General features: G+C 43.3%; 4 protein-coding genes across 22 annotated transcripts in view; 1 reads left to right on the plus strand and 3 right to left on the minus strand.

Moving 5' to 3' along the window:
* Positions 1–983, minus strand: part of LOC110514522 (general vesicular transport factor p115-like) — a 19,315-nt gene extending 18,332 nt beyond the window's left edge. For all 9 annotated transcript variants that reach the window (XM_036954195.1, XM_036954194.1, XM_036954190.1 and 6 more), the window contains exon 1: positions 739–983. In XM_036954195.1, coding sequence (XP_036810090.1) covers positions 739–810 — 72 coding nt within the window. In that variant the 5' untranslated portion in view covers positions 811–983. The remainder of the gene's footprint in view (positions 1–738) is intronic.
* A 3,583-nt stretch (positions 984–4,566) lies between these two features.
* On the minus strand, positions 4,567–14,431 carry LOC110534549 (ras GTPase-activating protein-binding protein 2). 8 transcript variants are annotated; one of them, XM_036954196.1, is made up of 13 exons: positions 14,255–14,429; positions 12,428–12,546; positions 12,235–12,316; positions 11,809–11,994; positions 11,382–11,472; positions 11,167–11,272; positions 9,850–10,030; positions 9,498–9,599; positions 9,299–9,404; positions 9,068–9,127; positions 8,844–8,972; positions 8,493–8,620; positions 4,567–7,836 (listed from the first exon to the last, which is right to left on the minus strand). In XM_036954196.1, the coding sequence occupies exons 2-13, from the start codon at positions 12,520–12,522 to the stop codon at positions 7,552–7,554; spliced, it is 1,551 nt and encodes a 516-aa protein (XP_036810091.1). In that variant the 5' UTR covers positions 12,523–12,546; positions 14,255–14,429; the 3' UTR covers positions 4,567–7,551. The 8 variants fall into 8 exon arrangements, with proteins under 8 accessions (XP_036810091.1, XP_036810093.1, XP_036810092.1 ...); XM_036954198.1 differs by having other exon boundaries at positions 11,821–11,994; positions 14,255–14,426; XM_036954197.1 differs by having other exon boundaries at positions 8,502–8,620; positions 14,255–14,420.
* An 8,333-nt stretch (positions 14,432–22,764) lies between these two features.
* LOC110534552 (polycystin-2) lies at positions 22,765–41,030 on the plus strand. 3 transcript variants are annotated; one of them, XM_036954205.1, is made up of 16 exons: positions 22,765–23,773; positions 24,046–24,159; positions 33,750–33,883; positions 35,269–35,519; positions 35,801–36,025; positions 36,322–36,550; positions 36,786–36,956; positions 37,230–37,411; positions 37,615–37,735; positions 37,862–37,960; positions 38,387–38,508; positions 38,665–38,782; positions 38,877–39,040; positions 39,216–39,363; positions 39,658–39,891; positions 40,126–41,030. In XM_036954205.1, exons 1-15 carry the CDS (start codon positions 23,326–23,328, stop codon positions 39,877–39,879), a joined length of 2,748 nt encoding a protein of 915 aa, XP_036810100.1. In that variant the 5' UTR covers positions 22,765–23,325; the 3' UTR covers positions 39,880–39,891; positions 40,126–41,030. The 3 variants fall into 3 exon arrangements, with proteins under 3 accessions (XP_036810100.1, XP_036810101.1, XP_036810102.1); XM_036954206.1 differs by having other exon boundaries at positions 38,880–39,040; positions 39,658–41,030; XM_036954207.1 differs by having other exon boundaries at positions 23,712–23,844; positions 39,658–41,030.
* A 408-nt stretch (positions 41,031–41,438) lies between these two features.
* LOC110534550 (broad substrate specificity ATP-binding cassette transporter ABCG2) lies at positions 41,439–57,445 on the minus strand. 2 transcript variants are annotated; one of them, XM_036954209.1, is made up of 16 exons: positions 57,237–57,445; positions 54,270–54,502; positions 51,333–51,392; positions 51,105–51,219; positions 50,754–50,906; positions 49,782–49,939; positions 49,401–49,552; positions 49,137–49,235; positions 48,272–48,522; positions 46,682–46,764; positions 45,141–45,230; positions 44,491–44,615; positions 44,022–44,176; positions 43,088–43,177; positions 42,756–42,883; positions 41,439–42,204 (listed from the first exon to the last, which is right to left on the minus strand). In XM_036954209.1, exons 2-16 carry the CDS (start codon positions 54,497–54,499, stop codon positions 42,057–42,059), a joined length of 2,037 nt encoding a protein of 678 aa, XP_036810104.1. In that variant the 5' UTR covers positions 54,500–54,502; positions 57,237–57,445; the 3' UTR covers positions 41,439–42,056. The 2 variants fall into 2 exon arrangements, with proteins under 2 accessions (XP_036810104.1, XP_036810103.1); XM_036954208.1 differs by having other exon boundaries at positions 54,270–54,517.
* Between the last annotated feature and the right edge of the window lie 4,763 nt (positions 57,446–62,208).

Consider the following 62,208-nt stretch of genomic DNA (forward strand, 5'->3'; position numbering starts at 1 on the left):
AGATCCTTACTGATGTGGACTCCGACGAACTTGAAGCTCTCGACCCACTCCACCTCAGCCCTGTTGATGTGAACTGGGCGTGTGTTCTTTTGATAGCAGCCTGAGATATGTCACACACATTCTCTTGTTTGGTGAAGGGACTTAAATATATCAAGGTCAAGCAGCCCCTCCCATTCTGTCATCACAAAAGGAATGCCAGCAGAGATCCATTCACAAACAATGGATTCACGTGGAATTTGGCTGTGTTTTTGGTTTGTGAACTGCAATCCAAGTAGCCATATAGTCTCACCCAGATGACAGTAAACAGTTGGATGTATGCAAAGTATGTAAACTATCACATACGAAGACATCTGCTCATTTAGTGGCAGCAGGTCATGTCAATCTTTTTCTTCCCAAAAAACGCTGATAGCTCAAGAATATGAGCAGGCTACACACGTTCAATTGTTGTCCTGTGCCAATTGGGCTAACCAGCTTAGCTAGCAAACTCTGCAGAAATGTTTGCGTCAATCACTGTATTGATTGACACATTATGTCTGTGCTCGTGAGGCTGGTTGTATAGTGCACTGTTACAAGGCCTACACCGGTCTTTCAGCCTGGAAAACGTGAAAGTGAACTAATTTGCCTGTCTAGCAACTATTAACTACACACACTTATCCTAAGATTCGGTCCACCAGGTTGTGTGTGTGTGACATTAGCTAACTTGTTAGCCTAACATGCTAGACGAGTTTCGTTTCTCACCGTCTCTGCTCCAGTCGGCTGTGGCCCCGCGGGTTGTCCACCCATCACTCCCCTGAAAAAATTCATTGTCATCGACGTCCTCTTGGAAATTTGTTCGCAATTCCAACGGTCTAAAATAAACTTTGAAAGGGTATGGGCCTTGTGTAATAATGTAAACGAGTCTAAATGTTGATTTTTACACTGTACACAACCTCCTGGACCGACCCCGGAACTTGAGTGACATTTAGCCAATGCGCAAGCGCCGAGACGTGGCGCTACGTGGCTGATCAGAGGACAACTGCCTAATTTTTTAAAGGGAAATGAGATTCTACCACACCGCCACTTGTTTGTAAAATGTGTGTATTCTATACACGATTATTTTCAAAACATTCACATTAATTAAAAGAGAGATACGTAAAGAAACAAATAAGGTATCAAACATGCCCTTCTTTCCATGCAAAATAATTCACAAATCAAGAAAATAGAAGATTCATGCATCTGTATTTTTTTCTTCTCCATGTTCATTTTTGAACACAATGGTCTGCTTATATAACGAGTGTAGCCTGCTTATATTATCTGCTTATATAATTTCCATTTAACCTAGATGCTGTCCACAATAGGCACCCGCTGAACACTGGGACCTGTTTGGTATGCAACCCATGTTGCATCTGATGGCCTTTCTCTCAGACACTCTCTCTTTCTCTCTCACACACATCAGAGAGAGAGAGGGAGATAGAGTTGACCTTTAAATTTTGATACATTTCCCCAAACCAGATCCTACTTATCATTTGAGCTTACTTATCACAATCTCTTTTGCACAATATAATGATGGAACTGTCCAAAATCACATACACACACACACATGTCAGAGAGAGAGAGTGAGATAGAGCTTACCTTTTTATTTAGACAAATTGCCCCAGACCAGACACGACTTATCAGTTGAGCTTACTTATCACAATCTCTTTTGCACAATATAATGATGGAACTGTCTGGTAGCTATGAGTTTGAGTCAGGTGTTATTGTACTCTGAGGGTAATTATAACATGTTAATACACATCTGTTCCAGCCAGACACCTGGATAAAAAATCTAAATGTGCAGAAATATCAAAGTAATTATAGAGGGCGCTGAGACAGACAGATCCACTCCTTGTCTTAAAAGGCCTCTGTACAGATCTCAGCGTGTTCCTTTCACAATGGAAGTCAAACTAACAGAAGCAGGGATTTTCTCTCTCCTTCTTACTCTCCAGGTATTTTCTGCAGGTAATTTTTATTTTATTTTTTCCAAATCATCTAATTGCTGGGGATTTAAATATCTAACATGAAATATCAGAGATCTTCTCTTCAAAAGGCTATGATGACGTAGTGTCATATATTTTTGGAGGAAATGGAGTGAAAATATATATGTTTTAAAATATGAAGAGTTTTTGCCATTTGAAATGATAGTGATGATCAGGACATTCAGGGGCGATTTCAGATTAAGCCTAGTACTGGACTAAAAAGCACTTTCTATGGAGATGTTCTATTTAGAATTATTTTTAGTCCAGAACTAAAATGTATCTGTGTTAGCATCACTTTCACAATATATTGAATGTCATCCAGAGAGGAACAATGAGACTCCCACTTCCTGGCCTGATCAAGGGGCAATTTCCACGGGAGACTACCTGGAGAAGGGGAAAGGAGAGGTGCACAGATATGACAGACAAGGTGAGTCAAAGAAAACAATACATTCAGACTAGCCTGGAATCCAAACTGAATATTGATCAGTATTACTATTGTTTCAGTGACATGGTGTGATATTCAGCTTGGATCCCAGGCTAAAGACTACTGAGTAAACACGATTGATCTCTTATATCGATCTTCGGTGGCATTTATATAATTGACAACAAAAAACACTTTCTCTCATGTTTTTTTTCACAGAGCAGCATTCTGGGAAATCTGAACATGATGTTATTCACACACTGCTGAGCACAAACGATGCAACTGAGATAGACATCATCAACCGTGACGAGTTTCCATGTAACGTCATATCAGTCATGGACGACCTCCCAACCCCTCAGGTTCAGACTCAACCGACCCCCACCGCAGTTACCACCAGCAGCCCACACCTGGACAATAACAAAAACAAGAGAAAGGCAAAGGGAGCTCCTCAACATCAGGGTCTAGTTGTCCCATACCTACCCATCAGGCCTGGTGCCCCCAACATAAATGGCTTCCCTCCTGCACCACCAATGTTCTTTGTCCCTCAGAGAGCTGCAGCACGCCATCCCCACCCCATGAGCTGGTTTCCCAGAGGTTATGGAAGTATGCCCAACTACCTCATGCCCCGCTCTGTATTCTCAGCCTATGTCCGGGCTTTGCATGGAGGTTCATCTGAAGAGAATTCTCTGAGTGACTGAAGTATCGGGTTCCTAAGACCATTTATAAATAGAATGGGGGGTGTCCGTTCTATAGATTATATTTCTATGGCTAAGAGTTTCTGGTGCTAAGTCTCCATTACTGTCCCAGACAAGAGATCGGCAGAGGCTGATATGATCAGTGTCATTGTGCGCTGAATCTGCTATGTGGAACTGTTGATAAGCATCATGTTTTTATTTTTTAATCACTCACAGCATCATGCGTATATGCTTACGTGACAAAAATAAACCATTTCCTTTTCATAAACAGTCTTTGAGTTGTTTTGGACTGCAGTGCTCAACCATTTAATTACACTAAATGAATACGTTTAACATGTTACCTTCAGAATCACGATGCTTGCACAATACAAATTACACCCTGCATTGCAAAGAAAGCCAGGTTCGTCAAGTGCAACTTTTAATCAAGCCAGAATGAACAATGATTCATGGATTCATTATCGGAGAGTATCATGCCTGTGTCACAAATACGCAGACCTGTGGTCAACCTCGGCTGCCTTTGCAATCAACACAAGGCAGTTACCACAGGAGCTGGAACTAGGTGGTGTTCATTATGCACCAAACTGAAGGTAAAAAAGAAAAGGGGACTGCCAATAAGAAACGTTCCTTTCATTAGAAATTAGAAGTGTGGTTAAGGTTAGGTTTGAAATAACATTTTAAGAAGAGAAATTGTAGAAACAGGAAGGGTTTAGCAAGAATTATGACTGTGGCTGTGGTAACTACATTGAACAAAAAGTATAAATGCAACAATTTCAAAGTTACAGTTCATGTAAGATTTCACGACTGGGCAGGGGCACAGCCATGGGTGGGGAGGTGACGAAGCTGGATGTGGAGTTTCTGGGCTGGCGTGGATACACATGGTCTGTGGTTGTGAGACCGGTTGGACATACTGCCAAATTCTCTAAAACGTTGGAGGCAGTTTATGGTAAAGAAATTTTACATTAAATTATCTAGCAACATCTCTGGTGGACATTCCTGCAGTCAGAATGCCAGTTGGACACTCCCTCGAAACTTGAGACACCTGTGGTATTATGTTCAGTAAAAAAACTGCAAATGTTAGAGTGGCCTTTTATTGTCCCCAGCAAAAGGTGCACCTGTGTAATGACCATGCTGTTTAATCAGCTTCTTGATATGCCACACCTGTCAGGTGGATGGAGAAATGCGCACTGACAGGAATGTAAAGAAATTTGTGCACAACATTTGAGAGAAATAAGCTTTTTGTGCACATGGAACATTTCTGGGATCTTTTATTTCAGCTCATGAAACCAACACTTTACATGTTGAGTTTATATTTTTGTTCTTTATAGTCGAGACCCACGTTACTTCTGGCTTTGTTAATATTCTCAAGTAGGATCCAACATCTTGGGGCATTTCCAACTTCTTTGTCTTTTACGACATTTGGTTGACTGCTGTGCCCCTTAAAACATGACAACCGTGATGACTGGTGCAGATATCAGTAGTTTATTGTATGTTAAGTCCAAACACATTCAAAATGGAAAACTAAAACAAATTTGCTCCATCTGCAACACATTTTTTTGTTTCTACTAGCAAACAAGTAGAAGGTAAACACAGTAAATTAAGATGGCAACCAACTGACTGCTTAGCGTACCACACTTGCTAAAGCCAGGAAGGAAATCCTATTCCACTGAAAAGAGGACTGGAATGATATACATTTAAATCCACTCTACAGCATTTTTCAACAGTGGAAAAAGTTTACAGCCTTTGCTTTAGGGGGTCCTTTGAAACTTGGGGGTAGAGATGGGGGTTTCACTGAAATTTCAGAGCAAAAAAAATAAAAGTACAAATCTGCTCCCAATAAACGTTTTAACACCACTGAGTTTTAAAGCACTGACTTCAGAAAACTAGCCAGAAAGCATGATGGCATTCCACTCGGCTGACTCTCCTCGCCCTTGTTGCCCATTGCAAAAGTAAAATCGCAGTAAGTGCCCTTTTCTTAGCCATAATATGAAACTCACATTATGAGTATATAGGCAACTGTGAAACTTGTCCATATGTGGAAACATGGGGAGGGATGTAGTTCTGCAGTGACCAACAATGGGTTCCTGGAGAAAGGGGCTCAATTTCAAAATGGCCTCTTCCCATAACACACACACCAGTGTTCGGCACGTCGCTCCAATCCAACCAAAAGGTACATGCATTTCCACCAGTGTGACTGGCTTTTTAAGCTGGCCCACGCCACGAGAAAATTAATTATGAGAGCAATGTCAGAAAAGGGGGTAGGATGGGAAAAGTGTTTTTACTGTGACAGATTGTCCCAGAATACCACCTGACAAGGAAGACCTCAGTACGACATTTTGGAAAAGGCGCTACATCAGATTTAACTTTCCGTTTCAGTGCAAGAAGACCAGTATAAGAAAAAAGAAGTGCAAAATATTTGTCATTTCTCCTCCCCGATTCTATTCCAGGTTGAAACCGAGGTCTTCCCTTTCACAGTCACAAAAATAAAACTTCCCATTTCACTGGCAGAGTACTGGTATAGAAATCTTATTTTTCTTATTTTGCCTTAGTGGGGAAAAAAATAATAGAAAAATCGGTACACAGCACATTGAATATTATCAGCATTTAAAAAAATATGAACGCATAAATGGATTTAAAAAAGTGAGTGTCATCCCAGATAAAGTTTGCACTAAGGCTAAACCACACCTAAGATTAACATTTTACAAAAATTGCTGCCAACGAAAAATGTTTGTTGTTGATGAAACAGTCGGATGCCCTTGGATCCAGGGCTTATGCCACCGTTCGAGACAAAGACCATGCTGCTCCAATTGACCGTACCGATTGAGAACTGTCTAGTAGCCCATGTCTGAGCCGTGCAATACAACGTTTACCTTTAAGAGGGCATTTCATTTTCACTGTCCGTTACAGTTACTAAGCAAACAGCTCGTCAATACTGCAGATCCAAACTCTTCAACTGATCCCATTTGCTTGACTAACCAAGAATCACATGACTAGTATGTTCCAATGAGTCATTTCTTTAACATAACGCATCTCTGGGACATTTAACATTAAAACTTCAGGCACCCGTTGTCTCTCTAGTCTCTTCAAACCCCAGAGCAGATACTATAAACAAATGCACAACTTGCAGCACATCATCTTAGGTAGTTCAACAGTACTTATGGGAGAGTGAAATGTGCACCAGAATAACGTTATAATCCTGTGAAGAACACTGCAAATTCTCCTGGCCTCAGTAGGTAGAGTAGTTCAACTGGAGCTGGGAGCAACACCGGACACCCCGAACTCAACTCACTAGTAAGACTGGAAAGATGAAATAGAAGGCACCATCATGCTTTTATAGTCAAGTTGAAAAAAAAAAAAGAATTAAATCATACAGTGAACTATGATTTTTGCTGTACATTTATTATGTTCCTCCGTACACTTGACGGGGAATGGAGGGAGAAGAGGAACCCCAGTTTCACGGTTCTGGCAAGGGTAGGGGAGAAAAAAAATGCATGAAAATAAAATAAAAAACAATAGGGAGCGAGTCTCCAAACATTATCACCACCACTCTCCTATTGGTCAGCTTGGGTTGTGTCTGTGGACCATCCTTTTATTTCCCCAGTCGGTGAAGTCCAGGAACTTTGAGCTTTTTATTAAATTCATTTAGGAAAATAATCATTCTGTAGATTGGTATGTTGTATTCCAGCAGTAATTGAAGCATAGTTATAGGTTCGCAGATGAAAGATGTGAGAAATATATTGGTCACAGTAAACAGGCCTGAAGTGGAGGCCTGCCTTGTCACGTCGTTTAGCTTTGAGACAACAGTAGATGTCTCAACCAGCTGCGATCCCAGGATGTCAATGTAACATGACAAAAGTACCCATTAGTGCATATTGATGAGTGCATTATGCAATTTGTTTTAAGCAGTGTCCTTTGAAAAGGAAAAAACTAAATGCAAGCCCCCCCACAGCAGGAAATTCACCTCATGCTTTTCCAACAGTAACGGGCAGAGAACTCCCACATATAAAATGTGCATTAAGAGGGGTTTCGTGACGTAGCGCCCTGGTAAGTCGAGGCGTAATAATCTCTATTCCAAATGATGGGCTGTATTATCGTAGGTAAAAGTCTATCAGTCCCTCCTCCTATAACGATGCAGATTACTCCTGGTTGCTTTTCCTCAAATTTACAAATTAATGTTTGTGAATTCTTGACAACACTGGAAAAGTACGCTCAGCTCACAGCTAAGTAAAGCGAAAATGCAAATTTGACGTTTGCTCATTTTTGTCTGTCACATCAAAGAAGAAATAGTTGACAGTCTGTCACATTCCAAAGCCAAAAATACGTTTTTACCGAAACGAAAATAAACAAACAAAAGTATATACGTTTATACATGTAGATTTTTTCGTTAACGAGAACGGTAGAAGATGAAGAACGTGGTACTACTTCCGAACTGCAGGTGGCACTATCAGCGGCGCTGGGTGGTGAAGCGGCCCTCGGCGGATCCTCCTGCTCCTCTTCCAGAGCCCAGACCGGGCTTGGGAGCACCCATGCCGCCCCTGGGTGGTGGGCCCCTGCCGTCACGCATCATCCCGCTGCCGGCTACCATGCCTCCTCGCGGGCCGCCGGGCCCCCTGTCGCCACGTCTCCCCATGTCTCTGCGGTCGTCTCCGCCACGGACCTCCCGCTCACGCACCGCCCTGGTCTTCTTCTCCTCTACGTTCAGACGCACCTCGCCACGGAACATGATGGGCTACAGGACAGAGGGGACCGTTAATACAGGACTGGCAGGTGATTAGGGGACCTTAAGAAAATACAATTTTCACGATCCTTCTCATTCACTGGTTTGCACGTCATAAAACCCTATTGGTTGAATCTTTGGTTGTATCGATTGTGTTTGTAGTTTTCCTGCATAGAAAAGTCTTAGGAGAAGACCTGCCTAAGTGTTTTCGGGCCACCAATGTCCAGAAAGCTAAAACAAGAGCCCCCAATATTATTTTTTTAATTACGATCCTTGAGAACCAACAAATCACCAAAAACAAGAGTCAGGGAGAATCAAATTCCAAAAATGATACATTCAGGAGTATTTTTGTCAGAGAATGGGAACCCCATTGATTTTGTTAGAATGTTTGAGACTCAGATAGCATAAGCCAAGCTGAATGTTGTCTCTGCGGACAACGGGAGGGCTTCAAATTTCCAGTCAGCACCCCCCCAGCACCATTTTGCTCCAGTAAAACCTTGAATACTCAGTCTCCTATAGCTGAGATTCAAACAAAGGGAAAATGGGCTAGAGATTTGGGGATTAGGATACTGTGCATAAAACCCATAGGTAGTGATTTACAACACCAAGTCGTGTGCCACCAAAACACCCGTGTGAATGAGGGGGATAATGATGAAGTCAGTACTTGCCCCCCCTACCTTCGCCCCCAGGATTCTCTGGACAGGGTCAGAGTCGTCAAAGACCACAAAGCCAAAGTTGGGCAGCTTTCCTCCGACTCCCTTGGTGTTGATCCTCAGCTCCACTACATTGCCGAAAGCTGAAGGAAGACATTTTAGTTTTCAATTCCAAATACCGAAAATCATACACACTTCTCCTGCTACGTCATCTGGAGTTTACCTCGTTAGTCACACCTTAACAAAAGGTTGGAAGATGTAAACTGTTCCAAACGCACACAATTCTATTGATTTAAATGCCATTGATACTTTGAACAACCAGAAAATGGCATGGCTAAATAACCATTCATGTGTATGAGTGCTTACTCATGAAGAAGTCCTTGAGCTCTGCCTCGTCAATGTCATGAGGAAGGTTGCCCACAAAGAGCTGGTGGCTGTCTGGGTACCGGATGATCCTCCTGCTGTCCATCTCACCGGGGTCCGCCTCGCCCCGACCTGCAGTCAGGAGAAGTCATTAGCTACCATCTGCACCGTCACTCTGTACCAACACTGAAGAGAGCACATTTAGTACAAAGTCAGAGCTTTATTACCTTTGTTGACAAAACTGAAGTGGGGTTTCCCAGTTTGTGATTCTGAAGGTGCAACACCATCTAAGTGACAGAGACGTGCACACATTAACCCATGTGTAAATAATAAAGACTATAGAAGTGTGAGCACCCGTGACGTGTTGAGAACTAAGCAGACCTAAAACCAAGAGCATATTGCGCGTATAGACAGTGCGTCTATAGAAAAACATTGCCATTAGGTCCCACCGGGCTTACCAGGTCTGGAGGCTCGCTGTACGAAGGCTGGTCTGTCGCGGGGGCGCTGGTCCCGGGGTCCCCGGAGAGGGGCCATCTGGCTCTCAAGTTTGGTCTCCGCTCTGGGCTGTAAAGGAGCGCGACACACAGGAGATGAGACCTACTTGACCACAGACAACACTCAGCCCAGACACACACAAGACACAGGGGGAGGGGTTACCTGTGAGCTTGGTGCTTTAACAACATGGGGGGGGATTCCAGAGGAGGGTCCTGTACCGCTAGGAGGCAGGTTTTTACTGGTCACCGAGGCCCAGGAGAAGGTCTGCCAGGAATTCAGTCAGAATTCAACCGTGCCAATCAGTAGAACACAGTACAATATGATTTTGAAAGGCAGATATCTTGACAGTAATCCGTGCAATAGTGCTACTTCTGAAATGGCACCCTATTCCTTCTATAGTGAACTTTTGACCAGCGATCTATATAGAACAGCAGTGTGATTTCAGATGCAACCTGCATGTTATTGTGATTTTATAAATGGTCATAGCACTGTTGTACCAGGAGAGTGGACCAACCTTGGGGGCCTCCTGCGTGCTGGGTGGGGACTCTACTGGGACCGGGGAGGGGGCCTTCTCCTCCAGCTCCTCCATCACCTTCTCCTCCACGTCAGGCTTCAGCTCCTCTACCTCGGGCTCCGGTTCAGGCTCGGGCTCAGGCTCTGGAGCCGGCTCCTCCATAGGCTCCTCAACACCATTGCTAAATGAAGCAGAAATCAGTCAAGTTTTCTACAGCCGTTTGCCTAGATGTACCTTTTTATAAACTCAGATACAAGCTCAATATGATTGGATTCGGTCACATTTCTTCTTGACACAAATATGATGCAACTGTACACTCACTGGCCAGTTTAATTGGCACCCCACACCGTTCATGAAAATGGACCGCTCCTACAGACAGACAGTGAGTCATGTGGCCAGCTAGATAAAGCAGGCAGACAGGCATCCAGTTACTATTCAATTGAATGGACAAAACGAGTGACTTAAGGCTGCGCGTGGTATGATCATTGATGCCAGGCGCGCCAAATCCAGTATCTCAGAAACTGGCCGCCGGATTTTCCCACACGACAATGTCTGGAGTAAACCAAGAATGGTGCGACAAACAGAAAAGAAAAAAAACATCCAGTCAGCGGCAATCGTGTGGGCGAAAACAGCTAGTTGATGAGAGGTAGAATGAGAATGGAAAGAATCGTGCAAGCTAACAGGCGGGCCACAATTAGATCAATAACAGGGCAGTACAACAGTGGTGTGCAGAACAGCATCTCGTTGATCCTTGTCATAGATGGGCTATTGCAGCAGACAACCACACCGGGTTCCACACCATTCAGGTAAAAACTAAATGCGGCTCGTGGACACATGGTCACCAAGATTGGACAATCAAGGAGTGGAAAAACAGCACCTGGAGCATGACATCGAGTTTAATTTACTTGAGTGGCCTGCGCAGTCCCCAGGCCTCAACCCAACAGACCATCTGGAATGGGCTAGACGGCAGTACATTCATGCTGCGAACAAGCCACAGCAACTGCGTGATGCTGTCGCCGTCAGCATGTACCAACATCCCTGTGGAACGTTTCCGATACCGTGTAGAACGCCCCAAACAATTCTGTCTGTTCTGAAGGCAAAGAGCAGGTTCGACCCAGTACTAGATGGGTGTACCAAAAACTGTCCGGTGAGTGTACATACCAACTGTATGCTATGTTTACTTGTTGTTTTTTAATGCAGTGCACATCCTGTACATAAATGCAATTTCTCTAAAACAGAACATTAAGTACATCTAGTCACCATTGATCTAACCATCATTGTCAAACTGGCATGGTGGTCTCCATGGCATAGACTTACATGACAGGGTGAGGCTCGTAGTAGGTAGTGCTGTTAGGACTGTCCTGGAGTGGCTCTGGGGACGGCTGTCTCTCCTCCTGCTCCTCCTCAACCTCCTCTTCAGATTCTGAGGTATCATTGATTAAAAAAACAAAGTATACAGACCATATAAACAAATTGACATCCAAAGTCAACATTGAAGATAATTTAACTGGACAAAGTGCAGAATTTCTTACCCTCATCAAGTTCAGCCTCAGAGTCGCCGAAAACCTCATCCTCATAGCGGAAAATGTCGTTGTGTACGTAGAACTTGTTTGCCACGGAGCCCTGTGGAAATAGCCAGACAAGCTATTATTATTTGTGCTGCACTAGCTGACGAAAATGTGCTTTTACCCTCATAGATTATGAAGCGCCTCAACTAAGAAAAAGTGCAGAGTTGTTTTCAGTAGGCATGAAATGTTTTGAAACAGAGTGAATCAGGGAGGTACTTCCTGAACATTGAGCCCTACTGAACACAACGCAGGTAGTCACTCCACTTCAATTCATTCTACCATTTCATGACTGCTGAACACAATCCAAAATTCCCAGTGAGTGACAATTAAAATATGACAACTAGCCTATGCTTAGTAAAGTGTGTGCAGTGAGCCCCGCCCTTTAGCCTACCGTACTACGCACCTCTGGAGCGAGCACAAAGGTCTGCATGAACTTCCTCATCGGCTGGCCGTTGTTGGAGAGCTCACCCAGCACCTGGACCACAACGCCGTCAGTCAGCGTGGCATGGGCGTCCACGTGTCTGATCTTCGTGTGGCATTCTTGGAACTGCAGGGACAGGACCTTCTTGTGGATTTCCTGGGTAGGGTGAAGGAAGTACAGTTAGAAGTAAATCACAAGGCCAGGAGTGGTTTATAATAGAATCACATTTCCTGCATTATTACATCACAGCACTTGGAAGGTTCTAAAAAAATATTTGAACATCTAAATTGTTTGAGATTTGCATGAAAAGCATCCCGAGTGAAGACTCTTGACTGTTAGATTTTTCAAAAAAGGTAGTTGTCATCTGGATCTTTGATTTAGGTTATTGACACTTACTGCTTGGCCATACACTGCTTCTGCAAGCTTCCCATTGGAGTCAAGTCCGCCATGAACATAGGAGGAGTTCCTTCCATAGAACCTGTCATGACAAAGCAGAGACATTTAAAGTCCTGCTGGCACAGGTCTACATAAAGCAATGGAAGGTTATCACATACTGTGGGCTATTCAATCTAGACAAATCGGTCAGTACCTGTGCAGGAAATCGGGTGCTTTGTTTAAGAGTGTGTAATACTGCCTCACAAACTCCCGCCCTACAAGCAGGGGACTTGGCTTCTCCATCACCATTTCTTTGGTAATCAATATCAAGTGCTGAAACAGAACATTAACAAAACATTTAAATCTTGATATGAAGTAATACTTTGAAGTGACCTAAGAACATGCAGGTCAGCATTGCAGAAGGAAAATAAAGCCATGACAACTCATTCTTATTGGACATAATTGAGGCAACATGTACAATATCAACCGTTAATACCCGAATGAGACCAATGGAAAACTGAGCAACTTATGAATCGTTCATGAATGATATTTGCATGCAAATTTGAGCTAATAAAAAATTATGTACAGAAACGGGTTATTAAGACGTTGCTTTCTAGTTTTGAAATTAGTTGAGAATATGAAGACAAAGTCGATGCGTTCAACTGATTTTTAAAACGACAATGCACCATGTTGTTCGTGTTCACATTTTAAAATGATACATATTTATCGTTGCTAGCTAACTACCTACTTTGATAGCACACACTAGCGTGCAACTGCGCCATCACGTTTATCCACCCGGACACAAAAGAGGGGTACAAAGCATAGGTCGACTTCAACGAGACGTTCTCAGAAGAGTTGAGAGATTGTCTGAACATATGTTACTAATCAAATGAACAAATGAGGTTAATGTTAAATTAATTTGTTTGAAAGTAGCCAGGCCTATTGTGACGGAAACTGCGGAAGGCCTCCCACGACCTGGTACAGCACTCCGTCGTAGCTGGATGTCTATTTGTGTGGCATCGTCGAATCATTTCCCTGGCCTTGATACCAGACATAACACATGTTGCTAGAAATAGTAGACCAACTCCAAATGCTTTGAAAGAGGCCTCGTCTTATTTGGAAGTGTATTTAGCAAACTAGTTAGGGCAGCATACTTGTAAGGTAAACGAGGATTAGCTAGCTAACGCTGGCTTCCTACTAGATTGGTGCTAGGCTAATTTGGGAAAACTCGTTAGCTAGCTCCTAGTTAGCCAACACGTTAACACTGCGTGCATTGATAAATAGCATTACCCCCAATATTCTAATGTAATTTAAGTATACATTTTAATCAACAAAATGCACAGAAAAGTCCGTACCGGTTGCTAATTAAATGATAGTGAAACTAGTACATTTGCTAACGTTAGGCAGCTAATGGCGCTAAGCTAGATTTGTGGCGTCGTTGCTTTTTCTCAAGCTACCTTGTCTTGACAACTTTGTTTACCCCTATCAGTTTTCCTTCGTGTATTAACATGCATCAACACTTTAATGATGCAAAGTCATTTGGCTCAATTTCATGAATTAGAAACGTTGAACAGCTAGCAACAATCACTTTGTAACTAGCCAATACACATTGGTCTATTCTGACCGGTTAACACGTTCGTGCAAGTGCCTAAATCCTGGCACCGGCAGGCAAGTTTTTCTTGAACAGAGCTGGTTAGCAAGCAATAGTGTCGACACCAGTGCTCGTGTTAGCATTGCACATAATACAAAGGCCGACTGGCTAGGTATTTTTAGCTATAGCTAGTTAGTCAATGAGAAAAATAAAATTGAACACGGTCAAATTCGGGGTTTAGCATCACATGATACCATGCCTGTTTATTCCATTTTAACTCAAATTGTCGACATGAAATTAATTGAAGACACATACTGTACAGTGAGCCAACAAAGATCTTCACTAACTCAAATGTTAACTTTTTCCCGAGAACAACTACAGTAGCGAGCCATTAATAAAATGTTATCCTTAGTCAGATTATCTATAAAAAAAAAAAAAAAGGTAACTTACCTTTTGAAATACCTATCTAATTGAACACAGTGATTAAATGACTATACTCTGAAATATGAAGAATATTTCAGGTGCAATTTATAATATTTCTCTCCCTCTACTGACAGACTTTATGATCTCTGCTGTATCAGAGATTGGAATTTAAAGCGATAGACTTCAAATTTATTGTCTAACCCCTGCAATCTAGGCAGGGAACCCCCGTGACAGTGGAGTAGCCAATGATATTTTTACACTGGACAACATCAATTGTGACGTGGTTTGGTGTATTTTCCCGCCTGCCTTCCTGCCTAAAAATCCAGACGTTATGACGTCACAAGGGTTTATTTTGTCATAACTCATAATATAATATTCATTATCAGCCAACAGTTAAAAAGAGATTCATTGTGACTTAAAACATATTTACCAAGAAAATAATGTTCATATAGTATGTTCTATACACTACAAAATTGAGCAATCTGTAATGCATGAGGCTGTTATATGTTTTATTCCTGACAGACAGCAGATAACTTGAAGGCTACAATTAATACTTTTGAATACAAAAACTGGAGGAAACCTAGAGCCACAGAAACAAGTCTATCATATGCCTGCCAGTATCAGGAGACACACCTACAGTGCATTCAGAGAGTATTCAGACCTCTTGACTTTCTCCACATTTTGTTACGTTACAGCCTTATTCAAAAATGTATTACATAGTTTTTTTCTTCTTCTCATCAATCTACACACAATAACCCATAATGACAAAGCAAAAACAGGTTTTTACTGAAATGTCGATTTACATAAGTATTCAGACCCTTTACCCAGTACTTTGTTGAAGCTCCTTTGGCAGTGATTACAGTCTTAAGTCTTCTTGGGTATGATGCTTCAAGCTTGGCACACCTGTATTTGGGGAGCTTCTCCCATTCTCCTCTGCAGATCCTCTCAAGTTCTGTCAGTTTGGATGGGGAGCTATTTTCAGGTCTCTCCAGAGACTTTTGATCGGGTTCAAGTCCGGGGTCTGGTTGGGCCACTCAAGGACATTCAGAAACTTGTCCCGAAGCCACTCCTGCATCGCCTTGGCTGTGTGTTTGAGATTGTTGTCCTGTTGGAAGGTGAACCTTCGCCACAGTCTGAGGTCCTGAGCGCTCTGGAGTAGGTTTTCATCAAGGATCTCTCTGTTCATCAATCCCTGGTCTCCGAGTGCCACCACCATGCTTCACCGTAGAGATGGTGCCAGGTTTCCTCCAGATGTGATACTTGGCATTCAGGCCAAAGAGTTCAATCTTTGTTTCATCAGATCAGATAATCTTGTTTCTCATGGTCTGAGAATCATTTAGGTGCCTTTTAGGGGACAGGCAGAGGTTGGAGGAGGCCAGTCGGAGCATGCCGAGGAGTCTTGTTCTGTGCACACACCGTGCAAGCGGCGACAAATGCGGACACGTCAGGGACCATAATAGGCCACCAAAAGAGCTGTCACACAAAGGCCAGGGCCTGACGGGTGCCCGGGGGGCAGGCAAGCCTGGAGAGTGGACCCACTCCAGGACTGCGGAGCAGACGGCATCAGGAACGCTGCACCTCACAGACCTGCTTCCCTATTGACCCGCTGCCGAGTGCCCTCGCCAGGCACGAAGTGGGAAGGATGGTCTCGGGTTCCGGGGTAGTAGTCGTGGGGTTATAGTGGTGGGACAGTGCATCTGGCTTGACATTCTTGGATCCTGGCTGGTTTGAGAGGGAGAAGTTGAACCATGTGAACAGCAGGGCCCATCTGGCTTGCTTGGAGTTGAGGCGCTTGGCGGTGCGGAGATACTCCAAGTTCTTGTGGTCAGTCCACACAATTGTTCCGCCCCCTCCAACGCCATCTTCACCACGAGAAGCTCACGATTCCCCACATCGTAGTTCCTTTCCATGGCGTTGAGGCTATGGGAGAAGAAGGTGCAGGGATGTAGCTTGAGGTCAAGGGCATGACGGGATGGGGGATGGGTGGTGGGATGAACCAGGATGGGGGCTGTGGTGAAGCGATGTTTGAGGTCCCAGAACACCTGGTCAGCAGCTGGAGACTACGTGAACAGAACCTTGGGCGAGGTGAGTGCTGACAGGGGGGAAGCCAGGGTGCTGTAACCCCGGATAAAGCGACAGTACAAGTTGGAGAACCCCAGAAAACGTTGCAACTGCACCCTGGACGTAGGCTGAGGCCAATCCATCACTGCTCTCACCTTCCCAGGATTCATCTTGACACTCCCAGCAGACATGATGTCATCCACAAAAGGGATGGTGGAGCGATGGAACTCGCACTTCTCCGCCTTCACAAACAGCTGATTCTCCAGAAGAAGTTGAAGGACCTGCCGGACGTGGAGCATGTGTTCTTGAGGGGAGCGGGAGAAGACGAGGATGTCATCAATGTAGACGAAGACGAACCGTTTAAACATGTCACGGAGAACATCATTCACCAGAGCCTGGAACACAGCAGGGGCGTTGGTGAGGCCAAAGGACATGACCAGATACTCGTAGTGGCCACTGGCCGTGTTGAGGGCGGTCTTCCACTCGTCCCCCTCTCGTATCCGCACCAGATGGTAGGCGTTCTGTCGATCCAGCTTGGAAAATACAATGGCCCCCTGGAGCGGCTCGAGGGCCGAGGAGATGAGTGATAGCGGTCCTTAACCATAATGTCATTGAGTCCCCAGTAGTCAATGCACGGGCAGGGTCTTATCCTTTTTCTCCACGAAGAAGAACCCCGCGCCGGCAGGAGAGGAAGAGGGACAGATAAATCCAGCAGCTAGGGAGTCCCCAATGTAGGTATCCATAGCCTTGGTCTCCGGTCCCGACAGAGAGCACAGACGTTCCCGGGACAGCGTGGTGGTAGGGGGAAGGTCAATCCCACAGTCATAGGGTCGGTGAAGTGGAAGCGACATGGCCCGGGCCTTGCTGAACACCTCCCGGAAGTCCTGGTACTCCGCTGGAATGGCGGAGAGATCCAGGGTACCTTCCGAGCCCCCAGGAAGACGTCCCGGGGCAGGTTGTGCTGACTTCAGGAAATGGCCGTGGCAGAACGGGCTCCAGCCCATGATGGCACCAGTAGACCAGTTAATGAGGGGATTGTGTTGTTCGAGCCAGGAGAATCCCAATACTACTGGAATCAGAGGCGACTTGATGAGCAGGAACTGGATAGTCTCGCTGTGATTTCCTGACACCCGTAGGTTGATGGGAGTGGTGTTTTGGGTGACTCTGCCTATAGAGCGACCGTCCAGTGCTCTAACGTCCATGGGAATGGAGAGGGGCTGAGTGGGGATGTTCAGCTCGGACACCAGCGTAGCGTCCAAAAGGAGAACGGGGCATCAAAGACCTTCCTCACTTCCCCCACTTCCCCCTCCAGACCAGCGCATATGGCCGGCTGTTGTTCCCACACGGCAGTAGCCCAGGTGAAAGCCCTCAGAAGTAACAATGTTTATACAGCAACAGGGGCAAAGGTACAGGACGGCAGGGTCAGGTCAGGCAGAGGTCGGTAATCCAGAGATGGGGAAAAGTTACAGGACGGCAGGCAGGCTCAGGGGCAGGCAGAGTGGTCAGGCGGGGGGTACAGGGTACAGACTGAGCATCACTTTGACATCATTGGCAGAGTTAACAGCTTTTAGTATTGTATACACACCCTAGATCACCACCACTGCAGGTGGGGCATAGCTCCCCTTCCCCTCTCTCAGGAGGGAGTGAAGAGTACTGAGGGATGACCAGGACTGGTTGGACCCAGGCCTTGTCAGGTTACCAGACTGCTGCACATTGCTCCCAGCAGGCATGGGCACGACTTGTACCTGTGTGCCCTGCTATACCTTGGCAGGCAAATAGATTTTCTTCCCAGCCACATCGACCACCATGGGGTACACAAAATATGCCCCAGTGGAAGAGAGAGCTACACCAGGGGGGAAGGCTGTGGTGGTCTGGGAGGGGGAGTGGAGGGGTTAGCTGGAACTCCTTACACCCATCTCCCCTCTCCTCGTCCCTCGGGGTGACCTGATAGCCTTCAAGGAACCAGACGTCCTCAGATCGCTTCTGGAGCCCTAGGAACCAAAATAGAATGGAATGGATCAATTGTTCATGTTCAGAATTGCCCACTAAAAGTACAATGTTTATTACATTATTATTGAAACACAAACTGTACAGTCAACAATAAATGAATGGCCATTTATGATGATGATAATGAAAATACTCACTGCGGAAATATTTGTGACAGTTTGTAACACCTTTACCTGTTAAGGATAAGAAATGGATGAACATTTACAATGATGATAATAATGATGATAATAAAGATACGTGAAAATACACATTATATACAAAAGTATGTGGACATCCCTTAAAATTAGTGGATTTAGCTATTTCAACTACACCTATTGCTGACAGGTGTATAAAATCGAGCACCCAGACATGCAATTTCCATAGACAAACATTGGCAATAAAACGGCCTTACTGAAGAGCTCAGAGACTTTCAACGTGGCAACGTCATAGGATGCTATTGCTACGTTTCCAACAAGTCATTTTGTAAACTTTCTGCACTGCTAGAGCTGCCCCGGTCAGCGGTAAGTGCAGTTATTGTGAAGTGGAAAAGTCTAGATGCAACAACGGCTCAGCAGTGAAGTGATACACTGGCTACACAAGCTCACAGTACGGAACAGCCGAGTGTTGAAGTGTGTAGCTTGTAAAAATAATCTGTCCTCGGTTGCAACACTCACTACCAAGTTCCAAATTGCCTCTGGAAGCAATATTAGCACAAGAACTGTTCGTTGGGAGCTTCATGAAATGGGTTTCCATGGCCGAGCAGCCGCACACAAGCCTAAGATCACCATGCGCAATGCCAAAAGTTGGCTGGAGAAGTGTAAAGCTCGACGACCACTGGACTCTGGAGCAGTGGAAACGCGTTCTCTGGTGTAATGAATCACTCGTTACCATCTGGCAGTCCGACAAACTAATATGGGTTTGGCGGATGCCAGGAGAATGCTACCTGCCCGAATGCATAGTGACAATTTAAAAGACAACAACCACCCGAGCCACTGCCTGTAGACCCCGTTATCATCCAGAAGGCGAGGTCAGTACAGGTGCATCAATGCTGGGACCGAGAGACTGAAAAACAGCTTCTATCTTAAGGCCTTCAGGCTGTTACATAGCCATCACTAGCACAGAGAGGCTGCTGCCTATATACACAGATTTAAAATCATTGGCCACTTTAATAAATGGAACACTAGTCACTCTAATAATGTCACTTTAATAATGTTTACATATTTTGCATTACCAATCTCATATGTATATACTTTATTCTATACTATTCTACTGCATCTTAGTCTATGCCGCTCTGACATTGCTCGTCCATGTAGTTATATATTCTTAATTCCATTCCTTTACTTAGATTTGTGTGTATTGGGTATATGTTGTGAAATTGTTAGATATTACTTGTTAGATATTTCTGCACTATCGGAACTAGAAGCACAGGCATCGCTACACCCGCAATAACATCTGCCAAATGCGTGTATGTGACCAATACAATTTGATTTGAAAGTTTGGTGGAGGTTTTTCATGGTTCGTGCTAGGCCCCTTAGTTCCAGTGAAGGGAAATCTTAACGCTACAGCATACAATAACATTTTAGACGATTATGTGCTTCCAACATTGTGGCAACAGTTTGGGGGAGGCCCTTTCCTGTTTCAGCATGACAATGCCCCCCAAGTTCCATACAGAAATGGTTTGTCGAGATCGATGTGGAAGAATTTGACTGGCCTGCACAGAGCCCTGACCTCAACCCCATCGAACACCTTTGGGATGAATTGGAGCGTCGACTGCAAGCCAGACCTAATCACCCAATATCATTGTCCAATCTCACTAATGCTCTTGTGGCTGAATGGAATAGAAAAGTCCCCACAGCAATGTTCCAACATCTAGTGGAAAGCCTTCCCAGAAGAGTGGAGGCTGTTATAGCACCAAAGGGGGTCCAACTCCATATTAATGCCCATGATTTTGTAATGAGATTTTCGACAAGCATACTTTTGGTCGTGAAGTGTATTTGCGGCTGTTTGTAACACCTTTGCCTATCGAGGTTAAAAATGATCATGTTTTGATCCAAGGAAAGGAATGCTTGTTCTTTTTTCGTTCTGACTGAAGGCAATGAACAACTCACCTATAATGTTTTTGATAACCTAATGGCATGACATCATATGAAAAGATCTCTTGACATTACACACAATGTGTGCGTCCCAATAGACATTCTATTCCGTATATAGTCCACTACTTTTGACCAGTGCCCTATTGGCCCTGGTCTAAAACAGTGCACAAGGGAATAGGGTGACTTTTGGGACTTATACAGTGTTGCAAGAGGCAGTTATGTAACATGGTATGCTTGTTTCTAATTAGATCACATCACCATTAGGGATAGATTGTAGAAAGAAAGAGTTGATTCTATGAAGAATACATCATGACATCACAAAGCTTGATAAAGGCAAAAATAACCCATACAAAGGTTTACTTTAGAACACGTTACAAAGTCTCTGAGAAAAAAAACACAATTTGTAAATAGTTACAGCCAACTCTATATTGATGATACCTACCTTCTTTGTCATCAGATAACATCACGAGGATAGTCACTGCAGATAGAACACGGACAGCACTGTTGACATCCCATGCCTGCAACATTATCTGAAGTCTCTTTCCCATGGAAATCTATCATGAAGGCTGATACATGCTAATTAAACAACCCTCTCATGCCAGTGCTTTGTGATACAGCACAGAGCCTATTGTGAAATTTAGAGTGTGCCAGAGGCCTTGTTTTGACAAATAGCTATAATATGGAAATATTACATAATATTCTTAATTCTTTTGTTTGTTTTGAAGCGGGACAGTGTTAGAAAAGTAAAATGTTTACCAGGACTTTGGTTGTTTCGCCGCCATTTAAAAAAAATAAAGTTGTAATTGATGAAGTGATTTCACCAAAAACCTTGATCAGATATACCACTACTAACCATATCCTATTGATGTTGTTACTTGCTACTGAATATGATTCAAGTACCCAACAAAGGATAACATATTGCTTAGTTATCGTCACACACACACAGGGTTAGGGAGTACTTTTATTACAACAAAACTGTAAGTGTAATCAGTTAAATTACCAGCAAAAAGTATTATAATCAGATAACTTTCAAATTCAGATAGGATGTTTGCGAAGTTAAGTTTGTTCCACCTGAACGAGTCTGACCACACGCCAGAGACCACTCTGATGACACACCAAATGCATTTGATGGATATTTCTTGTCTTCCTCTAATTACCCCTAAGTAACTGAAAGTAATCAGATTATACTGAATTTGGGTCATCCAAAAGTTACGTTACTGATTACAATTGTGGACAGGTAACCAGTAACTGTAAAGGATTACATTTAGAAAGTAACCTAACCAACCCTGAATTCCAACAGCATACCATCTATACAGGCTACATTACTGTATCAGGCTGGCAGTTCCCCCACAGCTGTTCTCTCCTTATCTGAACTGTAGAGACTTGTTCTGAGAGAAGAACGCAACATCTTATCAGTCATGATGATTCACTCAGTCAAGGAACTATCAATCCAATTCAGATATTGTAAAGTACAGCAATGTTGTTAACAGCAGTGGGTGTATAGTTCTCAGTCCTTGAGCAAAAAATGTAAAGGGTGAAGAACAACGAAGGTATACTGTGCGTTTGTTATAAGTTATATATATAAAAAAAGAGTACTTTCTTGAACAGTGATTGTTACCTTGACGTAACTACCTTGAGCTAACTCCCTTGTGAATTGAGCCGGTGGGTGATTTGAATCAAAATTGGAGAATGAGCGCCATCTAATGGACATGAATAACGCAACAGTGAGTAAAGGTAATACAGTAACAATGTTGCTAGAAAAGAACACACCAAGTGACCGAATAACTATGGAAGTACTAGTAGAAATACTGTTGTTCCATGTAAAGAAATATGATTGGCCTTTAGAAATATCACTCAATTATTGGGTCCAAATCACATCCAATCCTGGCCAGGGGTTTTGCAGGACTGTCTTGTTGCTTAGCAGCCCAAGACCCAAACATACGTGGTAGTACAAAGTATAGTTTTTTGTTTCTAAAGGCACATGCATTTAGCCCTAAAATAATGTCCTCATGACAAATTGTGATTTTATTCATTCTAAATAGTAGGCTATTCATTCGCATTCCATACACAGCACTGCAAACACTCATCCTGAATAGAAATTGCTCAGAAAACGAACAAAAACTAATATAAACCTTTGGAGAAAAAAGTGTTTTGCTGAGCCATATAAGGCAATTATAGTTTACTGCTGTAGAAATAAATATTGAAATGTTTTTTTTTTCACTCGTTTAATAATGATGGAATGCACAGCAACTTGATTATATTATATTGTATTCTATATTGTACAATTCTAAGACGTGAAATTGTGTTTTACCAAAAGTGATTCACCCCTACACATTCGACTGTGCTGTATTTTCCAGAGGTGCATGCCAGTGTCTGTGACGCCATGACTTCTAATGTAATCTGAGTCTCCAACAAATGAGAATGTGAGATTTTGGGGGAACAGCAAGAACAAGATGGCTGGCCCGGGACAAGGAAAGTGTTTGGCTTCTTTTCCATAAACGAGGCATTTCGTTGATAGTTTTCAGTTTCATTAGTACATGTTTAGGCTACAAATTAGTTTTGTAACTATATATATTTGTTGTTGTTGATATACCTACTTTTGCAATAGTTTGATCTAAAACTACGCAGACGCTCACTTTCTTGAAGACAGAAACTTTAGTTCTGTTATTTTTCTTTCTTAGTAAGCAATTTACGTTTCGAAGTATATTTGCTGTGAACAGGAACATATACAAATAATCAAAATTAGTTCATCTGTTTCCCGAAATTGATTTGCAGAGTTTGAATTTGGGCAACTTTCTTACATATTTTAATGTGTGCGTAAACATTTCCTTTCTGATATGCGCGTCAAGCGTGACATAAACATAGCACTTGTTAGTGGCTAGAGACATAATTGATTTTAACGTTTTGTAAATGTAGTTAGTCTGGCCTTTAAAAGCTTTTCAGTGAATTGGACTAACAATGAGCTCGACTCGGGTGAGATCACAACAACCGCAGCAGAATCAGGCTGGCAGGTCCCCCACGGGCGCAGCGGGTGCGTCCTTGCCGCACAGATTGGACACAAGCGAGGGGATTGAGATGGAGAACATACAGCACCAGGATTTGGGGCTCGGGGGCGCCATAGGCACACCATCACCCCCCTCAAGACAAGCCTGGAGTCGGGACAACCCGGGGTTTGAACCGGAGGATGAGATGATGGGGGCCGATTGGCCTCCGGCTAGCCCTGGGAGAAGATCAGTGTCCACGGGCTCCAGCAGTAGCTGCAGCAGCGGGTTGGGAAGTTACACCGCTGGAGGGAGCAGCACCCGCATCCACCGTGGATTATACCCGACGCCGACAGTGGATGCCCTGCAGCAAGACAGACATGACATCAAAAGCTGTGGGAAGAGGATACTGGAGAAAATAAGAAGTTAGTGTCACTTACGTTTCCTCGAAGAACACTACAGCTGCCAAGAGGTCTGGACCTTTATGACACAGGAGGTAGTGCACTTGCCCTTTAACTTGACCTGTGTCATTGGCTCAGACACCTCTCTGGCCGTTCTTCCTCACTGTTCCATACACCACTTAGGTCAACACACACCTGTAGATGCCCTCATTGGTAATGCACTGGCATCTCAAGCCGAGCATTGATGGTTAAGGAAGGATACTAATGTGTGTGTTGAAATGTTTTTTTCCCCCCAGTTCTATGGGGTACTCAGCTGATGGAGGACAGTGACAGCAGCAGAGAGAGGTACCTGAGGAACGTCCTGAGAGAAATGGTCACCTATGTCATCTTCCTCATCACACTGTGTATCTGTAAGTACCACACACACGGGACACACACACACACGCGGAGGCTCCGCATGAGGAGGCTACAACAGACTTCTTCCGTCACAACGTACCTCTAAAGCCCTTCTGCTAGTTTGCTAGCCCCGGCCCGCTAACTGTCTGAATCGCCGTGTCTCCAGCCAGCTTAACTACTCACTGGACCCCTATGATCACTTGGCTACGCATGCCTCTCCCTAATGTTAATATGCCTTGTCCATTGCAGTTCTGGTTAATGATTATTGTCTTATTTCACTGTAGAGCCTCTAGCCCTGCTTAATATGCCTTAGCTAACCCTAGTTCCACCTCCCACACATGCGGTGACATCACCTGGTTTAAATGATGCTTCTAGAGACAATATCTCTCTCATCGTCACTCTATGCCTAGGTTTACCTCCACTGTATTCACATCCTACCATACCTTTGTCTGTACATTATGCCATGAATCTAATCTATCGCGCCCAGATACCTGCGCCTTTTACTCTCTGTTCCGAACGTACTAGATGACCAGTTCTTATAGCCTTTGGCCGTAACCTTATCCTACTCCTCCTCTGTTCCTCTGGTGATGTAGAGGTGAATCCAGGCCCAGCAGTGCCTAGCCCCACTCCCATTCCCCAGGCGCACTCATTTGTTGACTTCTGTAACCGTAGCCTTGGTTTCATGCATGTTAACATTAGAAGCCTCCTCCCCAAGTTTGTTTTATTCACTGCCTTAGCACACTCTGCCAACCCGGGTGTCCTAGCCATGTCTGAATCCTGGCTTAGGTAGATCACCAAAAACCCTGAAAAAAACCCTATACCATTTTCCAACAAGATAGAACTGCCAAAGGGGGCAGAGTGGTAGCCTGCAGAGTTCTGTCATACTATCCAGGTCTGTGCCCAAACAATTAGAGCTTCTACTTCTAAAAATCCACCTTTCCAGAAATAAGTCTCTCACCGTTGCCGCTTGCTATAGACCACCCTCTGCCCCCAGCTGTGCCATGGACACCATCGGCCATCCTACAATCTAAGCTTGATTCCCTCAATCTCACACAAATTATCAATGAACCTACCAGGTACAACCCCAAATCCGTAAACATGGGCACCCTCATAGATATCATCCTAACTAACTTGCCCTCCAAATACACCTCTGCTCTTTTCAACCAAGATCTCAGCGATAACTGCCTCATTGCCTGCATCCGTAATGGGTCTGCAGTCAAACGACCACCCCTCATCACTGTCAAACACTCCCTAAAACACTTCAGCGAGTAGGCCTTTCTAATCGACCTGGCCCGGGTATCCTGGAAGGATATTGACCTCATCCTGTCAGTAGAGGATGCCTGGTTATTCTTTCAAAGTGCCTTCCTCATCATCGTAAATAAGCATGCCCCATTCAAAAAATGTAGAACTAGGAACAGATATAGCCCGTGGTTCCCTCCAGACCTGACTGCCCTTGACCAGCACAAAAACATCCTGTGGCGTACTGCATTAGCATCAAATAGCCCCCGTGATATGCAACCTTTCAGGGAAGTTAGGAACCAATATACACAAGCAGTTAGGAAAGCCAAGGCTAGCTTTTTCAAGCAGAAATTTGCATCCTGTACCCCAAACTCAAAAATGTTCTGGGACACTGTAAAGTCCATGGAGAATAAGAGCACCTCCTCCCACTGTACTGAGGCTAGGAAACACTGTCACCACCGATAAATCCACGATAATTGAGAATTTCAATAAGCATTTTTCTACGGCTGGCCATGCTTTCAACCTGGCTACCCCTACACCGGTCAACTGCCCTGTACCCCTCACAGCAACTCGCCCAAGCCTCCTCCATTTCTCCTTCACCCAAATCCAGATAGCTGATGTTCTGAAAGAGCTGCAAAATCTGGACCCCTACAAATCAGCCGGGCTAGACAATCTATACCCTCTATCTAAAATTATCAGCCGAAATTGTTGCAACCCCTATTACTAGCCTGTTCAACCTCTCTTTCGTATCGTCTGAGATCCCCAAAGATTGGAAAGCTGCCGTGGTCATCCCCCTCTTCAAAGGGGGAGACACTCTAGACTCAAAATGTTACAGACCTAAATCTATCCTACCCTGCCTTTCTAAGGTCTTCGAAAGCCAAGTTAACAAACAGATTACTTAACATTTCGAATCCCACTGTAACTACTCCGCTATGCAATCTGGCTTCCGAGCTGGTCATGGGTGCACCTCATCCACGCTCAAGGTACTAAACAATATCATAACTGCCATCGATAAGAGACAATACTGTGCAGCCGTATTCATCGACCTGGCCAAGGCTTTTGACTCTGTCAATTACCACATTCTTATCGGCAGACTCAACAGCCTTGGTTTCTCAAATGACTGCCTCGCCTGGTTCACCAACTACTTCTCTGATAGAGTTCAGTGTGTCAAATCGGAGGGCCTGTTGTCCAGACCTCTGGCAGTCTCTATGGGGGTGCCACAGGGTTCAATTCTAGGGCCGACTCTCTTCTCTGTATACATCAATGATGTCTCTCTTGCTGCTGGGGATTCTCTGATCCACCTCTACGCAGACGACACCATTCTGTATACTTCTGGCCCTTCTTTGGACACTGTGCTAACTAACCTCCAGACGAGCTTCAATGCCATACAACTCTCCCGTGGCCTCCAACTGCTCTTAAATAAACTAAATGCATGCTCTTCAACCGTTTGCTGCCCGCACCTGCCCGCCCGTCCAGCATCACTACTCTGGACGGTTCTGACCCAGAATATGTGGACAACTACAAATACCTAGGTGTCTGGTTAGACTGTAAACTCTCCTTCCAGACCCACATTAAGCATCTCTAAAATCTAGAATCTGCTTCCTATTTCGCAACAAAGCATCCTTCACTCATGCTGCCAAACATACCCTCGTAAAACTGACTATCCTACCGATCCTTCCTACCGATCCTCGACTTCGGTGATGTCATTTACAAAATAGCCTACCAGCAGGTATATTTCACTGGTCACCCCAAAGCCAATTCCTCCTTTGGCCGCCTTTCCTTCCAGTTCTCTGCTGCCAATGACTGGAACGAACTGCAAAAATCTCTGAAGCTGGAGACTCTTTTCTCTGGTTAAACAAAGGTGAAAAAAAACAAACAAAAAAACACACCCACAGAGGATGCATGTTGGGCATCATAAGAGTCTTTTTGCATTAAAAATGTTGGCCCCACTTCGTAGACATGCATTATTTAAACAGTCAGGCCCGAGGGGGTGTGGTATATGACCAATATACCACGGATAAGGAGTGCCTGGATGCAGCCCTTAGCCGTGGTATATTGGCCATATATCACACCCCCGAGGTGCCTTATTGCTATTATAAACTGGTTACCAACGTAATTAGAGCAGTATAAATAATTTTTTGTCATACCTGTGGTATACGGTCTGATATACCACGTCTGTCAGCCAATCAGCATTCAGGGCTTAAACCACCCAGTTTATGAACCAGAATAACTATAGGATAGGCAAACCAATATAATGACATTGTAATAAGGTAGTAGTAAAAGTACATACACCTATCAAGTATAGCACTTTTGTGTACTCGCATTTGTATTTTCTTGAAAACATATTGAAGTGGTATTACTATGTAACTGCTGCTCTTAGCTAGGACTAATACTAAGTCCGTGAGGATACTTTTTCCCGCTGACCAGCTTTCCTAGCAGAAAAGTCATTTTCCAAACTCCTTAGGTCTGATAAACAACTCTGGCAGCGTATCAGGAAAGCTTCCTCAAGCCAGGAACTTCCATTAGAGTTTAGTCACTATTATTGTACGTTTGGGAAAAGGATTGTGGGAAGATGATGAAAGTTCCAGAATACAGCACAACCGAGAGTCAGAATGCTATTAATCTAGTTTCACCACTCCTTATACCACGGCTGCTGAGAGGAAAAGTGTTCCCGTGCCAGAATGGGGTTTTGGGTGGATCAGGAAGTCATTTCCTGGCTGGATAGATGGAGCTAGATCAGCCAGTTTCTCAGCCAGGTGGGAGTCAATGAAATAGAGGCTTGGAAAATAGCATATATATGAGCCATATATGTGTGTATGTTGGACTGTTTATGTATATTTATTTAGATATAGCTTAAATATGGACCTGGATGCAGTCCAACAGATCATATAAGCAAATACTACAATGGAATGCTGAATAAGTCGGGTTGGACGATACTTTTCTTATCAATCATCATGAAAAACATTGAAATCAACCAATCCTCCATTGTTAAAATACCACAATCAAATCAAATTTGATTTGTCACATGCGCCAAATACAACAGGTGTAGTAGACCTTACAGTGAAATGCTTACTTACAAGCCCTTAACCAACAATGCAATTTAAGAAAAATAATTGTTATGTAAAAAAATATAAACGTTTTTTTTCAAAGTAACAAATAATTAAAGAGCAGCAGTAAAATAACAATAGCGAGGCTATATACAGGGGGTATCGGTAAAGAGTTAATGTTGCGGGGGCACCGGTTAGTCGAGGTAATTGTGGTAATATGTACATGTAGGTAGAGTTAATTAAAGTGACTATGTATAGATAATAAACAGAGAGTAGCAGCAGCGTAAGGGGGAGGGGGGAGCGGGGGGCAATGCAAATAGTTTGGGTAGCCATTTGATTAGATGTTCAGGAGTCTTATTGCTTGGTGGTAGAAGCTGTTAAGAAGCCTTTTGGACCTAGACTTGGCACTCCGGTACCGCTTGCCGTGCGGTAGCAGAGAGAACAGTCTATGACTAGGGTGGCTAGAGTCTTTGACAATTTTTAGGGCCTTCCTCTGACATCATCTGGTATAGAGGTCCTGGATGGCAGGGAGCTCGGATCCAGTGATCTACTGGGCCGTACGCATTACCCTCTGTAGTGGTTTGTGGTCGGAGGCCGAGCAGTTGCCATACCAGGCAGTGATGCAACCAGTGAGGATGCTCTCGATGGTGCAGCTGTAGAACTTTTTGAAGATCTGAGGACCCATGCCAAGTCTTTTTAGTCTCCTGAGTGGGAATAGGTTTTGTCTTGACTGTCTTGGTGTGTTTGGACCAAGATAGTTTGTTGGTGATGTAGACACCAAGGAACTTGAAGCTCTCAAACTGCTCCACTCTAGCTCCGTCGATGAGAATAGGGGCGTGCTCGGTCCTCCTTTCCCATAGTCCACAATCATCTCCTTTGTCTTGATCACATTGAGGGAGAGGTTGTTGTCCTGGCATAACACGGCCAGGTCACTGACCTCCCTATAGGCTGTCTCATCGTTGTCGGTGATCAGGCCTACCATGGTTGTGTCATCCGCAAACTTAATGATGGTGTTAGAGTCGTGCCTGGCCATGCAGTCATGAGTGAACAGATAGCACAGGAGGGGACTGAGCACGCACCCCTGAGGGGTCCCCGTGTTGAGGATCAGCGTGGCGGATGTGTTGTTACCGACCCTTACCACCTGTGGGCGGTCCGTCAGGATGTTCAGGATCCAGTTGCAGAGGGAGGTGTTTAGTCCCAGGGTCCTTAGCTTAGTGATGAGCTTTGAAGGCACCATGGTGTTGAACGCTGAGCTGTAGTCAATGAATAGCATTCTCACCTAGGTGTTCCTTTTGCCCAGGTGGGAAAAGACAGTGTGGAGTGCAATAGAGATTGCATCATATGTGGATTTGTTGGGGCAGTATGCAAATTGGAGTGGGTATAGGGTTTCTGGGATAATGGTATTGATGTGAGCCATGACCAGCCTTTCAAAGCACTTCATGGCTACAGACGTGGGTGCTATGGGTCGGTAGTCATTCGGGCAGGTTACCTTAGTGTTCTTGGGCACAACGACTATGGTGGTCTGCTTGAAACATGTTGGTATTACAGACTCAGTCAGGGACAGGTTAAAATGTCAGTGAAGACACTTGCCAGTTGGTCAGCGCATGCTCGGAGTACACATCGTGGTAATCCGTCTGGTCCTGGGCCTTGTGAATGTTGACCTGTTTAAAGATCTTACTCACATCGGCTATGGAGAGTGAGATCACACAGTCGTCCGGAACAGCTGATGCTCATGAATATTTCAGTGTTACTTGCCTCGAAGCGAGCATAGAAGTAATTTAGCTCATCTGGTAGGCTCGTGTCACTGGGCAGCTCGCGGCTGTGCTTCCCTTTGTAGTCTGTGATAGTTTGCAAGCCCTGCCACATCCGACGAGCATCAGAGCCCGGTGTAGTACGATTCATTCTTAGTCCTGTATTGACTATGGAACGCTGAATACGTTTTATCCCTGTGACTTTGCTGCTTGTGGAAGTGTAAGCCTATTCCCTGTGCATGGGAGCTGGTTGACCAGATTCAAGTATACACGGATGTTTGGGGTTACAACTGCTCTCCTGGCACCAATGACATGGATGTCAATTAAGGCAGCCCTATTCAGAGGTGTTGGGTTAAATGCTTAAGACACATTTCGGTTGAATGCATTCAGTTGTGTAACTGACTAGCTATTCCCTTTCCCCTATACATTTCTGTTTTCAGTGGCATCTTAAACAGGTCTTGGCCTCAGTGCAGTAGGCCAGGATTTGGTAGCTGGTGCTAACTGTAACTGTTGGACCATTCAGAGAGTCGTGCCTGGCCATGCAGTCATGAGTGAACAGAGAATACAGGAGGGGACTGAGCACGCACCCCAGAGGGGTCCCCATGTTGAGGTTCAGCACTGTACCTGTTGGACCATTCAGAGAGAGAAACACATGATCAACACAAAGATGTAGTTCACAATATTGCTGTATACATTTCTTAGAAGTGTAAGCCGTTGGGGGTTGGGGATTGTTTTAAGAAAGTCATACCATGGACCATTTAGCTATTTTATTAAAAAAATGTAGGACCCCTTTAGGTATATATATATATATATACAGTGCCTTGCGAAAGTATTCGGCCCCCTTGAACTTTGCGACCTTTTGCACATTTCAGGCTTCAAACATAAAGATATAAAACTGTATTTTTTTGTGAAGAATCAACAACAAGTGGGACACAATCATGAAGTGGAACAACATTTATTGGATATTTCAAACTTTTTTAACAAATCAAAAACTGAAAAATTGGGCGTGCAAAATTATTCAGCCCCCTTAAGTTAATACTTTGTAGCGCCACCTTTTGCTGCGATTACAGCTGTAAGTCGCTTGGGGTATGTCTCTATCAGTTTTGCACATCGAGAGACTGAAATGTTTTCCCATTCCTCCTTGCAAAACAGCTCGAGCTCAGTGAGGTTGGATGGAGAGCATTTGTGAACAGCAGTTTTCAGTTCTTTCCACAGATTCTCGATTGGATTCAGGTCTGGACTTTGACTTGGCCATTCTAACACCTGGATATGTTTATTTTTGAACCATTCCATTGTAGATTTTGCTTTATGTATTGGATCATTGTCTTGTTGGAAGACAAATCTCCGTCCCAGTCTCAGGTCTTTTGCAGACTCCATCAGGTTTTCTTCCAGAATGGTCCTGTATTTGGCTCCATCCATCTTCCCATCAATTTTAACCATCTTCCCTGTCGCTGCTGAAGAAAAGCAGGCCCAAACCATGATGCTGCCACCACCATGTTTGACAGTGGGGATGGTGTGTTCAGCTGTGTTGCTTTTACGCCAAACATAACGTTTTGCATTGTTGCCAAAAAGTTCAATTTTGGTTTCATCTGACCAGAGCACCTTCTTCCACATGTTTGGTGTGTCTCCCAGGTGGCTTGTGGCAAACTTTAAACAACACTTTTTATGGATATCTTTAAGAAATGGCTTTCTTCTTGCCACTCTTCCATAAAGGCCAGATTTGTGCAATATACGACTGATTGTTGTCCTATGGACAGAGTCTCCCACCTCAGCTGTAGATCTCTGCAGTTCATCCAGAGTGATCATGGGCCTCTTTTCTGCATCTCTGATCAGTCTTCTCCTTGTATGAGCTGAACGTTTAGAGGGATGGCCAGGTCTTGGTAGATTTGCAGTGGTCTGATACTCCTTCCATTTCAATATTATCGCTTGCACAGTGCTCCTTGGGATGTTTAAAGCTTGGGAAATATTTTTGTATCCAAATCCGGCTTTAAACTTCTTCACAACAGTATCTCGGACCTGCCTGGTGTGTTCCTTGTTCTTCATGATGCTCTCTGCGCTTTTAACGGACCTCTGAGACTATCACAGTGCAGGTGCATTTATACGGAGACTTGATTACAGACAGGTGGATTGTATTTATCATCATTAGTCATTTAGGTCAACATTGGATCATTCAGAGATCCTCACTGAACCTCTGGAGAGAGTTTGCTGCACTGAAAGTAAAGGGGCTGAATAATTTTGCACGCCCAGTTTTTCCGTTTTTGATTTGTTAAAAAAGTTTGAAATATCCAATAAATGTCGTTCCACTTCATGATTGTGTCCCACTTGTTGTTGATTCTTCACAAAAAAATACAGTTTTATATCTTTATGTTTGAAGCCTGAAATGTGGCAAAAGGTCACAAAGTTCAAGGGGGCCGAATACTTTCGCAAGGCACTGTATATATATAATTTTTTTAAAATATTGAATTTGTCCTTTACTACTATAGCCCATAGAAACGCATTGAATAACGCAAAAAAGACAGGCAAAAAATGTATAATAAGGAATAAGGTTTGGAAGTGTCTGTTCTATATCCAGGACATATACGAAAGCTCAGGCAATGTTTTAGTTTTTTTTACACATATTTAACCCCTTGTTGGAACAAAACTACCTCCATACTTTCATTTGTATGGGTTACCTTTAGATAAGTCCCACGACACTTGTCATAGAGCCATCATGTTCGTGAGATCCTTACCTTTCTATAGAGTGGTCATATTAGTTTGTAGGCCAAACCGTTCAGACGCTATAGACGTTTTCTTGAGAGTATCTTTTTTAGGGATGTCTCCTGGTCAGACAAACAGAGCTCTAGCTCTGCCACTTTCCACCTCAGATGAGGAAGACCACCACAGGCGGATGCGGTGGATTGAGACATAGCCCATGCAAAAAAAACATATCTCGAGCTTAAAGGAAAATTCCACCCCAAAACTTTTGGTATTCTTTGGTATTTGTTTGATTAGTCGATTGTTGACATTTGTTTTGCTTGTCAGAAATCAAGTTTTCAAGATATGTAACTTTCAAAATACAAAAATCATCCCATCATATGACTTAAAATACAGCATCATATGATGCAAAATGCATTATATGGGGATGATTTCTGTACTTTGAAAGTTACATATCTTGAAAACTTTATTGATGACAAGCAAAATATTTCAGGACTATGTCAACAATGGACAAATGAAACAAATACCAAAAGATAGTTTCTGGGTAGTTTCTTTTAAACTGATGGATTTTGATGGGGATTTTTTAAATTATGTTACTTAGATTGATGCACCGATGTGTCAATGGACTATGGGGGTAAACACAATATAGGCTAATACAACTGTAGCACGACAGTAATATATAGTATAACGATAGGATAACATTAATGCCGTTATTCATTATTTGAAACATTGGTTATGTATACAAGCATGTATGAAATAAACAGTTATTAGAAAATGCTGAATAGGTATGCTGTGTAACTAAAAACACGAAGGAAAATGCACCATAATCTCATGCAGAGAAACTCTTACAGTCTCTTCTGTTGTGTTGTGTAGTGACCTATGGGATGGTGGGCTCCAACATGTACTACTACACCAAGGTGATGTCCCAGCTCTTCCTGGATACACCACTGTCCCCGGGGGACACAGCCACATTCAGAAGCCTCTCAACTATGGGTGAATTCTGGAAGGTGAGTCAATTCAATGAGTCAATTCCCCGGTTTGCTATGCAGTGGTTTAATCTCCTGCTTTGTGCTTTTTGTCTGATTGGAAAATAGAGCTTGGTGCTTAGTTATGGCATAACAAAGATGCCAATGCATTTACTTTGGCCCATGCTCAGTTACACTATATATACAAAAGTATGTGGACATCCCTTCAAATGAGTGGATTTGTCTATTTCAGCCACATCCAGTGCTCGAGCACACAGCCATGCATTCTCCATTAAAAAAACATTGGCAGTAGATTGGCCTTACTGAAGAGCTCAGTGGCACCGTCATAGGATGCCACCTTTCCAACAAGTCAGTTTATCACATTTCTGCAGTTATTGTGAAGTGGAAGCGTCTAGCAACAACAACGGCTCAGCTGCAAAGTGGTAGGCCACGCAAGCTCACAGAACGGGACCCCCAAGTGCTGAAGCGCGTATTGCTTAAAAATCGTCTCACTACTGAGTTCCAAGCTACCTCTGGAAGCAACGTCAGCACAACAACTGTTCGCCAGGGCTTCATGAAATGGGTTTCCATGCCCGAGCAGCCGCACACAAGTGGTATAAAGCTCACCTTAATTGGACTCTGGAGCAGTGGAAACGCTTTCTCTGGAGTGATGAATCACGCTTCACCATCTGGCAGTCCGACGGATGAATCTGGGTTTGGAGGATGCCAGGAGAACGCTACCTGCCCCAATGCATAGTGCCAACTGTCAAGTTTGTTGGAGGAGGAATAATGGTCTGGGGCTGTTTTACATGGTTCGTGCTAGGCCCCTTAGTTCCAGTGAAGGGAAATCTTAACGCTACAGCATATAATGACATTCTAGACGTTTCTGTGCTTCCAACTTTGTGGTAACAGTTTAGGGAAGGCCCTTTCCTGTTTCAGCATGACAATAATTGCATGCACAAAGCAAGGTCCATACAGAAATGGTTTGTCGAGATCGGTGTGGAGGAACTTGACTGGCCTCAACCCCTTCGAACACCTTTGGGATGAATTGGTATCACCGACTGCGAGCCAGGCATAATTGCCCAACCTCACTAATACTCTTGTGGCTGAATAGAAGCAAGTCCCTGCAGCAGTTCCAACATGTAGAGGAAAGCCTTCCCAGAAGCTTTTCCTCTACAACTCTGTATTAATGCCCAGGATATTGGAATGAGATATTCGACGAGTAGGTGTCCACATACTTTTTGTTGTGTAGTGTATATGAAGCATAAAACCAAAGCAGCACTTAAAAGTATTTAGTTCAAATCACATTAATTAACACCAAATAGAACAATGGAGCATCACCATGAATCTAGTTAGAACCTAACAGACCAGCAGAGCTTTCAGTTGAAATTCTCTCTGTAACCAGTGCGTGTCTCTCCACCATGCAGTTCACAGAGGGTCCCTTCCTGAACGGGATGTATTGGGAAGTGTGGTACAACAACAAGAGTCTCCCTGAGAACCACAGTATGATCTACTATGAGAACCTGCTACTGGGGGTGCCCCGCCTCCGCCAGGTCAAAGTTCGCAACGAATCCTGCTCCGTGCACGAGGACCTTAGGGATGAGGTGCAGGACTGCTACAACATGTACACCCCGAGCAACGAGGACAGCGCCCCCTTTGGCCCCATGAACGGAACTGCGTACGTCTACTAAACTACTATGCACTACTGTTAGATGTACAGTATAGTTAAATGGTAACGTATAAGAAAGCAACCATAAAGCTACAATTGGTTGTAATGCTAGAGACTAAACCAAAGCAATAGTTACAACATGTGCTCTAGTGTTAACTGAAAGCACATTATGGATGATGTCCACCAGATGATGGCGTGTAACGTCACTCACCAATAGCCACCAGTGAATACCAGGCCAAACTGTTTCACTGTGGCTCTATGATGAGTCTGACTGTCTGTCTTTCCACCAGGTGGATGTACACAGAGGAGAACAGCCTGAATGGGAGTAGTTACTGGGGCCAGGTGGCTACCTACGGTGGAGGGGGGTACTACCAGGACCTGGCCCGTTCCAGAGATGAGTCAGCTGGCTTGCTACGCTCCCTAAAACACCAGCTGTGGCTGGACAGAGGAACCAGAGCCGTCTTCCTGGACTTCTCCGTCTACAACGGCAACATCAACCTCTTCTGTATTGCCAGGTACAGAGCCCAGAGTTATTACATACGTATTACATGTTACTTAGGACTGTTTCACACTGGTTATATAGGTGATACATAGGTTCAATTCAGGCTCTCAAGACATCCATGGTTGGGATCAATGACTCATGCAATCCAATGGGAGTTCTCTAGTTACCATCCTCATCCACAATCTGGTGTCATTGAACCTCGATTTTCACCCTAGAGAGGCTGAATACGGAATATCTCTTGTTCATTCAGTTTAACCTGTCGGCTTAACTGCGGGGATAAATACAGTTGAATTGAATTGAATGTTTCAGGTTGGTGGTGGAGTTCCCCGCTACAGGAGGCATAGTCACTTCCTGGCAGTTTCAGACGGTGCGTCTGATTCGCTACGTGTCCAGCTGGGACTACTTTGTCGGGGTGTGTGAGGTGGCCTTCTGCCTCTTCATCCTGTACTACGTGGTGGAGGAGGCCCTGGAGATCCGCATCCACCGCCTGCGCTACTTCAAGAGTGTGTGGAACTGCCTGGACGTCCTCATCGTTGTGGTACGTAATTCAAGATGGCCGCCCTAGCAAGGAGTAGAAAGGGATGGAGTCCCCCTGAAACACCCCGAAACAAGTAAAGAAGGGCTCTGTTCCAGTATCCCCACTAGCATACTACTTAGAATGAGTTAGTGCAATGAACATGCATTCTAAGTGGTAGGCTAGTATAGACATTGGAACAAAGGGATCCAAATATTGTTGTGTTGAGATTCCAAATATCCCCCTCCTCTTTTTCCAGTTGAGTGTTTCTGCCATAATCATCAACATCACCAGAACATCAGTGGTGAGCAATCGTCTCAAAGACCTTCTGGAGAACCACAGCGCCCACCCCAGCTTTGAGCCTCTGGCACACCTCCAGGTTACGTTCAACAACATGGCCGCAGTCATCGTCCTTTTCTCCTGGGTGAAGGTAAGAATGGCTTGACACGCTGAATGTAGCAATTGAGTGGGAATTGACCAGGAGCAGAGCTTGAACCAGACACTCTACAGTTGGTTACAGGATGAGAGTACTACTACCTGTGCCATAAAGGTCCAGACCTGTTGGCAGAAGCCAAAGTATGCTCCCATAAAGCGAGACTATATTAGCATGATTTTAATACAAATAAAAAAAGACAGAATTGATATAACGCTTTTCAAAGACACTTGAATTCTAACCTGGTTTCTGCTCATCTCTCCTCTTCAGCTCTTCAAGTTCATCAACTTCAACAAGACCATGAGCCAGCTGTCCACCACCATGTCTCGCTGTGCCAAGGACCTCATCGGTTTCGCCATCATGTTCTTCATCATCTTCCTGGCCTACGCTCAGCTGGCCTACCTGGTGTTTGGCACCCAGGTCAACGACTTCAGTACCTTCCAAGCCTGCATGTAAGTAACATTGGTTTGATTGGAATCAACCCAGGTTCCAAGATTCTCAGTTCTTTAGGTTCTCCATAGACAACCAGGGCTCCCATTGAGTGATTTGAATTTTGTTTGGAATTTGACCCATTGGAACTATAATGGTAACGCACCCCTATAGCTTCATCTTAGCCTCTTCATAGCTTCTTCTTCTTCTCTTCTTTTCCATGTAGTTTTACCCAGTTCCGCATCATCCTGGGAGACTTTGAGTTCTCAGAGATAGAGGAGGCTAACCCAGTCCTGGGACCCATCTACTTCATCACCTTCGTCTTCTTCATCTTCTTCATCCTCATGGTGAGTTTTGATATACTACCATTGATAAATGTGTGGTTATATTGATATATATTCATATTGTTCTATTTGATCTACATTATCTAGAGAGATTAACGTTTGCTCTGACTGTTTTTTGTCTCCCTGTAGAATATGTTCCTGGCCATCATCAATGACACCTACTCAGAGGTGAAGGCAGACATGTCCCAGCAGAGGTCTGAGATGGAGATGACGGACCTCATTAAAAAGGTATGGGACCCAAATGGTATATGGGGTTATTTGTTCTAGTAGGTGTATGTGGGGTTATTTGTTCTAGTAGGTGTATGTGGGGTTATTTGTTCTAGTAGGTGTATGTGGGGTTATTTGTTCTAGTAGGTGTATGTGGGGTTATTTGTTCTAGTAGGTGTATGTGATCCCTTAACGCGTCATTGTAGCTGAGTATTTCAAACAACTGCAAGCTGACTTGTAGCATAGCAACTTCATATTTATGATTCTATGAAGTAAAGAGTTCAATTGAAAAGGAGACTCAAGTTAATGTAATTTTACGTTACTGTTGAATATTATCAACATGAATACTGAATAACTGCATGATGCAGAATGAAAATGGCAACAACATTCACCTCAGAGTTGATAGGTGTCCTTGAGTTTGTCCGAGTGCTGTTTCTCTCCCTGCAGGGCTGTAACAAAGCCTTGATGAAGCTGAGACTGAAGAAGACCACTGTGGATGACATATCAGACAGTCTGCGCCAGGCCGGTGGGAAACTCAACTTCGGCGAGCTCCGCCAGGACCTCAAAGGGTGACCGCTGCAGCGCCTGAAACCAAACTGGGGTTTCACTGACTAATTCATAAACATACACTATTTCATTCATTTATACATACATACGAAGAAAGACATCAAGACACACGTCACATGTAATAGTACAACTAAATGTGTTGTTGTTTGTGTATTTAGAAAGGGCCACACGGATGAGGAGATTGAGGCCATCTTTGCCAAATATGACCACGGTGGGGACCAGGAGCTGACTGAGCACGAACACCAGCAGATGAGGGACGACCTGGAGAAAGAGAGAGTGAGTGGACACACACACACACACACACACACAGGGCAACGAGCTACACACACACGTTTGCAGATGTTCAGTGTGTCTCTGCACATATGGCCAGGAGGACCTGGATCTGGAGCGCAGCTCGTTGCCCAGACCCACCAGTGGGCGGAGCTTCCCCCGTAGCCATGACGACTCGGAGGAGGATGACGACGAGGACAGCGGTCACAGCTCCCGTCGCCGCGGCAGCAGCTCAGGAGGCGTGCCCTACGAAGAGTTTCAAGTGTAGGTCGAGTTCTATTACCAGCCAAGTTGAAGTATTGGGCTTTTGAAAGGTCCTCTGTGTGTTTCCGACAGAGGATGTACCTGATATTTAAATGTTTTAAACCATGTGTCGTAACTATGGATATAGCATGTTATATAAACGTGTTATTGACATTATTGTTCTGTTCTATTCCAGGCTGGTGCGTCGTGTTGACCGGATGGAGCACTCCATAGGTAGTATAGTGTCTAAGATCGATGCAGTGATTGTGAAGCTGGAGGCCATGGAGAGAGCTAAGCTCAAGAGGAGAGACGTGCTGGGAAAACTGCTGGAGGGGGTGCTGGAGGTGAGACGGAATGTACATGGGGGGACACACACACACATGCCCATCTCGCCCACACCAAACACTTTAAAAAAAATCTTTCCTTCCCCTCTCTTTCTGTCCATCTCTCTCGTTCCAACATCTCCCTTCTCCCTTTTGTCCCCCCTCTCTCTGACTGTTAGACTATTTATCTGGTCAATATGTTAGGGTATTATGTCTGTTTGTAACAGTGTGTTATATGTTTAAGGACTCTTGGAAGATTAGTCCAAATGATGACTAAAAGATACTAATCAAATCAAATCTCTCCTCCTCCCCCAGGATGAGAGGCAAGGTCGTGACATGGACGTCCAGAGAGAGCAGATGGAGCGGCTGGTAAGGGAGGAGCTAGAGCGCTGGGAGTCTGACGACACTGTCTCACAGGTCAGCCATCACCAGCCCGCCACTGCCATTGGTCCAGGAGCCCAACCACGCCCCCGCCCCTCCTCCTCCCTTTCTACTGATGGGGTGGACGCTGGGGGTAATGGGAGTGGCCACGTGTAAAATTCCGCCCACCAGAAAGTTACACGGTAATGAGAAAGAGACATTATAGTCTTTTTTACAGGTTCTAAGCGCCAAATCCTTACTTGAGATGTGTGCATGCAATTTGAATGTTCTGAAAATGTTCCCATTGACCTCAATGGAAGATTATCGTGGAAGTCCGAGTTACGCAATCAAATTTTAAGTAAGGATTTGGACCTATCGGAGGCTAAGTGTAACTTTAAGAGACATTTTAGTGAGGTTCGAGATTGTATTCATCGGTTGTGGCAGAATAGGTTGTCACACAAATGAAGATATCCTTGTGTAAATGTCCTTTCTGGTTGTGTTCTACATTATATACCAGTACATAGTCCCATCATCATCCCTCTGTGTTTGTTTGAAATCTTTACACATGATACCACAATGGCAAAGTCACGTGCACGGCACCTCAGCTATCCAAGAGTGTGAGTGAAACCCACCCAATAGACTCATATGGTCTGAAAACAGTCTTACGTCCTCCATCTATAAGATGGTACATGCTTTAAGGCAAGCAAAATATGACCTGATACATTTACAAAGCTTACAGTGCAAGCACATGATTGTAGCGTTTAAAATGAAGAATTCGGGTACATGAAGATGCTGGACACAATGAAGGTTTTGATTATATTGGAGATATTACATGTGATGTAAATGAACTAGCCTCTTAAGCTATTTCCATTTGGTTTATATTCTAAGAATACACGGCATATCATTGCTTTTCCTGTGCGGGTATGTAGCTCAAGGGCTTTTGTTTTTTGGTTACACCGTATATGCACGCACGCACATCTTGATATTCCACAGGAAATGGTCTCATCGATCGTTCATTTGCTGCTTTCCTTTTTTGTCATTTTAATATCGTTACAAGTGTGGCTCATCCTGTCATAATTACTAACCTATATCACTTTGTAATGACTTACAAAACACCCTTCTTATAAATGCATAATATGATACATATTGTAACTTGAAACAAACTTCGATTCGGAGTGCATCTAGGGTCATGTGATCCTCGTGTGTATTATTATGTACGGTGCCTTGCAGTATTTTGTAGTCGTATTGTTTAGTCATTTTTTTGTGGTTACATACTGTATATCAAAGGTGTGAAGAATAAATAAAGTGTATTGTGATGCTAAAACGATGAAGTTGTGTGTGTTTAAAATCGTCCATTTAATCCGGGTCGTTGTTTGATACGTTTGAACACACCGACAGTGACTCTAAACCTTGAATATAAGGTGTCAGTAATGGACCTGTCATGTACATTGAACCAGTTTGATTGGAGTTGATATATGTTGGGGGATTAGGTGAGATTAAATGGGATTATACCCCCTATTGACCTAAATGCCTGTTCTGGAGACGAGACGCCTGCTCTGTCACCAAAAAGGTCTCTCTGTTACTAAAAGGTCTCACAAAGGTGACCATTTAGGCCTCTGTATGTGTTCTAGGAGTCAGGCATTTCTTGCATATGGTCCATTGGAGCGACGGTAACGGTTGGTATCGTTGATTTTGGCTATACATTGTTGGTAGGTACATAATTACCACTCGCAAAGTTACATGAACATTTTTATAAAAGCATTGTTTCCAAAACACTAGTATAGATAAAAAGGTAATAAACACAATAGAAACAAACAATTCAATGAATACACACAAAAAAAGCACTAATAAAAGTCATTCATAATTTTTTACATAATTCAACATCAGAATTTTTTCAAATAAATGAGTTCAGTTCCTCTATAAATAGAAACGATTAACTAAATGCCAAGACAGTCTCGTACTAGACTGAAACAAATGCTACCAAATAAACACAGCAGTCAACATGAGAACAATGACTACTGGAGGGCAAAGATTCCACATTAATATTAATGTGGTGAAAATGTACATTTATGCATAGATATTGAACGTTAGAGTGACAGTTCAGCCAAATGACTCATTTACAGTGCTAGTGTAGCTAGTTCAGCAAAGCCAAAGCGTGGATTGCAGTCTCCACTTGTCCAGGAAATGAATATGTGAATATGTAATTTGGCTGAACTACCTATTTAACCTGTCTCAGTGCAAACCATAGGCACACTGCTTCATGTTATAACATATGTATGGAGAGAGAAACTACGGGCAGTTTGTCATTGATATAACCACAGAGGAGTCAATTGTAAGGCAAAGTAAGACACTTCTTATGTGAACTTCTTAATAAACCGCAGCTTCAGATAGGCGATGACCAGGAAAATTAGTGTCATTATTGCCAAGGCAACGTGGTTTTCCCATAGGCCCCATGTAGTGTATTCTATTCCTAGGTAGTCCAGGTATTGTTCCCCTGTGCACCTGGAATGAGAAGGAGAGAAGACCAAACAAACGTTCACCACGGTGTATCTATGGGATCCCGTGGACAAGCAAGGCTGGGTCACGTTAAATAGGAAGAAAGTGTTTAGAAACAGACTGAATCCTGAACCTGAACTAATTTGAGTTTTCAGCTGAAAAGGACTCAGGTGGGTCAAATTTTATTGCGTCGTAGGATAATTATTGTGTTTATTCTCTAATATGTATTTTTTAATTGTATCAAATAATTCAGCTTTCGCTGCTATTGATACCCAGTAATGATGCCTTATTGAAATTATCCATTCTCTAATGTACGGTAGAGGATCTAGCTAACACAACTGCTGCTCCATCTACAATGACTTCCTCAGTAGATGGTGCTAGAGGTACTACAGTGATCACAGGCACTGCACTTAATGACAGCATGTTTGTAGCCTACTGATAATACTAGTTATATACCGTATAAACCGTATTTAAGTCAACCAACTATTCACTATTTCTAAGCAAAAATTATAAAGATAAATTCCACAGTGTGTGTGTGTGTGGATTACGTTACTCACGTTATCCCGAGAGTGTGATTAGTGTTCATACTGCAGTTGGTCATCATGCCAGAGCCAGGAGACATGGTGGTGCCAACGGCAGGGTCCTCACAGAACTTCAGCCCCACAAACTCGTTGATCTCCAGGGCCTAGTCATTAAGAAACGTTACAATACTTAATAATACAGTTTTATTATAGTACATAATAACATACGGTATATATTAATATTTAAAACAATTCTATATGTAATGAATAGCGCTATAAAAGTTGAATAAATAAAACTTATTAATACAGTATGTATGGCAACATTTCACTAGATCAATTAAGAAGTTGTGGCTGACTGAGGTACTTACTGTTAGACCGTAGCGAGGGATACTGAGGTACTTCAACCAGGCCAGCCAGTTCATGATACTGGGCAGGTTCACCAGCAGACCTGAGAAGATCTGACAACACATCAATAAATATTAATTCACCAATGACATTGAAGTTCCAACCCCTAAATTACAATTTGACCAGGAAATTGCCATTTTACAAGACAGACCTGGTAAAATGGAAGGAGCCCAACAAGCAGAACAAGATACAATAATGTTATCGGATCCAACACAGCCACAAAGAGAGAGTTGAGCGGCGGCGAGCCAGCAACCGGCAACAGGAGCGTTAAAAAGGCAAACCAGCACCTGGAGGGTTGCCAGTCCGGATCCCGGGTCTGACAGGAAGTAATCTGGCAACCGAGCTGGCAACCGGAGGGTTGCTGGTATCAAATCCTAGATGCTGTTGCCTGCCGTTTTGCCCTTGAGCAAGGCACTTAACCCCCCACAACAACAGCTCCCCGGGCGCCCAGTGTGGCAGCCCCCAGCATATCTACAAAACCTGGCGTGTATGCATATGGGTCTTTCAGAGGGGTGAGGTTAAAAGTCCAATTTCGGTTGGACCTCGTGTGCAATTGACCAATAAAGTGATCTTAATCTGATCTTAGTCTTGACACCACAGAACCTATCTAAAGATCAAACAGAAAGACAGACAATAACACCACAGATCCTACATCACTTTAATCCAAGGCTAGAAAAGATGACGGCCATTCCCCACTGTAATTTCCATGTGTAACCTTGGTATGCAACGCAAGTTTATATTTATGTCTATACATAACTAGCAAATAATACTAGTGGGACAGCGCTGAACTTGAACCATAACTGGCATTGCAATACAACTCAGGTGCACCCTGCGCGTCCCTGAGTACCCCACCGCGCGAATGTGGCCACCGCATTACACCCTCGTCCCTACACTCACCATCATGAAGACGAAGCTAATGGTCATGAAGATGTTGGCCATTGCCACCACACTCTGGTCGGCAGAGATGGCCATGGTCATGGCGGTGGCTGTGTAGGCCACCAGGGTTACGGTGAACATGAAGATGAAGAAGGCTGCTGGAGTGGTTTTAAAACCTGCAGGAGAGACACACACACTTGAATTTTAAGATCATTTCAGAGTCTAGTTTTGAGTGGTAGGGTACATGCCCCTCTGCAAAGAGGGTTTGACCTTTCTTGACCTTTTACTGTCTGTGCCATTACCGTCTCAAATCTAATTGTATTTGTCACGCACAGTTTATACAGCAGGTATAAAAGGTGCAGGGAAATGCTTGTGTGCTAGCTACCTCAACGTCTACTCTATGTCCCTCTACTTTCCTTCCATCTTGACAAATCAAATGTAATCTTCATAAATGCAAATGTCTCATTCCCATGTTGTGCATCCAACCCACCTATCATGAAGTAGACCACGCAGCTGAAGACGATGGCGGGGATGGTGCGCAGGGTGATGATGTCAGACAGGATCTTGGACAGGAAGTAGACTGAGACTCTGTAGTACCCGCTGATGTACTCATGGCTGTTGGGGACAACAAAGACAAGAAGTCTACATTAACTCAGACAAGAAGTCTACATTAACTCATACTGAGTGGTTTATTTTCTAACTTCCTTGGCTAGGGCCATTTGGAACTAATGCTTGCCGGGGTATTTCATACTGAAAATGCTCATTTACAGAATAATTAGAAGTACAAAGGTCAAACAGTGAACCTAATGTAGCTGTAAACAAATGCTTGTTGGTCCATTTCATACTGATAATTATTTAGGCAGAGACAGTGTCTTCATAATCACATGTATATATATATATATATATATATATATATATATATATATATATATATATATATATAATAGAGAGTGCGAGACTTGTTGTTTTATAATATATTTTTTCTTCATTTTTCCTCCACTCCAGATCCAACCTTATACATACGAACAACAACTTACAGACACACACAAACCATGTCTACATCTAATCTGGCTAGACCCGCATGCTCACACCCCCATATTCCAGGTTATAGTGGTGCCACTGGTCTACTACAGTACGTACACAAACAGCTTCCTCTCTGTGATGAAGAGTTCTGCAGCGGACAGCGTGCTGAAACATTGGTTGGTGGTGATGAAGAAAAGAGCACCAATCCTACAAGAGGGGAAACATCAAGTCATGACATGAAATCCTTATGTTCTGCCCAGTCATGCATGAAATGAAAGGGGGTAAACCCCTATTGAAATGAATGCTAGATGTTTTGCTGTGTGTGTACTCCATCGGCCTTCAGACTAAAGGGACCAAGGGAGTGGAGTCGTACTGTAGGTCTAATTGGACCCAGGCCTGGGTTCAAATACTATTTTAAATATCTCAATTACTTTCACATACATTCAAAGTAAGTATTCAGATACAGTTTATTTGAAAAGACAGGTAGCTGAATATTTTAATGTATTTGGAAATACACTTGGAAAGTATTTGTCAGTATTTTCAAATACTATTTTCAAATACCCGGGTTAAATAAATGGGAGTGTATTTGAGTATTTGAAATACAATTTGGCAGACTATTTTTTATATATTTTTTACAAATAACCATTCAAATACTCAATTAAAAGTAATTGTTTGGGCTATGTATTTGAAAATACTCAAAATACACATAAAAATACATTTCTAAATACTACATAACTCAATACACATTTATTTGAACCCAGATGTGATTGTACCAATAAAATAAATGAGCAAAATCCTGATTATTGTAAGCAGATTAATACACTAGTTGAAGACACCCTAATGTACTTGTCCTCAAGCTCAGTTGTGCACCGGGGCCTCCCACTCCTCTTTCTATTCTGGTTAGAGCCAGTTTGCGCTGTTATATGAAGGGAGTAGTACACAGCATTGTACGAGATCTTCAGTTTCTTGGCAATTTCTCGAATGAAATAGCCTTAATTTCTCAGAACAAGAATAGACTGACGAGTTTCAGAAGAAAGTTATTTGTTTCTGGCCATTTTGAGCCTGTAATTGAACCCACAAATGCTGATGCTAAAGAAAATTTTATTGCAGTTTTATTGCTTCTTTAAACTGAACAACAGTTTTCAGCTGTGCTAACATAATTGCAAAAGGGTTTTCTAATTATCAATTAGCCTTTTAAAATGATAAACTTGGATTAGCTAACACAACGTGTCATTGGAACACAGGAGTGATGGTTGCTGATAATGGACCTCTGTACGCATATGTAGATATTCCATTACAAATCAGCTGTTTCTAGCTACAAAGCTCATTTACAACATTAACAATGTCTACACTGTATTTCTGATCAATTTGATGTTATTTTAATGGACAAAAAAATGTGCTTTTCTTTCAAAAACAAAGACATTTCTAAGTGACCCCAAACTTTTGAACGGTAGTGTATATGTGTGCATTATCCTGTTATAACATCTCTCTCCCAAAGCAGAGTCATTTACTAACCTAACCTTTACAGGCAGACACTGCCGTTGTTCTGCCCCATGGGATACCATCAATTTCAGTCTACAGATTAATCGAAATCAGATCACCTTTACATCCCATTCTGAGATGGATTTAAGGTGTTGTGATAAAAATGGTTCCCCCACCTGTTCTGTATTCCACTCTGGTTGTCCTTCACCCCGAAGAAAATGGCGCCCACAATAAGAGCCAGAAAAATTGTGATTCCCAGCTGCCCAAAAGAGAAACATCGTAAGTTTAGTAGCCAGGTCAAAGGTCAGCAAATCAAACAAGCATAACGTCATATTTTACATCATGACCCGCAATGTGCCGTGGCATTGGGGAGTAAACAATCTTATATGTCTGGCAATATGCCAGACACAACTGAGACTTCAGTTGCACGAAGGAGCCCATTTTGATCAAAGGTCCAGGCACATTTTAATGTAAACACATCTCTTTAGGTCTATAGAAAAAAGGGTTTAGCTCTCTCTCAGAGAAGAAAACAATATTATATTCTTGAAATACAGTTAGGTAAGATACTATGATGAATACAAAGGTCAGGAGAAGTATCACTACTTATCCTGGCCTTGCAGAGGTAAAGGGTCTAACCCTGATAGAACCTGATTAGTCTATTAAGAACCCTGATAGAACCTGATTATTAGTTTATTAAGAACCCTGATAGAACATGATTAGTCCATTAAGAATGTGGACATTCTTAAAACTAGGTATATTCCCACACAAACTACACCGAATCAGCGCTCTCCACACTCTCCCTCATTCATTCTCATCCACAGACCGGTAGTCCATGTCGGGTAAGAAAAAGAGAAAACAAAGAGAGAAAGAGTGAAATCTCCAGAGCGACATTTGTTTTAATCCTGACGATTTACATCTTATGACAGGCCTAACCGGCCCCAGCGCGGTTCCCAGGGTGAGAGGATAAGCTAATAAGGTTGAGCCTTTTTCACCTCATTCCCCAAGCCCCTCATGTAGAAGCCCAGTGTGGGTCATGGCGTGATCATGTGACAAAGGTCTGGGCCCTGGCCACTGGGGGGGGAAGGGGGGGGGGGGGGCTGTGGCCAGATATGATATCACTTCAGTTCTAGGCCTGGAGAGGCAACAGCTGGGTCACAACAGTCAGCAAAGCTGATTAGCTAGGTCTCCGGCCCTCTAGCCTTTAAGATCCAGACCCCAGCCTGGGATTATTGTCGATTTACTATGAGGCCAATTAGCTGTTAATAATTCTTGAAGTGAGATACTTCTGATGGCATGTTGTTGCCTTGGATGACTAATGAGGGCACTAAGTCGTCAGAACTCCCTCCTCCCGCCATCTCTGTCACCCTTTAAGCGCAAAAGAGCTTGTTGTGAAGTAGAGAAAAGTACGCGGGCTGCAATTAAAAATCATACTATTCTCAAGTCTTTGGTGTTGTTGGTGATAGGAGCGGAGCTAAATCCATTACCCTTTTATTCTGAGAATCCTCTCCCCAGTTGTGTGTGTTTGAAATTAGTTTAGGGGACATTGGTACAGCACCTCTTAAACTTTAAACCCACAAATAGAAATCCGGTGAGTATTGGTGTGTGTGTGCATCTGTATTGGTGTGTGTGTGCATCTGTATCGGTGTGTGTGTGCATCTGTATCGGTGTGTGTGTGCATCTGTATCGGTGTGTGTGTGCATCTGTATCGGTGTGTGTGTGCATCTGTATCGGTGTGTGTGTGCATCTGTATCGATGTGTGTTCTAACCTGTGCGACGGAGGTCTGGGGGTTCAGCGCTAGGTTCCGGAAGGTTCTGCCTAGGACCCAGTGGAGCTGGGTGAAGAAGGAGCTGTTGTAGGTGATAGTACGGGACGTGGGCTTGGTGGTGTACTGCTTTCCCTGGGTGATCCTCTCCAGCTCGACCTGGGTGTCTCTGAAGTTGGAGCAGTTCCTGTACTCCTCCACTAGACGCTCCTCGATGGTCTGCCTGGAGCCACTCAGCTCCTCAAAGTCAATGTCTAGAAGGGGAGAGAACCGAGAGTCAATACACACTGTTAAAGGTTGGAGACCATCACCCCTTAATTCACCCATGACAACAACCCATTTTTCAATCCATCCCCTTATCCTAAGTGCAAAAGACCCAGATACAAATTCATTGAAGTCCAGTCCGAGATTCGGCTGACTACTCCCATTGTACCAAAACGGTTCCTTCCACAATCCACACCGATAGTGTATTCCTGTCGCTATTAGCATTAGCCGTAGCCTCTCAAAGGCCAACAAATCCTACTGTACCAGTACAGATCAGAGGGTTTTTCACATTGAGCTGATAGGATTAACGGGGGTTATCCAACTGCCTGGCCTCCAGCCTCAGGCCCTGGCTGCAGCATCAGCCGCCCGCTCCCTCCAACCCCTGTCCCTGTCTGGGCAACGCCAAGCCTCCTGCACCCCTAATCTTACTGACCCAGGGGCAGATGTTGTTTGTGTTAGAGCGCTGGGTCCCTTGTTCTTTTACTATGCTGCCAGGGCTCTAAGGCACCTTTCAGGTCTTGCGAGACTTGGACTCATACACTGCACACTGTTTGTTAGTGTGTGTGTGTGTGTGTGTGTGTGTGTGTGTGTGTGTGAAAATGACCTTCTCCCTGAATCTTGTTCATAGCAGTGGCAGTAGAGTCTCCGTTGATGACGTCTAGGAAGAAGTCGGCTGGGTTGTTGTGGGCCTCGCAGGCGTAACCTAGGATACAACAACACATGTGAACATTAGTCTCCCCTATATCAATCTCTATTCTGCTTTGTCCCATTCAGGACTTTTACATCAATCTAACTTCCTTTAGCTTTTAAACAACACATCAACGGTATCTCCTTATTCTTTGTGTGTAGTATTGGTATTGAAGGTTACCTATGTCGGCGAAATAGTCCAGTGCATTCTGGGCCGGCCCATGGTACACCTGTTTGCCGCTAACTAGCAGGGTCAGGGAGTCGAACAGCCGGTAGATGGAGTAACGCGGTTGGTGGATGGACATGATGATGGTGCGTCCCTGATTGGCCATTCTAAAAGGAGATAAGACAATGAAAAAAGGCCTGGAGGTCTACATTTAACAGGGTAGCCAATAAGAAAGGTAGGACATTTAGAGGACAAATGTGGTACAAATTAAACAGGGAAGGGAATAAGAAAAGCATCTAAATATGAAATGTAGGATACCTACCACTAACCCCACCCATTAGGAATCAATCGAAATTAAATTAAATGTCTTTCCTTCTTGGAATAGTAGTGCTATACCTTTTGAGCAGCAGCAGGACAGAGTTAGCGGTGCTAGCGTCCAGGCCCGTGGTGGGTTCATCCAAGAAGAGAACAGAGGGGTCGATGATGAGCTCCATGCCGATGTTGGTCCTCTTCCTCTCCCCTCCAGAAATCCCCCGGATCATCTGGGTACCAACCTGGGGAAGAACACAATCACATCACATGATAGCCCTTGGACATCTATCAAATGCTGTATGGTACCACAGCCTTCTATGACATGATAGCCCTCATATGGCCCGACACCTTCAAAATGACATTGGAAGACATTGGTGAGAAGGAAGCAATTTTACTGCATATCTACAATGGGTATACAAAACATTAAGAACACCTGCTCTTTCCATGACACAGACTGACCAGGTAAATCCAGGTGAAAGCTTTGATCCCTTATTGTTAAAGCCACTTGAATCAGTGTAGATGAAGGGGAGGGGAGGAGACAGGTTAATTAAGGATTTCTAGAACTAGAGACAATTGAGAGATGGATTGTGTATATGTGCCATTCAGAGGGTGAATAGGAAAGACAAAAGATGCCTTTGAATGGGGTATGGTTGTAGGCGCACCAGTTTGAGTTTGTCATGAATTGCAACCCTGCTGGGTTTTTCACGCTCAACAGTTTCCTGTGTGTATCAAGAATGGTCCACCACCCAAAAGACATCCAGCCAACTTGACACAACTGTGGGAAGCATTGGAGTCAACATGGGCCAGCATCCCTGTGTGTGTGTGGGGGGGGGGGGTGCAACTCAATATTAGGAAGGTGTTTGGTATACTCAGTGTATATAGTGGAGAGAAAATACTGTGGACGGTTTGATCATAGAGATCCTATTAAAATGCATTTAGTCCTACTCAAATTCAAATTCCTAATTCTATGGATTTGACTCTCACAGGCTCATAAAACTACCATGAATTCAGTCCTGAACAGTCGTCTCAACATTTCCATTCTATGTTACAACGTACCTTAGCGTCAGCCACCTTGGTCAGGCCTAGCTCGGTGATGAGGTCGTTGACCCTGGCGTCCTTTTCTTTCTGGGGCACGGAGCGGGGCAGACGCAGCGCTGCAGAGAATCGCAGGTTCTCCCTCACTGTCAGAGTCCCCATCACCACGTCGTCCTGGTGAGGTCACAGAGACAAAGGTCAGAGGTCACTGACTGGGGTAATATGGTCAGCTTTGAAAAAAGTACTGTAGCTATACTGTTTTTTCCTGCTGTTGGACCCTAGAGTTGTGTTGTACATGTCTCCTTTGAATATGCTCTTCTAACTGCGTCATGGTCTCCGACAATATTTACAACAGGTAGCCAATAGACTTACCTGGACAACATAGCCGGAGAGGCACTTGAAGTTGGGTGGTTGTGGCGCCCCGTCGATCAGCACTTCCCCTGAGAGACCAGAGGGGTCCTTCCTGGCTGCTAGAACGTCCAGGAACCTAACCATAACGTTAGATCAATAATCACTATGGCAACCTGTGGGACCTTTCTTTTTTGGAACAAGCAATGTAATGCCTTCAAGATAAACCGTTGTCATCAACAAAATACTCACGAGGACTTTCCACTTCCAGTGGGTCCTAGAATAGCATTTAGACCCGGTCTCATGATGCCACTGCAAGACAACGACAAAACGCAGAAGATATTTTAAGTTGCACTGAAACATTCCACATATTTACCATAATAAACATGTAATCAACACACATTGTGTTACATCATGTTTTACACCAATGAGAAGTGTAGCACTGTATTCTAAATTATGAAAGACTTACAAAAATCAATAAGAGTATAGGCCTACAGTTCAGTTGCAAATCAGTAAATGGATTTGGATATGTGTACCAACAACTGAGTCATTCATAAGCATTTCAAACTGTTGGAGTAAGTTGGTAAAATCAAAGCTAGATGAACCTAACATTGAATCAATACCAATAAAAAAGCCGATTAAGGACCAAGAATTATAAGACAGAACTTTTATCATCAAACGAAATGCTAGATTTATAGCACCTTATGACATGCTTACGACAGGTTTATAGCACCCATTCAAGTCATGGGCAAAGCATTTTTGTCATCTACTTTCTATACACGCAATGTTACACAAATGTCTTATCAAACCATTACATACGGCGGCTAAAGTTATCACGCCAGTCCAGCAAGTTTATCAAGTGTCAAGGGCTTGTGGTTTTAACGTGTAAACATTGTCTCTATAGCATAGTCATACACACGGAAGAATCACAAGAGTGACAGAATGAAAAGGAGGAGGTTTGGTTCTCCAATTAACCGATTCAAACAGCACAAAGAATACGCTGACCCCAAAGACCTCCAACAATCTGAGAATGAGTTCTATCTATACCATTGTATAATGGTCCAAAACAAGAATACATAATCAAATTTTGTGATTCCACAAAGAACATTTGCATAATTGGTATAAAAAAAAGTATCTGTCATATAAAAACAGAATTAAAAAGCTGAATTATAAAGGCTGGTAGTGTGGAATCACGTGACAGCATTTCATTTGGTTCCTTGGCAGCTTGCTCCGCAGTGCATCAAAGAGATTACACGCAAGAAACCATGCTTAATATCATATAATTAACACTAGGGGAAACGGACCAAAACTTGTGTGAAATTACGCATTCCTCCCTGGGAAATGTCCAGTACATTTAATGCCATCAGAAAAAAAAGACATTTGAATGTTCCACTGCACTATTGTTCATTGTGGTCTGAGTATGCGAGCCCTAATCTCAAATGGAGAGGCCTGTATGTTTTGTCAACTTGTGTTAATGATCTCTCTCCCTCTTTTGGTTTCACTTCACTTTCACGCTCTCTCTGACACACACACACACACACACACACCTAAAACCTCTTCATGAGCATTGGAGAGGCAGCAAACTTAATTCCTATAATTGAGTTAGATCCATCAATGACACTCACAAGCATTCCTAATTTGTTAACACTCCCTTAATTCACTAGTAAAGGGGCAGTGGTAGACAAAAGTAGCCAATTGTCATACTTGAGTAAAAGTAAAGATACCCTAGTAGAAAATGACTCAAGTAAAAGTGAAAGTCACCCAGTAAAATACTACTTGAGTAAAAGGCTAAAGGTATTTGATTTTAAATATACTTTAGTGTCGAAAGTAAATGGAATTGCTCAAATGTACATAAGTATCAAAAGTATAAATAATTTCAAATTCCTTATATTAAGCAAACCAGACGGCACAATTTTCTCATTTGTTTGTTGTTGACGGACAGCAGGGGCACACTCCAACACTCAGACATAATTTACAAACAACGCATCTATGTTTAGTGAGTCTGCCAGATCAGAGGCAGTAGGGATGACCAGGGATGTTCTCTTGATAAGTGTATGAATTGGACCATTTTCTTGTCAAAATATAACGAGTACTTTTGGGTGTCAGGAAAAAGGCATGGAGTAAAAGGTACATTATTTTATTTAGGAATGTAGTGAAGTAAAAGTAAAAGTTGGCAAAAATATGTAAAGTAAAGATACCCTCAAAAATGACTTAAGTAGTACTTTAAAGTATTTTTACTTAAGTACTTTACACCACTGTAAAGGGGTGTGGTGGTGGGCAGGAATACACTGAGGCTGTACCAAAAAAGACAAGCAAACAGGCACAGAGCGAGAAAGAGGGGAATCTGCCAATAAGTCCACATCGAATTAGCTTCATGATCACCAAATGTAATTGGGTGGTCAAAGTGTATATTAACTTCAGGTCCACTAGCATTTCAGCGTGTGTGTGTGTTATTGTAGCTAGTTATTGAGTATTTTTACAAGCACAGTAATAATTTGAAATTAAACTGATGAATGGCAGTAGGCAGATTATGCAATAGCCATGTAAACATCTTACTCTGCTTATCTTAAATCAGCGTACGGTCAAAATCAAAGTAAGCATATGCCAATAAAAAAAGCAATCGTTTGAATTATTAGGACATGTAAACACCTTAATCTGCGTTCCAGCGGTGTATTTGATCTGCGCATGTGCCAGCACCAGCCGAGTGAGCCTCCCTCTTTAGCGCGAGTGAAGTGAGTTTGGAACAACTGAATGTATGAGTCTTAGAAGTAGTTTTCACATACAAACTTTATATGTCCCAACTCAGAATCAAATATGCTTCCAAAAAAATAACATGGGCGCTGTGGTTGACGCTTTTATCCAAAGGGATTTACAGTCATGTGTGCATACATTTTTCATATGGGTGGCCCCAGTGGGAATCAAACCTTTATCCTTAGCGTTGCAAGCTCCATGCTCTACCAACTGAGCCACACAGGACTGTGTGTGTGTGTGTGTGCACGCATGTGATCAAACTCACTTTAATCATCCAATAGTCAATTAGTATCACTACAACTTGTGCGTTTGGGCATGTTTCAAGGTGGAAGCCTGTGTGTAGAATACATGAGAGTGTGTGTGCATCTTTGAAAGTGTGTGTTTGTCTGCTTGTGTCTGTGTGTACATGAGACCAAAGGATCCACTAACTCCACTCACTTGAGGTCCACCAGTATCTCCCTGGCAGTGTTCTTCCTCTTGCAGAGCGGTCCAGTCTTCAGCTTCACCTTGTACTGGATGCTGTGGAAGCTGACCGTGGAGCCCCGGGGCTGCAGCTTGTTCAGCTCCACCATGGTGCTGCTGGTTATGACCTTGGTCCTGGGCGTCCCGTTGGTGGACGTGACGTCTTCAGTCATGGCGACGCTGATGTGATTGGCTCGATCGGTCATTATCTGCAGGGGTGAGACCTGTGGGGATTGGTCAAGGGATGGGTCTGAAATTGATACACTATTTTCCTCGTGTAGTGCACTACTCAAATCAAATGTTATTGATTGCGTGCACATACTTTGCAGATGTTATCACAGGTGCAGGGAAATGCTTGTATTTCTAGCTCAGACAGTGCAGTAATACCTAATAATACACACAAATCCCTCAAAATAAAAAGAAATGTATTAAGAAATATCATGACGAGCAAGTCAGAGTCCGGAATATAAATATATATGTATATGATGGTATGGACAATATATGAATAGAAAAGGTGTGTACAGCAGTAATTATATAGGATGAGCCTTGACTAGAATACAGTATAGACATATGAAGTGGGTAAAACAGAATGTAAACATTATTAAAGTGACCAGTCTTTAATGACTATGTACATAGCGCAGAAGTCTCTAAGGTGCGGGGTTGAGTACCAGGTGGTAGTCGGCCAGTAACAGTGACTAAGGTTCAGGGCAGGGTACTGGACGGAGGCCGGCAAGTGGTGACTATTTAATTTTTATTTTATTTTACCTTTATTTAACTAGGCAAGTCAGTTAAGAACAAATTCTTATTTTCAATGACGGCCTAGGAACAGTGGGTTAACTGCCTGTTCAGGGGCAAAACGACAGATTTGTACCTTATCAGCTCAGGGATTTGAACTTGCAACCTTTCAGTTACTAGTCCAACACTCTAACCACTAGGCTACCCTAGAGGCATGGAGATAGAAGCTATTTTTAGTCTCTTGGTCCCAGCTTTGATGCACCTGTACTGTCTCGGGTGGCTGAGGTCCTTTATGATCTTCTTGGCCTTCCTGTGACACCGGGCGCTGTAGATGTCTTGTAGGGCGTAGGGCAGGCAGTGTAGAGAGCCCTGCGGTTGCGGACGGTGCAATTGCTGTACCAGGAGGTGATACAGCCTGACAGGATGCTCTCAATGGTGCATCTGTAGAAGTTTGTGAGGGTCTTAAGGTCCAAGCCGTTGGGTCTTAGGGGCTGTTGCGTCTTCTTCCCCACACTATCTGTGTGGATGAACCATTTCAGGTTGTCAGTGATGTGCACGCCGAGGAACTTGATGCCTTCCACCCTCTCCACTGCTGCCCTGTCGGGGTGGATGGGGGTGTGCTCTCTCTGCTGTCTCCTGAAGTCCACGATCAGCTCCTTCGTTTTGTTGACGTTGAGGGAAGGGTTATTTCCCTGGCACCACTCCCCTCACCTCCTCCCTGTAGGTTGTCTCATCGTTGTTGGTAAATCAGGCACACCACTGTTGTGGCATCTGCAAACTTGATGATTGAGTTACTTCTGAGCAAAGTGATTCTGGTCAAAAGAAGTGCACTACTGTATGGAGAATAAATAGGTGTCACTTAATTTGAGATTTAGTGGATAAATAGAAGGACTTTTAATGTGTTTTATTGATGCATTTAGGACATACTTTGGTGTATGAATCTGAGAGCTTCAAGTAAGGGAGGGATATACTGTAGAGACAAACTTCAGACTTCTAGGAAGAGTGATGTGCATTTATCATTACGCAATACATTTAGATGTGGAGAAGTGGAAACATTGGACACATTGTCTGCATATCTGAGCACATTTAATTAGGATCCGTCTAAATGAATGTCATGCGACCTTTGCGGTGGACTGGTACATAGAGAGAAAGAAGCTTGAGAGACGGAGAGAGAAGCTCGAGAGACGGAGAGAGAAGCTTGAGAGATGGAGAGAGAAGCTCGAGAGACGGAGAGAGAGGCTCGAGAGACGGAGAGAGAAGCTCAAGAGAGAGAAAGAGAGAGAAGCGCTCCAGAGAGAAGCAATAGAGAAGCTAGAGTGAGGAGAGACACCCAATCGCTTTCAAATGCAGTTATAAATACATTATTCCACTCTAAATACCTCTGCTCTGGGATAGGCTTGTTGAAGACAAATTAAACCGAATAATTGAATCTATTTAATCCTATAGGAATGTATAGACACTGGAAAACAGTATACTCGTCCAGTGAGCAGACCTGCGTTGACATTTAGTTAGTTGAAACACTTTCCACATGTACATTCATTGTGCTTTTCTTTTCTTTTTTACCACACTCTCAGCATAATTGTTACAAATGTATATCATAGCCTAGACTAATTGAAATTATATATTCATGTTTTACCATGACTGAAGATAGCAATTCACATTTATAAGCCAAGTCTTTTTTATTGACTTTTCTGTCATAAAAAGATTAAGCAGGACAGGACACATTTGTCCCATGAAGACGAATAATCGTAGGCCTTCTTGGAAATATGATTTCTGAATGGTTTGAATGGGTGACCCTAACGGTTCAACTGGGAATGCAATGCATGGATGACTAAGTAACGTTAGGTTGTTTCTGCGTGAAAAAAAAGTATGTAGCCTTCATTTCATAGACGTAAAGTAAACAACAATATTTTATTGTACAAAAATGCTAAAATAACTCAATGTTTTATTTTACCAAACACGCATGCACTGGAGTGCGTCATTTACAAAAACTTGAACAAAATTGAATCATTGTCTGGAACTAAAATATCATCGGCGCCCGCTATTTTTTATATAATACTAGCATGTATAAGCAGGATGTTACTAAAGAATTCACCAGGAGGATCACGTCACCGTTATGCATGGCATTTAGCCTCCAAATGATGTAGCAAATTTAGCCGAAAATAAAATATATCCCATCTGAAAATATCATGCAAAACGGATACATACCCGCCTGTAAACTTTGAAATTTCTACAGTCCTCTCCAGTCTTGTACTAGAAAAGACCGAACCAAACCACGCGTGTGACCAACGATCCGCTTTGGCCAATGAATTTATACTACCGGTGTTGAATAAGAGAAGCGGCTATGGAGAAATCTCAATACATACTCTTCGCGTCATCTCTCCTCGGTCTCCTTCTCAAAACCCATTGGAGGAGATGGTCAGAGGGGCGGGACCTCTGGCTTTCTCATCCAATGGGTTTTAAGAAGGAGGCGAGGAGAGAGGACGCGAGGATATATACTTGAGATCTTTCCTATGACAGTATGGGCGCCTCCCAAACCGAGCCATGCCGTTAAATTGTGCAAAGCGTGTGCATGAATGGTTCAACCAGGACATTGGCAAATAAGCATGGGCAAATAAGCAATTCTTAATTATTGCCTCATTTAAAAAAATAAAAAAACTATCTTTCAATTGCTCTCATTCGTATCTAGAGCACAACCCCAATGATTGAGATCATCTCCAAACTGATATTTCAGGACTATGAATTACATTTAATTTAAGTGGATTTCAATAGAAAATTAAATGAATTGAAAGGACTGTATAAAAATATAACACAATTCCTAACCTAACCTAATCAGGTAAAACTCCGGACCTTAAATGGTATGACGTAATTAATCTGTTGTAAAAAGGTTTCATATGGGCTATGATGGGACCAGAGTTTTCCTAATCATGTCAAATGTTGTTTTTTTTAACTCCTGGTCTTGACGAGGATGGAAACCCTGTCAAACTACAGCAATCTTGTATTTGTTCATATGAATTATACATGAATGACGTTTTAAAGGACTAGGGGGGTTCCCAGACACAGACACAGAGAAAGCAACATGATTGGACAATAAAACGCACATGGCTGAGCTTGCTTTGTGCAGGTTTGCATCGTGTTGTACTGCCCAATTGCAGGCCTAATTAAAAATGTATAAACAGTCTATATAACAGCTATTGTGTTTATTCATTCCCGTTAATCATTTTGGATCGAGAAAGTATAGATAGCCTAGTCAGCCCAGGTTTTAATATAAACCAAATGTAATCCCATTCACGTTCTCACAAACAAATGGGCTATACATATACAACGTTTAAAACCGCTTCGTTTACCCTGGCCAAGAGGGACAGGGCGCATAGTAGGCTAACAGATGCTGCTGTTAGCCCAATCTAGAGTTGATCAGACCGAAAAATAGTATCGTTTCCATGCAATACGTCATGTCAGATCGCTAATGTTTAGGTATTAAGAATTCTACATTTTTGTAACCGTTTTTTCTTGTGTCGACATTTATGTAACAGTTTCTGCTTGTGTAGGGGGAGTGATGTGTTATCAAGCTTGCTAAATACCAGAGGAAAGTAGAGAGCGCGCCTTGAGCTATCGCGCGACCTGCGATTTTCGTGAATCAAGACACGCAAAGCCTGCAGCAGCACTCCGATATGAAGGACATAAAAATGGTGTGCGAGTTGACAAATCGTTTGAATGCTAAGCGTTGATATATTTGATTAAACTAAATCAGTTGCTTCTACACTTGATTAAAAAATGCTGTGATAAATACCGCCTCGCCACAAGTTTTCCTGTCCCCCTGACTGCTGTAGATCTCTACATATCATTCTAAGTAGTCTATATATTGTTGGTTTATATAGGCAAAGATTGCATTTGGATTACTTATACAGTGTTATTTGGGTTGTCAACTGGATTCGTTCTGACGGTCGTGATTTCTTGTTTTTATGATTATTTATGTTGACCTACTTGTTAGACATTTTTGCTGCATTGTTAGGCGCTATAGTAACACAAGCATTTCCCTGCACCCTCTAACATTTGCTGCTGGGAAGCAATCACTTCAAAACATTTCAGTAATCACACACATACTCAATTATATCTTTCATAAAGACAAAACAACATTCTACACTTCCTAAACAAACACACCCAGAGTATCACATACCAATATACGTAAAATATGTCTGGAACGCAGTCCTTCACAGTCAACACCATAAACTAGTAATGGCAAAGGCCCAACTATGTTGACTCAGGGTAACACCTCATACTTTGCTCAGGAATGACCACAGCTGTCTCTTTAGAGAAGAGGAAAGGTGACGGATGACAATTCATGCTAATACACATTGAGAAAACAAGCAGAGAGAGCTGGAGTCACCAGTTTGTCGGCATTATGAATCAAATCAAATGTATTTATATAGCCCTTCGTACATCAGCTGATATCTCAAAGTGCTGTGCAGAAACCCAGCCTAAAACGCCAAACAGCAAGCAATGCAGGTGTAGAAGCACGGTGGCTAGGAAAAGGAGTAAATGTCAGTTGGCTTTTCATAGCCGATCATTAAGAGTATCTCTACCACTCCTGCTGTCTCTAGAGAGTTGAAAACAGCAAGTCTGGGACAGGTAGGACGTCCGGTGAACAGGTCAGGATTCCATAGCCGCAGGCAGAACAGTTGAAACTGGAGCAGCAGCACGGCCAGGTGGACTGGAGACAGCAAGGAGTCATCATGCCAGGTAGACCTGAGGCATGGTCCTAGGGCTCAGGTCCTCCGAGAGAGAGAGAGAAAGAAAGAGAGGATTAGAGAGAGCATACTTAAATTCACACAGGACAAGACAGAAGTACTCCAGATATAACAAACTGACCCTAGCCCCCCGACACATAAACTACTGCAGCATAAATACTGGAGGCTGAGACAGGAGGGGTCAGAAGACACTGTGGCCCCATCCGATGATACCCCCGGACAGGGCCAAACAGGAAGGATATAACTCCACTCACTTTGCCGAAGCACAGCCCCCACATCACTAGAGGGACATCTTCAATCACCAACTTACCATCCTGAGATAAGGCCGAGTATAGTCCACAAAGATCTCCGCCACGGCACAACCCAATGGGGGGCACCAACCCAGACAGGAAGATCACATCAGTGACTCAACCCACTCAAGTGACGCACCCCTCCTAGGGACGGCATGAAAGAGCACCAGTAAGCCAGTGACTCAACCCTTGTAATAGGGTTTAGAGGGGAACCGGCCAGGCAGAGACAGCAAGGGCGGTTCGTTGCTCCAGAGCCTTTCCGTTCACCTTCACACCCCTGGGCCAGACTACACTCAATCATATGACCCACTGAAGAGATGAGTCTTCAGTAAAGACTTAAAGGTTGAGACCGAGTCTGCGTCTCTTACATGGGTAGGCAGACTGTTCCAAAAAAATGGAGCTCTATAGGAGAAAGCTCTGCCTCCAGCTGTTTGCTTAGAAATTCTAGGGACAATTAGGAGGCCTGCGTCTTGTGACCGTAGCGTACGTGTAGGTATGTACGGCAGGACCAAATCAGAGGGATAGGTAGGAGCAAGCCCATATAATGCTTTGTAGGTTAGCAGTAAAACCTTGAAATCAGCCCTTGCCTTGACAGGAAGCCAGTGTAGGGAGGCTAGCACTGGAGTAATATGATCAAATATTTTGGTTCTAGTCAGGATTCTAGCGGCCGTATTTAGCACTAACTGAAGTTTATTTAGTGCTTTATCCGGGTAGACGGAAAGTAGAGCATTGCAGTAGTCTAACCTAGAAGTAACAAAAGCATGGATGAATTTTTCTGCATCATTTTTGGACAGCACGTTTCTGATTTTTGCAATGTTACGTAGATGGAAAAAAGCTGTCCTTGAAACAGTCTTGATATGTTCGTCAAAAGAGAGATCAGGGTACCAGAGTAACGTCAAGGTCCTTCACAGTTTTATTTGAGACGACTATACAACCATTAAGATTAATTGTCAGATTCAACAGACAGCTCTCTCACGACATCACGTATCTCAGTAGCCAAGACCAGGAGGGACCCAGGGTGCGTATTTGTACCCGTAGTGTGTGTGTGTTTGTGACTTATTTCTGGTTTGCTTTTTATGTGGTTGTGTAAACATGGGCTTAACTGATAAGAGAAAAGGGAGGGTAAGGTATCAGAAAGTAAATACTTCCCAGTTACAGTCGGAAATCATCAATCAAGTCATAATTGGTTTCATAACGCCAGATTATGAAAATGATGAAACAGTCCATCAGCATTTCATAACATTTTGAAAAAAGACAAATAAAATAAAATAAATCTGTTTCCCCATCAAATTGTTGTTGATATTTAAATTCGGAACAAATTCATCAAGTAATCAAGTCTTTTACTAGAGACTCTGATGATTGTATCAAAGTTTATTGGATACAGGTGTAAACAGTAGTGAAACGCTTACTCGCTAACTCTCCTCGACAATTAAGTACAATATCAATATCAATCAAGAATCAAATGCCAAATAAAAAGTCAAAAATAACAAGTAGTAAATAAAGTTGAAGGTGAAAAAAGCAGTTAAAAACTCTGAGATGTTTTATATACAGTAGGATTTATAAAATAGTCTATGTCAAATTATGATGACTGTTATACAAGAGTAAAGTGAGACATGACTTGGGTTTCTCTGTATACATCAATGATGTTGCTCTTGCTGCTGGTGATTCTCTGATCCACCTCTATGCAGACGACACCATTCTGTATACTTCTGGCCCCTCTTTGGACACTGTGTTAACTAACCTGCAGACGAGCTTCAATACCATACAACTCTCCTTCCGTGGCCTCCAACTGCTCTTAAATGCAAGCAAAACTAAATTCATGCCTTTCAACCGATTGCTGCCCGCACCTGCCCGCCCGTCCAGCATCACTACTCTGGACGGTTCTGACTTAGAATATGTGGACAACTACACATACCTAGGTGTCTGGTTAGACTGTAAACTCTCCTTCCAGACTCACATTAAGCATCTACAATCCAAAATGATATCTAGAATTGGCTTCCTATTTCGCAACAAAGCATCCTTCAATCATGCTGCCAAACATACCCTTGTAAAACTGACTATCCTACTGATCCTTGACTTCGGCGATGTCATTTACAACACTCACACATTTACAACACTCATAACACTCTACTCAGCAAATTG

This window comes from Oncorhynchus mykiss, chromosome 19 (genome assembly GCF_013265735.2).
Source record: "Oncorhynchus mykiss isolate Arlee chromosome 19, USDA_OmykA_1.1, whole genome shotgun sequence".
NCBI classification, from domain to species: Eukaryota; Metazoa; Chordata; class Actinopteri; order Salmoniformes; family Salmonidae; genus Oncorhynchus; species Oncorhynchus mykiss.

Excerpts from the sequence above, each read along its gene's own strand:
- LOC110534549 (XM_036954196.1), bottom strand. The coding sequence starts at position 12,522 with ATGGTGATGGAGAAGCCAAGTCCCCTGCTTGTAGGGCGGGAGTTTGTG. Across the intron at positions 12,317-12,427 it reads GCACCCGATTTCCTGCACAG|GTTCTATGGAAGGAACTCCT; the intron begins GTACTGACCGAT and ends TTGTCATGACAG. Across the intron at positions 8,973-9,067 it reads CTTCAGTTTTGTCAACAAAG|GTCGGGGCGAGGCGGACCCC; the intron begins GTAATAAAGCTC and ends TCCTGACTGCAG.
- LOC110534552 (XM_036954205.1), top strand. The coding sequence starts at position 23,326 with ATGAGCTCGACTCGGGTGAGATCACAACAACCGCAGCAGAATCAGGCT. Across the intron at positions 35,520-35,800 it reads GGCCCCATGAACGGAACTGC|GTGGATGTACACAGAGGAGA; the intron begins GTACGTCTACTA and ends TCTTTCCACCAG. Across the intron at positions 37,412-37,614 it reads AGTACCTTCCAAGCCTGCAT|TTTTACCCAGTTCCGCATCA; the intron begins GTAAGTAACATT and ends TTTTCCATGTAG.
- LOC110534550 (XM_036954209.1), bottom strand. The coding sequence starts at position 54,499 with ATGACCGATCGAGCCAATCACATCAGCGTCGCCATGACTGAAGACGTC. Across the intron at positions 50,907-51,104 it reads TCTCCGGCTATGTTGTCCAG|GACGACGTGGTGATGGGGAC; the intron begins GTAAGTCTATTG and ends TGACCTCACCAG. Across the intron at positions 44,616-45,140 it reads ACAGAGAGGAAGCTGTTTGT|CCATGAGTACATCAGCGGGT; the intron begins GTACGTACTGTA and ends TGTCCCCAACAG.